General features: G+C 37.4%; 1 protein-coding gene and 1 long non-coding RNA gene across 2 annotated transcripts; both read left to right on the top strand.

Annotated features, from left to right (window-relative positions):
• Positions 1 to 43,388: 43,388 nt before the first annotated feature.
• Positions 43,389 to 47,374, top strand: LOC105144497 (phospholipase A1). Its single transcript, XM_011053428.2, has 4 exons — positions 43,389 to 43,570; positions 43,778 to 44,128; positions 44,326 to 44,568; positions 45,094 to 47,374. The coding sequence occupies exons 1-4, from the start codon at positions 43,489 to 43,491 to the stop codon at positions 45,510 to 45,512; spliced, it is 1,095 nt and encodes a 364-aa protein (XP_011051730.2). The 5' UTR covers positions 43,389 to 43,488; the 3' UTR covers positions 45,513 to 47,374.
• A 13,700-nt stretch (positions 47,375 to 61,074) lies between these two features.
• LOC105144496 (uncharacterized) lies at positions 61,075 to 66,956 on the top strand. The gene is made up of 5 exons (XR_845928.2): positions 61,075 to 61,274; positions 62,321 to 62,477; positions 64,157 to 65,686; positions 65,764 to 65,859; positions 66,419 to 66,956. It is a non-coding gene; the product is annotated as an uncharacterized LOC105144496 (long non-coding RNA).
• Positions 66,957 to 72,089: the final 5,133 nt, after the last annotated feature.

Here is a 72,089-nt window from a genome sequence, read left to right as displayed (position 1 = left end):
TAGTAATCATGAAAACCCTAAGTAAAAGGGTAAACCTATGTTTTATGAGGCGTTCCTTCGGGATAATCTCAAAGTCAGTCCTGATGCCTAACTCCGGACGAGCTATAGATGACCGCGCAAATAGGCTAAATACCCTCGCGTGTTTCAGCATCCACGAGGGTGTCGTGGGCACCGACCGTTGTTGAGTAGGCAAGGTAGGGTGAAGGGTGGGTCGACGTGCCGAGAAGCACCCAGGACTTTATTCCCAACAACGCAAAGCGGCGCAATTTCGTTTTCGGGGGAGGAAACGAAGGTACGCCGAGGGGTCGTGGCGGGAGGGAAAGAGGCGGCAATGGAGAAGGATCAGGAATCCGCGGAAAGGAGTGAGGGAGATAGGAGGCAATTTTTTAAAATTAAGGCTGTTAAACCTAATCTCCAGGTGTGCAGGCGCAAGCGCGTAGAAGTCGTAAAAATTCTCGTGTGCTGTATCTGCTGCAACCCTCTTCCGCCGTCTCTCCTCTCTTCTCTTCTCCTCTCTTTCATTCCTACTTTTCCACACACCCTTCCTGCGCCTTCGAAGCGACCGTCGTTCGCGTCGCGCCCCTGGCCTCCCTTGCTGGTGGTTAAATTGCCGCACGAAACGTTCTTAATGTCCAACCGCGACGACCTCCGTCTCTCTCCTTCTCTCGTTTCCCTTCCTCCACTCTCTCTTTGCCCCTACAACTATTTCTCTTTCTCGCAGTCCATCCGTCGGTCTTTCTCTCGTTTCGTACTTTTGCGGACCTTTCTCCTACCTTCCCCTTCTGTCCCGCCATCGGTCTGTTTTCCGAGGGTCGCTTTTCCCTCTTTTGTTTTTTCGCGGTACTCCCACCGCCCAACTCCGTCGCGGACGCGCGAACGACCGCGATGGTCGCCGCGACGCTCGCCATCGTACGCAAAAGAAGCGCCGAATGTCGGATTACAAGCGGCTGCAACGCGATAAACGCACGAATTATACTCAATATCGCATAGCTTATTCGATAGAAGAGCATCGATATTGTCTGAGAATATTCGTTAATCAAAAATGTATACGTAATATGAGCGATAGATTTAAAATTGTTTATGCTTACCGAAACAATTAACGACTGTTGAAACAGAGGAGACTCTAAAATTTCAATTATTTCTTCTGATCGTAGATAAATACAGAAAATATATCATGAATAATTCTTAAGGATCCTTTATATATATATAAAGGTATATTTAAACATATGCGAGAGCATTAATATTAATTTCCTTTTAAGTTACACAATAGCCGTGTAGAAAAAAATTTAATTAATAAAGAGTCAAGCAAACAAATTTACATATTAATATTATCTTACATGTTATTTATATATGTACATTTTAATTATCGTATCGTTCGCAATTAAACCAAGGCGTGACTAAGTCGTTTATATGAAAAAAAAAAAAAAAAAAATAGGAAAAAGGAAGGTACGTCATGCGTGTTGCTAGATTAATCCGGAACTGCGATGCATCGTAACTGCGAGCGCGCGTGCGCGCGCGCGCAAGCGAGGTATTCGACTCGGTAAACTCAATAAATTAGCGATATTACGATGCAGTATTGGAACGACCTTTGAAACAGCGCTGTCTGCAAATCGCGACGGCGTTTGCTTTCATCAAACGTCGCGGGAAGGCGTTATTGATTTCGAGCTGCGGCAATTATCGTTCGATTGCAAACATCGCGCGGATACCTGCGTCGCGATGCTCGCGGCTCTTTTCCCCGAGTCTTCACGCGTATTATATTTAGTTTTAGAGGGATGCTTATGATTTTCTTATTTTATATATTTATTTTGATAGATGGCAACTTTTCTCTCTCTCTCTGTCTCTCTCTCTCTCCCTCTCTCTAAAAAATGGAACGATAATTCTCTGTGCAATTACTAAGGTTCATTATCAAAGACTGACAAACGTCAGTTTGGCCAGATCGAATCGCGTCCGTTCGCGAATTCCCGAAAAGTTCGCTCTGTTTCCGCTCCGCGTGCCACGGTGATGCGGGTGGCGCATTTTTAAATCGGTGACCGCCCGAGAGAACTCGTGTGGGAATAAATATCGCGAAATCGGTGGCAAGCGCGTATCCGTTTGTTTACGTTTGCAGCGCAGAATTTTACTTTAACGATTTTATCTTGTCGAGACAAATAAATCCTCAATTCTAGAGGCACCTTAAGATTTAATGAGAGACAGATCGAAGACATATTTAATGGCATTTGTTATTAAATCCGGTAATATCGGTAAACGTTAAATATTGATCCGTTCGATCGCATACTGAATGTTTGTTCTGTAGTGTTTCCTTTTTCCAACTTATTTTTTCTCGACTTATTGACAGAGTTACAGTTCTATGTTATTATTTTTTCATATGTGGAATCTGCCTCAAACCATCGCGTATTCTTTCGGTTATGAATACTTTAAAACAAATTCGAATCTGATTTTTTTTCTGAAATCTCACGGCAAATCGCGATTATTACACAACTTTTCGATTTGAATAATATTGATTAAGTATTATGAATCCATTATTCAGAAAATTTTTATTTAAATCTTGGATAATCGGATAGGATGGGATTTGTCACGTATTTGCATTTTTGAAGTTTAAATTGTTAAATACTTTTAATGTTTGATATTAAATATTGGTTTCCTTGTATTAGAGTAACCGTCGTTTCTCATATGATTTACATATCAACATTTATAGCCAATAGTAATTACTCCTATAACAGCAATTCTTAAATATTCTGTAAATGGATTTTCTCATATTGCGCCATATTTTGGTGCTGACGAGCGGCGGTTTCGCGCGTTTCCACGTTATCCATCATTATAGCGAGCTTAATGGGCCGCGATCGTTACCATCGTAATTCGACGACTTTTGATCAATACTTCGCGTTACCGAGGTGATGATTTTTAAACTTCGATATGACCACCGTGCGCAACGAAGTACCGCCACGACTGTTTGACGTCGATCCGTCGGCGTCTCTCACTTTTTCTTTTTTTGAATCGTTATTCGCCGCATTCTGCATCTATCCCGTGAACGTCAGTGGCTCTCAATCGTCGTAATAAGATCGATCGCGGAATCCGATTTTGATTCTCAAATTGTTACGAGCAAATTATCAGCGAGCGTAATCGTACGAACATAACTATACACAGTAGAGCATGAGAACGGTTTTGGATAAACGATGATAAAATCACAAATCAACCTTGATCAAAATCATTTATACGTAATTTAGAAAATACCGAGGTCAATAAAATTCATTTGTTCTATTTTAATTACTCCGTTTACGTTTTCCATTGATCATTTATTTGTATTATTTAAAAACCGCGATGTTTATGTAACATGTAATATAAACGTTGTGATGAACATATGTGTTTTCCTACAATTAATAACGAAACATTTACAAATCAGAATTATTTCAACGCATTACTTGCGCGTACGATAGTCACTGTCGTCGATATTTACGATATTACTACTTACTGCCACCTATCTCCAACTGCTTATCCCTTTAATCTCGTCATAAATGCATTTCGCGTCGATCACCTGCTCATTAAATCTTGTGTTCACTTTTTCTACTTTTTAAAAATCGAAATTGTTCTCAGATTTTTTTGTGCATTAGCAAATTGCATCCTTGAGAACCTCTGATTGCGCGTGACTTAATGGGGGAGACTTCACCAGCATTTTATTGAGTTACTAAATTATAACGGAAACGTTGCAATTCGAATCTATCCTCGTCCGTTTTTAATGAGACGGCTTGATCGTATTTTGCCGAGGAATCGAGATAAATATTCGTCAAGATTGTAACGGCGCGGCGTCCGTCCCACTAAAAAAATAATAATATTTGCAGGATAAATAGAAGAAGGTGGATAATGAAGAAATAAATGAAACGTGACACTCGATCCACCACCGTGAATTTTTCAAAACCATTTAAAAGCATTTCGCTGCAAGTCGGAAGCAGCCGTGTGTGCATTTGCGCGTCGCGTCTTGGTATTGGCGAAAATTGAATAATACAATGAACAGTAACGACTACTGCAGAATACCGAAGAAATTTTTTTTCGCTGGATTATTAAAGAGATGTGACATCATTATGACATTTACGATGGAATATTAATTATTCATTTTATTAATCATCGACAGTCAATATCGAACTTTGTGAAATTAAATGGCTCTTAGAATATTTGATATATATAGAATTATTATAAAAAAATTTCATTTATATTTTGAAGAAAAAATATTTTAAATATTTATCGTAATTTGTTGTAAATTAAACTTAATTACGCATGTCATATTTATATTATTTAAAATATAAGAAAAATATTTTAAGAGATTCTTCGCAGTCCTTCCGGCAAAGGATCTCGCTGATCTCGCGCACCAGTATCGAAGTCTCCAAACAACCCTTTAGAGGAGAACGACTAACGCGCCACGTAGCGGAGGGTGCAGTCGTATTCCTTCCCCAATCGGCAAGGTAGGATGTCGTTGTCGGCCCTCTCGAGGGGCCCGGGTTACCGACGTTATGCATCGGCGGACGCGTGCGATGCGGCCATCTTGGAAAAACGAGCGGGCGACGCGGCGACGTACGAAAAACAAAATGAAAGCGCTTGCGCCGCCGCTCCGGTATTGAGCGAGGCCCCCGGCGCCTTTTTGCATTTTCATCCCTCGTCCCCGTTCTCCACCTCGTCGACTCACGCATACCCCCTTTGCCCTTCGGGCCCTCGGACCGCTACTACCCCTCGCTGCGCTCCCTCGACGTATATTCCCCCACGCCTAGCAGTCGCGCTCCTTCTCGCTCTCTTCCTCCACGTCCTCCACCAAGCGCGACTCCGGCGTTTCTGCCTCCTTCAACCCCTCTCGTCGGTCAGCGCCATAGCCGTTTGCTTTTTTGCGTTTTAACACGTTTTTAAACGAACGCAAAAATAAATACCGCATCTTGATTGGATCAAGGTCCCGCCGTTGATCGGCTCCGCCGATTTTACGCCGTAGACGCCCGACGACATCGATTAAACTTGTACTTTTTCCTCTGCGGCTTTTCTTTCCACGCTTCAGTAGCGCGGCTACTGTCGACTATTCGGATCGAATACCAGCGAACGAGACAGCTGTTTCATCGGGATCGATTGCTTCTCAGAGAACGACAGGTTTGCTCGTACAATACTCGAAGGGGACCATGCATGCGGATCGTATCCGCGCGCGGATAGTTGCGTGGCGCCCTCTTACCCGAGGAACACGTCTAACGAGTGGAGCGAACCGGCGAAATTGTTGTATCGATTTAACGGTACGACAAGCTTGTTGTACATTCTGTTTGCGCCATTGATGAATTTGTGCTGTAACTAAATTATAGCGCGTGTCTCCCCATACGTTAACGCGATGGGAAACGAATTGCCGTATATACTTATGAGCAAATTTACACGCCTACGTTTCGTCATGGCGGTTACACATAATGCCGGAAGTGCGCTTTCTACGATAATTTCGGCAATTGTACAGACGTATATATTAACGCTATGCATCAACACTCCTTAATCAACTGTATTTGTAGATAATAGGATATCTGACAACGCTTGAAGCGAGCATGTAATAGCGATATCCGCGATCCTCAATGTCAAATTGGAATACATTCAGATTTATGTTTTTATTTCGGTAACAAACTCTTAAAATTCATTTTCACCGATCGGTATCGCATTTGCTATCGTGAAACGCGTTGAAAAATATCCTTTATATACATATATATAAATACAATTCCAAACCGCACATAAAATGACAAAAAAAAACATGCGTTGATCAAATATCTTTTAGTCGCGGAGTAGATAAAATAGAATTACTATAATACATTCAGATTGAAAATACGATTAATCCACCATATGTGACATGTTTGTGTGTAAACGATTAGAAGAATGAAAACATATTTCTACAATGTAAGGAAGAAATTAAGCATTGAATAGGATGGATCGTGCGGAGTTTATTTTCGAGAAAGGTCGGAGACAGAAGAAAATGACCACGAACTCAATTCTCCAACTCTGATGGTCTTTTTTATTTCTTTTTTTTTTTTTAAGAGAGAGAGTCGCGTCCAAAGTCGTTTATTGCCTGCAGTCTCAAGTAGCCGACGTCCTGTCGTTTTCCCGGAGGGGCAGACGGAAGAATATGACGCGGAAGCAAGCCGCGGGAGTAATATGTGTTTTATAATGCACGGTGCGGGGGATGAGAAGGAGGAGGAAAAAAAGGAAGAAGATAGAACGAGGAAATGTTTTCGCGACCCGCGCGTAGTACCCGCGGGGGCGGCAAGTCGGTAGTCTCCCTTAATAATCTCACATTCTTAAGCACGTCGACTTAATTTGCATTTTAACCGCGCGGTTGAAAAAAAAGGAGTTTTCAGAGATGACGACGACGACGACAACGACAGTGACGTCGGTTTACCCGCTTGGATCGGCGAACCTACCGCACGTCGGGAGGGCATGAATTTTTATTCCTTGTGTCACCGGATAGCGTTTTGCTCCTTTCCTTCGTTCTCTAAAGTAGAAATGCGGATCTCCAGTGACCGGCGATCTCGGATTTGACCGGTTTTCTCGATGTCCGAAGTAATAAAAGGATTACTCGCTCTCGGCACGCTGAGTAAATACGCTAAACTTTCGACTGAAGAAGTCGATTGCGAATTTTTCTCGTCTTTTTACATGCAAATCTGATATGACACCGGAAGTGATAGTTAATCTTATCATTTCTTATCAATGTATCGCATCGATCGAGCATTAAGATTCTATTATCGATATTTAAAAAATGTTAAAAAGTTTTTTCGTTTATTTCTTTGATGTTAATTATAACAATAAATATAATTAAGATATATATTTTTCATGAAATAAATAGAAAAAGAAATAGGAACATCGAATGAATGAATTATTTATTTAGAACGGTTGTATCGATTGCTTAAAAAAACACTGTAAAACATTTTAAAATCAGAGAATTTTGATCGTAAAAATTGAGGGAGGAAATTATAAAGTAATTTCATAAGACATTTTCTGAGTAATCTTTCTTAATATTTTTTTACGAACCGCTGCTTTCCTTTCGAGACCTACGTTTTATTAAGGGTCGTTACCCCCCACTATATATCCATGTACATACACTTATCCCTTTGCAAATGCGTCAGTGTTGGATCCCCACCATACGACGAGCCCCACTCCGACTCCTTTCCTAGCCCTTTCGTAGGCTAGAGTGGTGGGGTGGCGCGATTAGACGCATAGGGGAGGTTAGATGAAAGTTTAGATGAAAATACAGATGAAAGTTTAGATCGCGTTCTACAAGGGTGCGTCAGCCCTATGGCGCGTAAGGGTTTGTCCGTGTTAGGGGCTCGTAACGTAGCTCAATTCAAGGGATACTCCTTACTTATATAACGACTATACATATAATGTATTTTACTGAATTTTAAGACGTGTATATTTACAAATAAAATACACAAGTGTTAAAATTGGGGAATTAATGTTTAAAAATGTTTTAAAATCTCTATTAAGATTTTTATAAGACTGACAGTTGTATTCATTTGTGACATTTAATATTAACATTTAAGTATTTCTTAAATATGAAAAAAGAAGTGTTATAAAATATTAAAAAAAAATAAAATATTTTTAAACGAAAAGATACGTTATATTCAGTGTTCAATTAGTCTTATTCGATCCTATTTGGTTTTTAGAAAAAAGAATAAAATAAATAGGAAATATCAATATGTTAGAATGAATTTTAAAGGAATAAGTGAAAACGTAAAATTATTGTTTAATAAAAATAATTATATCATTACTTTCTTGGTGCGCTATTACAAAAAGCTCTGAAGTTTCTCTACATGTACGTGTAATACCGTCATCAATTATCCTAATAACGCCATTTAATCACGAGCAATTACTTGGATATATGCATTTCGGCGTGCTTGCTGAGCACTGTCGCGCGACGCATTAGAAATCCTTAGAGCTTAAAAGGGCAACAATGCGGCGGAACATACAGAGCTACTGTTCCTCGGAGAAACCACTCAAAGGGTTTACAAAAGCATAACCAGCTAGCAAACCCGGCTACAGAGAGAACGCGAATAAATGCATCGTAGTAATTATCAGGGAACGGGACAAGTGAGTAACAACGCTGCGCGTAGTTCTAACAAACTTTCGCATTTAATTATATGTCCTGTCTCTTGCGATCGCGATAGCACTGTTCGCCGGGATAAATGGTCCGCGGCTGTGGAGCATTAAAAATGCCGAAGATTAAAAGCGGTATTAAATGCGACTGTCATACGCCGATCGCCACGCACGTGATTTCCGCGCTTTGGTACGCATCGATCGTTCAAACGATCGGAGCATTGTCTCCGGCAATTAATTCTTCGAGAGTTTTGCGTGCGCATTTTCCTCACAAGATATCGCTCCTGTCGTTCTTCGGATTACTCGGAGGGAAAGAAGGGTAAAAAAAAAAAAATTTGTGGCTACAAAGGAAGGGAGAGAGAGACTCGCGACACACGCGGCTCTCGAAATTTCGAAAAAAGTATCTCCCTTTTCCATGCATTTCGCGTCTCGCGACTGCGCCGACGTTGCATCGCGCATTATTTAATGGACGGTTTTTCGCTTTGTTCGGCCGACTCATTAACCGCGGGGCCTCCCGATTGTACTTTGCGCCCGTTCTCCGGCTGCACCGGAGAACCGTGGCTCGTTGTTCCGGAGGGTGGGACGCAGGAGAGAGAGGGGAGCGAAGGGGGGCGTCGCCGGGGGGATGAAGTGGAGTGGAAGAGAGTGGCGCGCGCGCGGGGGGACGTGCAGTCGCGTCGTTGCATAATGAACAGGACGCCGGCACCCCCAGGCCCCCGTTCTGCCTTCACCGAAACCCCCCTTGTCTCCCCGTAGGCGCCTCACTCGCGCGCCCTCATCCCCGTCCTCTTTCGTTCTCTCCCGCGCGGCCACCACCTCCCCCCAACTCCACCCCTCATCAACCTATTATTTCTCCGTATTACGTTACGTCGCGTTACGTTACGTGCCGCGTCGCTGTTCGAGACTCGGCGGAACGGCAAAAATGATGATACCTTCTCCTAGAAACAAGAGCGTGAGATCGCCACGGGGACGCCCTCGGCGCCCACATGTCGTTCATCCTTCAGTTTCTGGTTTCCGATCATATAGACGTACGGTTCATTCCATGTCTTACGACTTATTTAAGAAGCAATTAAATCAAACTTGTTAGCAATCAGGATTGCAAAGATAACGATGCGTAATGTAAAAGAAGACACTTTTATAGATAATTAAATCGTTGACTTTAGAGAGAAAAAGAAAAACCGAGATTATTATTTTCACTTTTGAAATTGAGGAATCTCTCTCTCTCTCTCTCTCTCTCTCTCTCTCTTTCTTTACGATGGAAAAGAGAGATGGTGTAGAAAACTCAAAGCTACTAATATTATACATCAGGCTCGTCGAAACCGTGTCTTCCGAATTTGTCTCTATTTTTATGTGTAACGCGCGCACAGAACTAATTAGCGGACGGCGTTGTACCGCCAGCCAACGATAGAAAGTTACCTGGAAAACTCGCTAAAGCGAATCTAGACGGTCTTTTTATAGCGGCTTCTCTCATTGCCTCACCCCCTCGCGCTTTACCCTTCCCCCCCCCCCCATCCGCACCCGTGTATCCCAATTTAGCGCTCCCTTTTCTTCGCTCTCATTGAAACGTTGGACAGACGTCCGTGGATTAATGCAACGTTTCGTGACGTCGACCAGCGCATAGCGGGTAATACGATAGTGAAATTTTAATACCGTGGCGCATTTTTTCCTCGGCTACGAACCTTCCTGCATGGTACGTATCATCCGCTTTTTCAAAAAATATTTTATGCGCGGCGCGGCTTCACCGTAATGCGGACGCGCGTAAAACAATTAAATCTCCAAGTTAAATAATCAAGGGACATCTTGAAACGAGAGCCGTTGAAATCGCCTTCGTCGATCTTCAATTAGATCTATGCACTTCGATCGTTATCGCATCCATGTATTCTGACAATTTGATATTTTCTTTTTGTTTCAGAAGGTGCAATATTTCCTCTAATAAAGCCTGATTTTCTTGATAACCACCTCACGTGGCGAATAGACGATCCCAACAGAGAACCGTCGTTTCGTTCGCGGCCGTGAAACATTTCCGGTTTTCGGGCGTTGTTCCGGTTGAATTTGGAAAGAGGACTGTACGATGGGGGATGGAACGCAACTTTACAACACGGACAGACACGTACAGGCATGACGGGGTGCTGCCCTCTGCAGGCTAAAATTAGAGGGTGCTGTCCGAAGTTCTCCGCTACACGTTTGCATTTCCTATGCACTATTTCCCACGTGTAGGTGTGTACAGTCCCGCGCGAAATTCGCCTCCGCCAGCCGATGCGCGTGTACAGAATTTATCAGCTTATCGTCGATTGATTTATTGCGCGCAAGGAAAGCAAAAAAATGCGCCGAACCCATGAATGAAACTGTTTTCGCTGGTTCCACCACGCACGTTTACGCGCGCGCACTCACGTAACTTTTTATTTGGCGATATTTTATGAAAGCGACTTGTTAACGTGTGCAATTCCCACTGAGTGTTTTCTCGACCGATCTGCGTTTTGTTATCATTTTGATGTAACTTTGCGATATACTGACTGCCGTTCGAAGATTTAAACGCTAGACGATATATGTCTGATATATTATAAGAGTTTTAATTAATTCGAATGCTAATTCTGTCGGATAATTACGTATGTCATCAATATTATATATACAATTTATTATATAAACAATTAAAATTAGTTGGAGATATTCGGGGAAAATTTACTTCATATTATAGACAAGTTCATGTTATGGATAAGTTTATTCTACTTGTTTTTTTCTACTTGTTATAGTATTACTATTATTAATTAAAATTAATTAAACATAAATTTATCGGAGCAATAATCGAGACATTTTTTCTTTAAAGGCTTTCGGTCTTCACAGATAAATTATTTCAAAGACAGCTTTGAAACGATTAATTATTTAAGGCATTTAATAATGTTAATGAAGATGTTACTTTTGAGATGATGACGAAACCAATCTCAGGGGTTGCATCTCATTATCAACTGCAATCATTAGCGAGAGGATTTTCGCGGAGGACTGTACGCGCGTATACCCTCTCCAGAGGCATTAGACGCAGTGTATCGGCGGCCGTGCTCGTGCGCGAGTATTAGACACCATGCCCGCAGCTCATTTGCCAACTCCGGCAAATTTACCAAATTTAAATGCAAAATCGGCCGGTGCTCCGCCGGTTCGATGGAGGCGCAAGCGAGATGGTGAACGAAACGACGCGTGGGCGAGACGAAGAACGGGAAAGGCGAACAGAGGATATGAGAGACAGAAAGATAGATATAGGAACGAGGAGCGCACGTACGAGCGAGCGAGAAAGGGGTGGTCGACGCGAGGGGGTGGCAGCAGCGGTACGGGGAGGAAGTGTGCGGAGGAGACGAAGAGGGAAGCGAAACGCTCGAGCGAGAACGGAATATATAGATAGATAGAGGCACGATAGTGGTGCCGGAGAGCGAGAGAGGGTGGACGGCAAGAGAGACGGAGACAGAGACCGTGGTAGGAAACTCAAATGGTCGCAATGGTGCGGTATAGTAGTCAGGCTGGTTGTCAGGCGCAGCATGCGATTGGTTCGCCGACCGTGTGTTACCTCTGTCTCTCTCTCTTTCTCTCTCCGCTTTACGTGTCTATTCTGCTATTCGTCCGTCTTTCTTTCACTGCATCGTACTCGCCGCTTCGACCTTCTCGTTTCCACCCGCGCACACCCTGCGTTTCGTTGCTATCGCATGAGGTTACCGTGCGATTCTCGAGACGGGAATCTGACGTCTTTGACTGTCAAGCGAAGAAAAGTTTCGCGACCAAAGAAGCAAAAGAAGAAGTCGAAAGATGGCGTTGTAAAAGAATCCGCTTCCTCTTTTTATTTAGAAAGTTTAAGTTGGAAAAACTAATGGGCTTTCTATAGTAAGATATTACCTAACTTTTAAATCGTAAGAAATTAGCTAATCACAGTCAAATGTAAGAAGAATAATCGTTTCATGATTGGCCAATTTCTTATACTTTAAGATTTCAAACTTAAATAATGATTTATTGTAGAAAGCCCATAAGATTTTTTGTCACGCCGGAACAATTTGCATTTATGTACACAATGCAGCGAAGTGGCTACAGAGGTGCATGTTTATTACATGTCCTCTTCATTGGGATATTAAATGAATGCGATAGATATTAATTCGATGACTGCGAAATCAATGAATACTTCTCGCCTTTTGAATCTTTCCACTCTAATAAATTAATTGGAGCTGTTTTGAGCGTGGAAGGGATAATGTGTGGCACCGCGATATTTTTCAATGATGATGAGATTAATAATTATCATTTCTCGATTATATTTAAAAACAGCTGTTAAATGAGTACCTTTATCTTTCTGGTGATCTCGTAATGAATATTAATTTTACGAATTAACGAAAAATATATCTGTACTACATTTATTCTACTGCGGGGCAATTACCTGGATTTATCCTGTACATTTCGGCCGAAGTATTTCTTTTTAATCGCTGTCGGAATAAAACTACAAAAAACTGGGTGTGTATGTGTGTGTGTGTGTATCTGACATACAGTTTCTGGCATATGTGTGTGTGTGTGTGTGTGTGTGTGTGTACATACATATACGTATACATATATATAAATGTGTGTGTATACATATATGTAAACAAGCATTGCTGGTCGGCATTCGATCGCGGATTGAGAGCGGCGCGGCATGCGGCATTAATTCCGAGGAGAAGAAGATACGTTACCGGACGCGTCCGATTTCGGACGGAATCTAAATCCCCGGTGGAGAAAACCGGCCTACACTAAAATCGTCAATCAATGTCTCGCTCTCTCCCGTCGCACCCCCTCCGCGTTCAACCCTTCGCGCCCGCCACCTCCTCTCCCTCCCCCTCGCTGGAGGTAGCTCGTTGATCGCTCGTCGTCGCTGGGGCACACACAGCCAAAGGGTTGCCAATTATTATTCGCGGTACACTTCGCACCGTTTTGTTGTTCATCGGCAACGCCGTTTATTATTCATCGTTCATCATATTGCGGTGCCCGTTACAACGCGCAGTTACAACACGACGACGGGCAGAATACGCCGGGCCGCGTTGTTTCGCATAGCGTTACACCGTTACGCCGACGTTACGAATGGCACAGAGGGCGAAAGCGCGTGCTCTCGTGCTTGCACGCTCGCCTGCTCGTTCACCGCGCTCCCGCGTGTGTACACGCGCGTGTGCGCGTGTCGGTACACCGCGTGTACGCTCGTCAAAATACAAAGTGAACACGAGTCCGCCATGGGGACGTTTATTGTGCACTCGTACGTTGTTTTATCGGCGTTACATTACGCGATAGTTTTCAGTACTCCTCCCCCTCCCGCGCTTCTTTTAATAATGCGCATTACGATAATATCCCTTTGTGATTCGAGCTAGGCGGGTGGGGGTGGCAAAAGCGAATATACCCCCACCGCGGTTTCGATATTTATTTATGTTCGATGTCGAACTACGTCGCGAGACGAGCGAGTGTAAAATTCGACAACCATGCTGGTTCTTACTCGGTGATAATCACTTTGTAATTAAGCTCGGCGTCCGATGGCTATCGAATGCCGGCTGATACAGAATGCAACTTAATCCGCGCCGGTACTGCCGAAGATATCTACGCGATATTGCATTTATTACATTCCGATTACGTGCGTCACTAAACAGAGAAGTTAATTATAAATCGGCAGATCGCGAACATTTACGCGCGTGTGAATTTTAATTAAAATGAAGAAGCGCAAATATTTGCGGAATCTACCCTTCTTTTTTTCGCGCACGCGAGACGTTTCCACATACTAATTTTAACAAGATTCAGAGTGTCGCACGAACAAATTTCAACAAATGTCAACGCTCGCATTGTTTGTTTTGAGCACAAAATATTTTTGATATGTTAATTCCGTTACTGTGCTGTGTAATGTCGAAGTGTACATCTGCAACACACACACACACACACACACACACATACACACACACACACACACATTCATATTCTGTGCACATTGCATGAGAAATGTATATGTAATCGATTCAAAGTGCTGACTAGTTTCGTATAGAAAATTAGCAATAAATCGCCGTCTACAGCTAGAGAATAAAGATATGATATTATGAAAAAATTTAACGGATATCTCTACAAGTAGATGTATATAACGAGATAAATAAATTATTAAAAATATTTCGCATTTCTCAAGTATCATCCATTACTCGAATACATTAATATACGTGCGGGCGTATATTTCAGAAATTTGACTATATATAACTATTTATAATAATGATAATTTTTTTTGTTCATTTTTGTTTTTCAATTAGAGAGTCCATACAACTGTTATGAAATTATTTTAATAATCATATCTATAAAATTTTGGAACCTGTAACAATTTTATGTTATAATTTCAAGGAATGTTACACTTACGACTAACATCGTATCCACGCATTACTTTAAGTTGTAATTATATGCGCTCGTAAATGCAAAGTGCGAGTGTTATAAGGACTCGTAATTCAAAGAATGCATGACGCTCAAATTTAGAGCCAGTCCCGCCCAGTAAATTTCGGAGCGCGCGGAATAATGAGGACGAATGTCGCCAGCATAACTGAAAAGAGAACAAAATCTTGGACGACCAAACTTTGGTATTAATAGAGGAAATCCGGAATGCGTCCGACACTGAGGATATATCTCCGTACCCCTCCTTGCTCTCTCGTTCCAGTGGTGTAATTTTAAATTGCCGCGAAATTTATGGAAACCCACTTCCACACGTTCCTCTCGCGTTCTCTCTTTCGCTCTGTGATTACTTTAAGTTCATAAAATAATAAGCAACGTAAAACTTTCGCTTTTCAGGATGTCATTCGCGAAGTGCACTATGTGAAAAACGCGTTTGAAAATTTCAGGTATTATGGAATACAACAGAATATGGAATACAACACGACATGGAATACTTTTATTCCAAAGCGTACTGCTAAAGAGTGGTTTTTGCAATTTTGTGTGTAAAATTTTTAAATGATATTGTTGAATATACTACGATATAATTTCAATTATTCCTTTTCTTGCTCCCTTTTTCCTCGTATATTATTAATTCTAACAATGATAGTTATAATTGTTCTCTTGCATAAATCGTAGAAAATTACATCTTGTTTACGTTAAATGTAAATTCGTCTTTACCCTTCCGATTTTTTACGCATCAGTGCAGGCGACTTTAAAAAATGTCTCGAGCCGTATTTGGCAAACAAAGTAATTTAACACGAATTAACATAAATCACTCAAGTTTCGTTCGTGGTTGTTCACTCGCTTGCGCGTTCGTCCGTTGACTCGACAGTTCGCCATCCCTCAACCAACCCCGACCGCCACACATCAGTGTTACCCTCATCCGATTCGAGGCAACGACCGATTACAACGTCCTGGCAGAAATTTTCAATTTTCGAACTTTCAGCCATGGGCTCTCGTACTTGTTCGAATAATTTCCAATCGACTGATTCCTTCCGCAATATCTTCGTCTTCCGTTTCGCGTCAACATTAACGAGTTTACACAATTTTTTGACGTGGGACTACGACACATTGTAAATGCTCGATCTGCCAACTGCCAATGAAGGAGATCAAGTGTAATAACGAGGTCGGGCATGTGGAAGGGAAATTTATATGCTTGAATTGTTCTCTGTATAATGTATATATTATATAATAATTTGTGAAATATTGTCTCTCTTCTGCAATTAATATTTTTATAATAAACCCTCAAATATTCGATTTTCTTAAAGATAAACATTTTTAACATTTTTTGAAAATTGAATGATGCCATTATATGTCATTATTCCTACTTTCAACTTTCTTTCTTTAAACTTTCGATTTTTTTAATTATTTTAATTTGTAAAGATATACATTTGCTTTCTCGCAGTAATACAAAGAATGTATGTGATAAATAATTATTAAAGATAAAGATTTTAATATAAAAAGGTTTGATGGAACTCATGGAAACATCAAGAAAGGATGAGAAAAATGAGAAAAGAGGTACTAAAGATTTGAGGTTGGCGAGGGTGCTTGCAATTTATTTTTCTACCCGCACTCACATCTCCGGGGAAGGCGACGGGCATGCGGGCGTCATTAACGCCAACCTTAACCGCTCTCCGCATGCGTCTCACGCTCTCTTCGAGCTTTATTAACCATTTGCGGCGAGCTGACCTCTCGCTGTCCAATAACTATGAGGCCAGCAAGTCATTCCTTTTTATTGTCTCGGATAAGACCAGGTACCACCTTCATTTGCAATGATGCGCGCGTACGCCGATTGGGTTTATGGCACCCAAGATGCACTTCGTTCGCGATCTCGATACCGCGGTAAATGTCACCTCACTACCGTTCGAAGAGCTTTATCCGCAATTTTCACGACGATATGGGAATATAACGTTAGTTTATTGAACAAGGGACCATTGTGACACTCGTTTCGTTTTTGCGCAGGTCGTTTTGTGCAGTAAAACGTAATAAAACTTGAACGATTATCTTCGTAACGGCTAGATTCTGTATTTCGAAGACGGTTGAAAGCTTTCGTAGATGATCTTGTTTCCAGGACCGGTTGGAAGAAAAGGCGATCGCGAAAAAAACGAAACAAGTTTTTCTTCCGTGGACCCCTATGTGAAATTCACGCGTATAGTCTGAGATGAATTATATATTCTTTCGTATGCAGATAATGCAGCATCATTCGAGTGATGTAGAAATGCGAGGTTGCTTACACGCAGGAAATGCAACTTAAATTCTTCCATAAAATTTTATCGAAAACCGTGAATGAATAAAGAATGTTGGAATGTGTATAATTGCAAACAACGATTTTGAAACAATATCTTTATAACATTCGTATTATTAAATATTTCATTCAGATTAAATTTAAGCATACTTGTTAACACGTATTTCTTTCGTAAACACGAATAAAGAATTTAACATACGTAATTCTATGAAATAAAATAGAGTCAAATTGATGTAACATTAATGTATCAGGCTTTTTTTTAGAGAGACATAACGTTACAATAATTTCAAGCTGGCGATCTTTAGAGGATTAGATTTTTCTGTCTAGTATAAACGAGCAACCGTCTATCGAGGAACGAGTTTTGAAATCGTGGACCACCGCGGACTCGTTTCTCTACAAAGAAATACAAGGGACATCGTATCTCGCTTAGGGAAAGAACTTGTTTTCTCGCGAGAACGCGGCGCTGGACCGCAAGGGATGCCACTTTTCGCGGGGATGCGTTATAATAGTAACTCAGCCAGCCCCCCAATGGACGAACAGATGATCTCGTTTTTTGGAAGGAACCAGATGAACCGGTGCGGACCCCACCTGGATCCGGAGGACCCCCAGCCGTTATTCAGGTTTTCACGTTTGTCCACGAAGTGCCTTTGATATTTAGATCCGACGGCGATTCACGCGATCGTAAGGATCGCGAATCACCTTTGGTGCTTTTGAGCTCTCAGTGTCGTCGTAGTCGCGCTGTCAAAGAGACGAAACGCGGAGAGAGTTTTGTTCGTTGAAAAAGACTCTATATTTACGGACATTCGACAGACAAAAAGTTCTTCTGATCAACTGATGATGAACAGGAGATAGACGCTACGTGTGTTGCAATCTTCCGTTCCAATTTTATGTTTCACGGGATGAGTGCAGACATCTGTGACGGAGAGTTACATTGAATAGTTTTATATTGGCGTAAGATTGGGTTTGTAGTAAAAGAATTTAGAATTATACAATTTTATTTGTTATGTAATAATTTTATTTAACTATTACCTTGTCTAATATAATTATTTTTTGTTGAAATATGAGATTATAATTGATCGTAAAAATGATCGATAAAAATAAAAACGAAATTTATCTAAATTATCTTTTTGATTAGAATTATTATATATTCTTTTTACGTTTATAATTAAATACAATATATATATTTGCATGGCAAATGTTTTTTTTAAGTTTGTATTTTTTAATTAGCTATATACCAATTTATTATACTCTAGATGCAAAGTTGAATATCTTATTCAATAGATGTATTATATTACTTTCAGTAAACATATTATTTATTTATTGCCTTTAGAATAACTTGAATTTTGCTCTTCTTTGATTTGATTTGATTCTGATATCTTCCAATTGACACATCCTAGCAGCAAAAAAGGTGGAAATAGCAATACATGAGTAAAGCGCTTAAAAAGAAAGGAAGATCGGCGTGCTAATAAATCGGTAAATCGCGAGTTAATTCCGTTACGTCGGGGTGATTCTGAGCGATTCGTTCGAATAAAAAAGGAGCAGGCTCGCGCGCGCAGGCCAGATGCAGGAAAAAGGAAGAAAAGTGGATGCTGCCGGGACGCTGGCGAGAGCGGCTTTAAAGTGATCTCGACGAGTGAGAAAAAAAGAACGCGTTGCGGGATGATGGAACGGTGAAATAAAAAGAGAAAAGATCGAAGAATTCGATAAACCTCGAAGCAGCCTAAAGAGCTTAAATTCGAATGTTGTGTCATATTATATTTCTTTTCTTTTTTTTTGCTATTTATTATTATATGCTCCGTATAGAAACTCCACCGTGCCAATGTTTACACTGCACCATGCGGACATTTTTAACATATCTAAAACGTCCAGATGGGAATGTCTCTGAAAAATCAAAGTTCTCTCTCTCTGACATACGTAAAAAGATAGTGTTCCGAGACTTAGTTTACAAATTATCTTATCTGTGATTATAAATATATAATCGGGAAAATAAATCTGCCCTTTTGTTCACTTTGTGAACGAATTGCGGTGGAACGATGTTTTTTTTTTTTTTAAAAGAGCGTTGCTAATCCCGAAACTGCTGATCTGACGATCAAACAGTATCGGTTGCCGATGCTCGCACGGCGCATTTTGAAAATGTAAAAGCAAACTCAAAAGCCGGTCAGCGCTATGGCGCGAATTGCAACTAAACTAAACCGCGTTTCGTCCACCTCTCCAATTCACCCCATACTCTTCGTTCCCGATTCTCTCTATTGAGCCTTCATTTCTTTCTCTCTCTCTCTCTCTCTCTTTCTCTCTCTCTCTCCCTCCTCTCCTGTTTCCGCAAATACCTACATATACTGTGCTCTCTCTCTCTCTCTCTCTCTCTCTCTCTCTTCACCCCCGACTTTCCCGCGGGAGAGCGGTTAAAACAAATGAGCGGGCAGTGCCGGCCTTAAATTAGCGCCGGCAGGGGTGGTTTTCACTTCTACCCTTAAATTAGGACTAAGCCTCGTGCCTCCAAGTTTCACGGTTTTGATCGGATGAGTTACCGCCGTTGAAAGTTACAGCGACGGGGATTAACGTCCGCCTTACTCGCGTTGAGAAATACCGAGCTGTTACACCGCGTCGGTGAACATTCGGAGAAAAAAAATGCGTATCTATTCTTGCGTGGTATGTTGAATATTGTTCCATGCACGGTATTGCAAAGTTTTTCGTAGACTGTGAGATAATGTGAATGTCTCGAGAAAAAGTGGAAACAACATCGAGCAAAAATGCAACCATCGATTTTTACGAATATCCAGGAGAAAAGCAGTATGAATAAGAAAAAAAAAACAGGAAAATAAAATGATAAGCTGTATAATAGAAAATGACAAGAAAAACTTAATTTCTTTTGGAGGATTCTTAAAAATCTATTTCTGTTCTCATAATACTCGCATTTTTGATCGCTTTAATAAATCGTAAATTTAATGCAAATAAAAACGCATAAAAATTCATTGTTACAAGCAAGGATATCTAGAACGAGAAAGATTCATTTCGTGAACGAACGAACGTGTCAATATCTCGAGAAATTCTGTCACGCTGCAATTCGCCGCTGTACGCCCGATTTCGCGCGGTCGCGGATCTAATTGGCTAACCTCCTCTTCCCTATTCCGTGTTGAAACGTGGCATGCCGTATCCGTAGAGGAAAAGTACCCCCTCTGACATCGAGACCAATCAACGGCGCAGTACGAACGAACGGAGACAGGAAGTCGGAAAAAGAGCGAGGGAAAGTTAGGCGAGTCAAGTGGGTGGTGGCGGCGGCGGGTGCTGAAATCAGTCGCAGAACCGCGCTTGGAATGGAATCGCGTTTAATCCAATAGCGGTCCTTAATAATCGAATAAAGCTAGGTCCGAGAAATCGCGTCTAAGCAGACTCCGGGATGGGTTACCCATCCCAGAAAAGAGGAGGTGGGTGGCTTGACGAAGGTGGGTGGTCGATGCGAGAGAAGGTGGCGGTGGCATAGGAAATTCAGCCACTCTCTCCCCCTTTTCCAGGAGCTCCCTTGGTGTACGTCGCGCGGCTCGGTCGCGGCCATGTTGCCAGAATTGCCACCACCTACCCCCTTTCTCCCTCTTAATATCCCACCGCCTAGTCATCTAGTCCTGCCGGGTCCGCTATGTAAATGTGAACCAACCCGACCCTCCCTCCTCGCCGACCCCCCATATACCTCGCCCCTCTTCTATCCCTTCGGCTCACCGGGCTCGCCGCCACCCCCCGCGAACTGCCTCCAACTAGCAGCCCCTAAATCTAAGTCCGTCGGAGCAGTACACTCTGAGTAGAAAACACTATGTTCAGTCTGTGGGTTCTTGATTGCAGACAAGAAGAGTGCTCCTTGAAGTTTATCTTTTTTATGGGAGAGAGCTTTAAAAAAGTAGAAAGTTATTTTATTTACATTTTATTTGTGTACAGGAAATTGTTCTAAATTAAACGTTTGAAAAATCTTAAACGTTTGTAAAATTAGTTAAAAAATGCTCTAATTTTTTTTTTAATCGTTGGGTATGTATTTCCTATATTTTTTTCAACTTTTGCTTCTTTTAACGAGATCGAAAGTGAAAGTGATACAAGAGATCTCATTTAAACATGCCGCGACAAATGCACCGGTTAACACTATTCTTACGGATTATTCGAACAATGTAAAAATTTCAAGTGATTCTATAAATCGCGGATAATTAGTATTAAATCGAGGATTATTTAAGCAAGGGAGCTTCGTACAGCGGAGTAATGAAAGCATTACGTAACTCTGGCTCCTCGTATTTGCCTTCAGGCGGTGTCCGCTGAAATTCATCGCGAGAAACGACCTCACGTGCTCTCGCCGGATAATAGAAGAACTCCTTCCGCCGCGGCCTTAATTAATTGCTTTAAAATATCCCGTTTGACTTTTCCCAAGACTCCGCCGTACTCGTACGGCGGTAGTACGGTACGGTACGGTATATACATTTCCGTACGTACGTGTACTCCTATCGTCACCATACGTAATCACCGTTCGTTTCTCATCCGGCGCTCTCTTGCCGTAATTTTGTCGGGAAGGGTTGAGTCATTACGCCCAAAGAACTAACAGGAATTCCCAGATTGCTGCGAGGTTGTGCTGCAATCCCCTAACCCTCCTCATCCTCTTTCCTCGTCCTCCTCCACCTTCTCTTATCCTCCCGGTTCTGGCTATCCTAACGGTATATACTACGGTCTACGGTGTACGGAAGGGCGCCATTACCCCACGGGCAGCAAGTTTCTAAGCGCGCTAAATAATGGCCGCTAGAAATTCAACGGGGGGTCGAAATGCCCGTATGGCGTTGCGAATACTATCACGGTTACCGTGGTCCTAAACATACGCGCGAGCTCGTGTATACGTGTGAATCCTCGCCGTTAGTGTCCACCCTCGACCTCGTCTACGTAGGAGTGAGTATTAATTTAGGCACGTAGTCCTTTCCCCGGCGAGCTAAGAAAAATGCCTGTACGTTGGGGAGCTGGCCCGTTAGAATTTAATCTCACGTCATAGGAGGGACGGCGGTGCTCATCGACGCGTGCGTGTAGACGCGGCCGAGCGTGTGGTGGTACGCGCGGTGATGATGGTCGACGAAGGTTGGAAGAGCCCGAGAATACATGACAGGAGGGAAAGGGGGACGTAAGAAAAATGCGCGGGGGAGTAGGAAAGACTGAGGAGATGGATGGGGAGAACTCTCACGGGGAGGGTAAAACATAGTAGAGGGGGAAACGTTTCAAAATCGCTTATATCCTGTTCACCGTAACATTCTCGAGTAAAGGCACATAGATATAAAGAGGGAGAGAGCGAAAGAGCGAGAGAGCGCGCGCGAGAGAGAGAGAGAGAGAGAGAGAGTGATAAATGAGCGTGAAGCAGAAGGGAATGAGGACGTTGGACCTGAATAATGATTATAAATATATATAAATTATATGTATATATATCACGAATGCAAAGTTGTAAAGTTAACGGTTGTCACGTATGCTCGTCGATTCTCTTCCGGTTTTTTGGACATTGCATCAGCAAGTAACTTTGCTGTCCGATACAAATATGCCAGCGGCAATAAAGCGCCAATACCGCTCGAACTGTTGTTAAAATGTCGCTACTTTTTTGTAATTATATAAAAATATAATATGCCGTTTTATTTATGTTGCAATCTGCTTTGAAATTTTATTGAATGCCAATGCTCGTGTGATTGGTAATATACTCCCCGCAGAAATATAATTAATCGTGTCAGCAATATTAATAGCACGGCAATAAGTGATTTAATGAAGACATTTAAGTATGCTTCAGTAATAATTTTGTAAAGTTAATCGAAATCTATATTGAATGTAATGAAGCTCGTTCGTTCAAATTTAATCGGTATTCATCAATGAAAGAAAAGCGGCGGATGTAACAAAACGTGCGGCAAAAAAGTCGCGCAGAAGAAAGGGTAAAAGAAAGTGCAAGGGGAGGAAATTCGTTGAGGTGAGCGCCGAGAAAGTTACGACGAACGCGCATTGTCCGTGCGGTCTTCGGGCGTTACACAAACACAATGAGACTAGGTTGAGCGTGGATTTAAGCGACTTGCGTGTTGGTTAGCTGGTTGTGAATCCGGGAGGACCGTCGGCGAGAAGAGAAAAGGGGGCAGGCAGTGGGGTGGCAGATGGGTAGGACGACGGGCGACCCGGGGGGTAGCGGCGGCGGTGGATGGCGGTGGCGATGGTCGGGGGTTGTCCCTTGCTAAGCCAGCGTTAAGGGTGGCTAGAGTAGGTACGTAGAGCTTACGGGACGTACCGCAGGGATGAGGAACGCAGGCAAGTGAGACGGAAGGGAATGGCGAGAGCGAGAGAGTGACAATGTGGATTGGTGTGCGTGTTTGCAAGGCCCGAGAAGCGCGCGTGAGGGAGGAAGATAGGTTGAGCCGAAATGAGTCGACAGAGAGAGAGAGAGCGAGAGAGAGAGAGAGAGAGAGAGAGAGAGACGGGCGTAAAAGCGAGAAAGAGCGAGTAGGTCCACCGTAGGAAGAGAAGGCGGTGGTGGAGAATGTAGAGAACGAAGAGGAGAGCGCGGGTAAGCATAGAGTCCGTAGGTTGGCAGTCTTACAGATCAATAAAGCTAACCACCCTCCCCCTCCCCCTTTTCCGAGGCCCACCCCCTTTCGAACCACCCACCTGACCACCTTCCGCCATCTCCTCGTTCGCCACCTCCACCTCCTTCTCTCTCGAGCTGCCTCAAGAACAAACCCCAATATGTCTGACAACAATGCCCACCCGATGGATTAGACGCTTCCGTTGGGTACATATATATATAAACGCATGCACGTGTACATACACGCAGAGATACGTGTACGTATGTACACGCGCGTGTACGTGTATGTACGGTTTACCTCCTCGTCGGTGTTTCGTTGTGATGGAGTCACTTACATGGACGATATCGTGGACACACGTACAAGCGAATTCTTTCTTGCCGCGATATTTTTTCTCTTTCTCACACCCCTTTCTTCGCAGTTCATCGACGGTGTCCGTGATCTATTAAATTGTCCGAACGGGATGAATATTCATACGCGATCACCAGTAACTTGGCAAGCCTTTGCTTTCATCATCGTTAATTGACACTGATTCCTTGACGTCCCTTATCGTGTACGATGCGCGCACGATGGTCGTTGGAAATTAGATTTAAAACGATCTGACCATAACGATGTTGCGGTCATCTTTTTTTTATCCGGGTGATTGCTAGTCGACGTACCCCTATATGATTATTCTCCGGAATCTCGATCACCAGATTCGATCCCAAGAGTGACCATAAAGCGCTCGTAAAGGATTTTATTCTGTAGTAAAGTACATCTAGAGACGCTGTTTATTGCGATAGTTCTCACATAATGATGTATCGTTCACGAGATTATTCATTAAAATAAAAAACGATAGATGTTGTCATAAAAATATAAAATTAGTATAATTTCATTTCTATGTATATTTTAAGAAATTGTTTTTAAGCAATCAATCGATAGAATGATTCGATCATAAGTTATATTATGAAATAGTAAAAGTTATAAAAATCTTGGTTTTGAATACTTCAACTGACCGCGTCTTTCAGTAGAAAAAGAACGCGCCGCGTGTCTACTGGAAGGTACATTCAAACAGGTGCACGACGCTCGACTTCCGACAAAAAAGCTCTCCACGAGCTTCCTGAGAAAACAAGCGAGTCGCGCGTAGGACGCGTGCTTCCGTAATACGTAAAACGTATTTGCATTCATTTCACGACTCTTTATTCGACGTTTCTTACACCAAGACAAGGCGTAACGTCAAGCAAGTTTTTTTTTAGCCGAAGGAAAGAGATTAGTTTGTTCCGCGTAAAGAACCCGCTGCTGAGAGAAAGAAAGGAGGTCTGGCTGGCCAAAGGAATCCCACTTTCCCACGTGTCGAGGGGATGGGTAATTGCACGTACAATTTTTTTTCCTCTGGCTTTCCTTCGTTCGGAATTTTTCTCGGTTTTCTCCCGACGCGCTTCGCATCTCTCGTAACTTGTACTATATGTATATACGCGGCCACCGTCATCTCAGAATACACGTGGAGACCGCCTGGACCGCGCGTATTCGTGCCGGTGGGACAATGTATACGTGAATAAACGTGTATATGTGATCCTCGTGATGGTGGGAGTCAAAGTTCACGGACTGAGATCACCAACATGTACGCATACGTACGCGACGGTCGACCCCTTTCAGAATATTTTCTCGGTTCTTTCTTGTGGACCCTCACCCTAAGCAGGACAACGTGGGGGGTAGCTTGAGGTCCTGGTAAGACCCCCCACCAGCGATGCTCCTTATTGATCGTCCTCCGACCCACCTCCCCAAGAGGAGCTACACACCATGCTTGTGTGTGCTTTCTCCTTCTCCTTTATCCTCGCTTAGGTCCACCCCCGCGGGTACCCTCCCGCCTTTGTAGAACCCACCTACCAAAAACCACCCTATCTCCTGTCTCTCTTCTAACCTCGACCGGCATCAGTCCGATCTCTCCCTTCCACCTTACCCGATAGTAACCCCCGGAACACAAAGAGCCAGCGTGATCCCCAGCGTCTGGGCACCACTACGGATAGTCCGGAAGCATAGTTGGACATCAGCTCCGACGACGCCAATTTACCGGCAATTTCGTTCCCGGGGAAAATTGATTGCGGTCTACAGAAATTCATAATTAGTTGGACGGGGCTGTCTGACATTCAAGCGCGGGAGCGTTCTCCAAACAGGAACTTAAGTATGATTAAACGTCGAGGTGGACGACATTTCTCCACATCCCTCCCATGTGGGAGAGAGCACAATTGCGGAAGGAACGTGACAAAACGTCGCCATGCAAAATCCTTCCTTTTAAACACAGCTTTTGTTAAATAAGAGTCATGATGATATAATCTTTGATGTACACAAGGCAATTAATAACATTATTCGGCTATAAGACAATGGCTTCTTATTTCTTGCATGCAAAAACCTTGTAGCATTAAAGTAAGAAACCGTAAAAAGCATGGAATGTTAACGAAACAATTTTCATATAACCAGAAATCGTATAGTAATGAAAAATTCGTGCCATTTTGCAATATATCTTTGTAAGTAATTCTTTTGTGGGACGATATTAAAACTCGAGGAGTTTCAGAGGAGGAAGAAATCTCAATGAAAGTATTATAGAAGGTGCATCGGGGAAGGCGGCAAAGTCGAACAGGTGCCGAGCACGTGGCCGATCGATGGCCAGGCAACGTGGTTTGCCTCCTTTTTTTCCAAGCGGGGCTTTTCCCGAAGAACCGCGCGGAGCCGTTTTTCATTCATATTTCCATGGTCGTGACCCGTTCATCGAAGGCTGCAACGCCGCGTTGCAGGAATCGATTTCGAATGGCGCATCACGCGCGGCCCTTCCTCCGCCTCTTTTCCCGCCATGGATGTTCCCCTAGGTCGGGGTTACATTTATGTACTGACGCGTCGTATATTTATGTACTTTTTTTCGCCGCCATGCTACATTTTATCAAAATGTTCCGCTACGTGATCAAAGCGCAACCAAGAAGAATGCATTTTATACTGACACGATTGGCGAGACTGTCGTACCTCCGTATTAATTATTCCTCCGCGCACAAAGTTTAATTAATAAGAGAAATTGCATCACTTAATTTTATTCAGAATGTTATTATTATTAGTGTTGTTATTATTATATGCAATAGCCAAGTTGTATCTAATTCAGTGTAGTAGTACACGAATTTCTTTACCCTCGAGAACACAGGCTCGGAGTAGATTCAGATATTCAATAGAAAAAGGTGATTTGTGATACTGGTGGTAAACGGAGCAGATAGTTTGAGTTTTGTAATTGGATATATTTTTATAGCGGAATGAGTTACTGGGCAAATTATTCCCTAAGCTGGACCGGCCGTAGGTCAGCGTTGCATTTACATCACGTTGTTTTCCTTCTTTTCTTCCAACATTTTACAGTCCGTCCACTCGAGGGACAATAAAAATTGCACAACTCGACGATATCACTCTGCACGATATAACGTAGGAATTTTGCCCAATGAAATTGTTCCGAACGAAAGAGGCATTAAACAATATGTATAATGAAAATGTTTTAGGCAAAGGGAGAGAGAGGAAGAGGAAGAGAGATAAAGCAGCTCTCTGATTATTGCGCGTCTGATTGTTGGCGTAACATTAACGAAAGGCAAATGTTAACGTTATATAACGTTTTTAAGCGAACCGCCAGGATAAATTGTTACAATCCCGATAACGATGTTGTCTATTATTTAAAAGCGCTCGATTTGTTATGGCACTGAGAACCGGATCCGAGAACGAAATAATCTATGGACGACCACATGTTGCACCGAGAATTTCTTTTCTCTGTAAACAATCCTTGCGATACTTCGAATAATAAAATTAACCAGTATAAATATACAAAAATGGATACCGCAATATTTAAAATATTTGAAGAAATAACTGTAACATTGGAAATATGGAACTCTGTTCAATTTGTGTTTTACTATTATATAAGAATTATCGAACAGCTAAAGATGAAATTTGAAGAGTTGATATTAAAGCAGCAAAGACGTGAAGAATAAATGTTAAGAAAAGAATTAATCAGAAGGTCTTTCAAGGGCAATATATCCACGTCGCCTCACTGTTCCCGATTGCCAAGTTGGACTCAATGATCTACGAGGAACAATTTGGGGATGACGGTGGTCGTTGTATAACCGTGGCAGCTCCAGTCTATCGGAGATATCCGATCAGCGCAACAGCTGATGGCTCGTGTATCTATCGACCCATCGGCTGCCATCGATATTGTAATAGTTTGCTAATAGTCCGACGATTGTTCGACCATTGACGCGACCTGTAAGCGGACCCTGAGCTCGTCTCCATCAGCGACGCGGTGTGAGCAAGGATGAGAGCGACGCGATGAGACAGAACGAGAGAGAGAGAGAGAGAGAGAGAGAGAGAGAGAGAGAGAGAGAGAGAGAGAGAGAGAGAGGAAGAGAGAGAAGGGGTGAGGAGGAGAGAGAGAGAGAGAGAGTGGAAGAACGATCGAATGCCCGCGGAAATTTTAACGCTCTATAACATGCGGTAAACTCGATTATCCGCGGCTACGAATTCCCACTTTTTGTTCTCCTTCCACGCCGGATACGTACGTTTTCCGTGTTGTACGCGCCCGTATACATGTGGCATAACGTGTGAACAGTGAATAATGCCTCTATTTGTCGAGTTCGACTTTGCTGCCGCGGCGCCGGAAGTGTCGTCCAATTTTGTTGTCAAACCGATTCCCTTTGGTTGCCAGTTTTCGCGCTAATTGCTCCATTACCACCGGCAATTTCGGCCAATATTTTCTTGACGAATTCGAATAAAATACCGTTACGATTAGCAAGCCACTCTATCAGCTCGTCACCTATGCAGGTTGCCCGACACCTTTCGTTATTTCGCGCGGTTTGGATTCACCTCCCGATACGGGACAGCGCGTTAAAGTCGCATCACGCTTAAATGCAAATAAGATACCTACGTTTCATAATATTAATACACGGTGGAGGCAAGAAGCACTAATTTCATACACATTAAATATGCATGCATTTAAATAATTTTTAAGCGGCACACTTAGTTTTTAATATTAAACGGTAGTTTTTCCAACAGGTATTTTATTTCCCGTTTTAAGTAGCGAGCGCATCTCTATATATAACAAAATACTTTTCATTAATATTAATAATCCGCCAATTTTTATGTATATCGAGTGAATTAAAGGAATTTAAGCTCGAACGCGTTCATCGACAGAATTGTAATTAAACCTACTTTTACATGACTTAACTTCAATTTTATCAGTGAGATTTTCTTTCCGCTTCATAAGGCATCGTGTCAAACTCCGATCTTGGGCGGGTCTCTGGTCTTTGTAAAGCGCGTGTAAACATTTTTTACCGACGCCATTAACGATGACCACTCGGTCATCGTAGACTCCGGAGGAAGGCGGATCGTGTGTCCTCAAACAGTTACCCTTTCTTCTTTATTTCTCCCCCCCCGATTGGCCCTAATTATGTTTGCACTTCTGAGTACAGACTCGCTTTTTTTCTTCTAATTAGTCACACGGTTAATCATCACTTGGAACACATGTCCGGTTTGACCTCGTTTATTAAGAAAAGGCAGCTGTTGATTTGATCAGTACAACTTATTCATATGACAAATTCATTGATTGTGCAATCGTGCAATGCGTTATCATTATCTATTCATTGCGTTATGAAAAAGACAATGTCAGTGCGTTCAACAGAAAGAGCAGCTTTGCACAACTATTGTAAGATTTTTTAATATTTTGATTGATTTATACATTTAGATTCAATGAGGAATTAAAAGCAAAATCAATTTTACAATTCTTGCAAAGTTACTTTTTCTGCTAAACAGCCAATTATTTTGAAATTTGGCTCGTGACTTATATAATTAATATCTTCTGTTTACTATTCGAAGCGCATAAAGAGTTCAAATTTCGTTTCATGTATACAAAATAAATTTCATTACCTTTGTGATTTTATTAATATATAACCGAATGATTGAAATTAAGTGAGTGAGAACGAACAAATTACTTTAATGAATACGAACAGCAACATCGTTCGAATATATTCGCGCTCTCTTGCTCCGAATTAGAATTTACGCGTAAAAAGCGAAAGCGTCGATTTCACTTTGGATCGGCAGCGCAAGTACGTTCCAGAAGAGAGGGATCTATGCTACCTCTATTTTCTATATACGCGTACGCGCAATTTGTAACGCGCGTGAACATCCATCGATGCATTCGCGTTATGGTTTTACGAGAGGCGCGGCTATTCCGCGCACGGAAAATACGACTCGCGCGGTCAGAAACGCGTGGAAGGTGATACAGTCGCGTTACAGGCGCGTTAGTGTGGAGTATGTGGATGGTGGTCGATGCACCGTAGGAGGTCGAAGCACTGAGTCCGCGATGTATGCGTGTGGCACGCGCAATGAAAAAGAGCGAATTCGAATTCGCGTTTGCGCCGCCGCAGCGGCGAGGCGACGCGCGACCGCGTCGACCAGCGGTGAAGTAACAGCTGTTTTCGTGTGTCGCGACGCGACGCAGAGGAGCGAAAAAAAAGAGGGTGGAAAGAGGGAAAGGGAACGGGATGAGGAGAGAGAAAAGCAACAATCGAAACCGTGTCGGGCAACGGCCGTGGCCCGCGTAGCAGTCCACAATAAAAATCGACGTTGTTTCAATGTCACGAATATTTCTCGCTGATCCTTTTTCATTTATTTTCGGTCACAATGTTGCGTCTTAATGGGCGAAAGCGGAACGAGGAATCATGAGAGTGAAAACATATCGTTCTACTGAAAGACGCTAATTAGAGAAAATTGTGACAATCAAGGTGTGTCGTGGAAATGAAAGCAGACCTTCTTGTCTTTATAATTAGTGAAACGTCTTGATGTCCTTAGTCGACTTTTTTTTTTACTTTCGTCTTGACTTTAACTTGCAAAAGTTACAGTATAATATTTTTACGAAATTATCGTGAGATAAACTTGGCTATTTGTCAGATGAAGAATTTGATTGATAATTCATTGATAAATGAATTTTTTTTCTTGACATTTTATAAATTGAAATATCACAATATTAATCTATAAAAAGATGCATATCTCTACCAATTCAAATATTTCACAGTGATTTGCGTTTGATTAGCTTATCGACTGTTTTATAATTATCTACAATAAAAAGAGAATTTTCTTTCAAATTAATAAACTTATATAATTAACATATTTTTTGTTAAAAAGAAATGGTAATTGTTTATTAACTTATTTCTAATATATTAAAAAATAATGTCATAATCTTTGTTTAAAAAATCAGTTTATTTCAAATGCTTTTTAATCAACCGTATTTAATTAATCTATGTTTTATTCTGCTTGATATATATTTATTTAATGAAACGATGATGACTCTATGAATTACAAGAAGAATTATAGAATAACTTTTTATGTTTTTTAAGATACAATTTGATAGAATATTTTCTTTAAATATTTGACAAATATTAAATAAATGTTATTATAGTTTATATGAATTATATACATGTATAATATATATATATATATATATATATATATATATATAGATTATTTTTAAAATTCTGTATGGAAGAGTTTAATAGAAATTTCGAACTATTGTATATACATTCGGTGATAGATTTTATCGCACGATTAATTTGTTACAATATGATAGATTTTTTTTCAACACATTCTGACCTAGTCACATTCACACTATCAATATTCTCGATCTCTCATCATATCGAGTTTTTTCTTTAAGTACACACTTGATATATGTTTCTGGCATTAATTAAAAAGGAAAAATATATACATTATACATTAATTTATTTTACAATTGGAAAGATATTGGTCAACTTGTTCTTCTATTTATACTTTTATACGAATACAATACTGATTGATAACAAATTGAAAAAGCATGCCCTTCTTTATTGGGGGTATATTTGTTCAATTCGATTCCGTTACAGAGTTGTTTAAAAAAAAAGAAACTGTGAAAGAATTAAGCGAAATGCGTTATCTCTGTACGGCATTCGCGCGGGAAGGGCTACAATTTCTTTTGCCATCAAACTGAGCATAAAGTTAATCTCGCGAATGCATGTGCGAAACTCCAGTAATAGTCGAAATATAGTGCGCGCTATCGTGACTACACACAAACAATGCAAACTCATCGGGTGGTATGGCGGGCACGTAAAAGTCGTGGAAAGTCGTTTCCCATATTTCACGCGCATTTTCCGAAAAGTACACTTTGCTGATCACGTAGACGCGATCGGGTAACTCTAGTTTCGCGCTCATGGTCGCCCTCGGGGGCTAGATCGGGCAGTAGTCGGTGGCAGGTCTCGCGGGGGTGGGTGAGAATAGGTAAGGGGAAAGGAAGGCGAGCACAAGGACCGCGGGCAAGCTGAAAGGGGACGAGGGAGAAGTAGGTAGTTGAGCGCGGTGAGGAGGGTTGGTAGTTCCTGGGGCAAGGAGGCGAGGGTCAGTGGGACGACAGGGGGTGCCGTTAAGCCACACCCGCAAAAACAGCCCCCTGCAGCTCCAGCAGCGACCGAGCGCATCGACCGACCAGTTTCCCCACCATCAGCACCGCACACAACGCAAGCGACAAGTTCGACTCGGTTTGCAAAAGCTTCTCGAGGATAGCAGCTAGTTCACCACGCGGCTACCCGTCGCTCGCTCTAGCTCGCCGATCCTCTTTCACGGCACTACGTGTGCTGTACATAGGTACTTCGTGATGCCGCCCTGTATGTCCCTATCACCTACCACGGTTTACCAATAGAACCCCCGTTTGCACCTGCACCCTATGTAAACGCGCGCGTCTACATAGGAAGGTGCGATTTCGTAGAGTTCACTCTAAATTCTCAGAACAGGTCGCATCGCAATTGAGATGCTCGATTTCGTCTAATGCCTCTTTTTTCAGGGTTGAATATTCCATTTAGAAAGTACGGCCTACCTTTTGCCTCGTACAAAATTCATTTTATGGAAGGGACGTATTTATTATCACTGGACATTTGAGAAAGCTCGATTGATATTTATTAGCGTAAAAAGATTATTATTAAAAGAACAATATAAAAGTAATTTTAGATAGCAATATATAAATTGTGTAAAATATTTCATTCAACTGATGTACATTTACAATAGCAATTGAAACGAATATATAAAGTTATAGCTGATTTTGTAAATATTTGTATATTATCTCATGATTACTCATCTCGATTGATAACTGTCGATGTTTACATATTATAAAATTATTAATAAAATGCGACTTTTCTCAACACGTATTTTTTTTATAAAGCCAACTATTGAAACTATTTCCTTTAAAATAAAATACAATTAAACGCAACTCATTATAAGTATGTCGAAATAAAAATATTTGCGATTCTTCTTTAAAAAAAGGCTGTTCTATATAAAAACTTTAAAATTAATTCTTTAAATATTCCACCACTTCGCCTAAGAATTTTAATATTTCGTTCTATTGTTGCGAAGGGTTGATATCCCCACTCCTTGCTATTTCGCTCCGTCTCTCTCGTTCTCATTTCCTCTTATCTGTCGATCTCCCCACTCTCGGAGCTCCTTCTTTGAACCCTCAGATGCCACCCCCAACATCGCCGTCGCCACTAACATCGCACGACCATCTCCACCTCCACCATTCTCTACGACTTCACCCTCCTTCGACAATACTGCGCGCATCCTTTCGCGCAGACGACGAAGAAAAGTGCGAAAAGCTCGGCTTTTTGCGCGCGAAAACTTTTCAAACTACTTCACAACCACCACCCACACCAGCGCACTCGTAGAAGGGATGAAAGTTTTTAAACTGGGGATGGGGACACGTATGCTTTCAGCTTAAGGAATTCCTTACGCCCTCGACTCGCAAAACTTTCCCGACTACGACGGAAAATGGCATTTTTGCTATGCGAGATGACTTTCTGCAAATAAATAACAAAGCCGAATGTCTACGAAATTATCGAGTAAATCTATCTAAAGTTTTTTTTAGATCTTTGAACGAATTTAATGATTTATTTGTAATAATGCACACATACTCGTATACGATACGATAGATAATTGGCTAAAGAAAGCATGTTTTAATTGCTTCTATTTTAACATTCAACAATTAATGAACTGAAAGAAATCCACGTTCTTTTTTGTTAAAGTCATAATTATATTAAACGTATATCCGATTTTCATTTACATGATTTTCATTTATATCCTATTTTTTGTTATATGAATGAAACGTTCTAAAGCATTTGATTATATTTCCTGTAAGTGACAGTATAAAACGCGATGCAAGTGTATTTCTGTGTAACATAATCGTTACGTAATTTTAAAAGGCTCAACATCCTTCGTACTCTCTAACATTTAGTCAGAGTCATGTACCTGTCCGGAGTGGAAATGTCATAGCTAGGGGTAAATGTGACGCGAAAGGGCGGATCCATAGGCGTAGTAATACGGCTAGCTAGGGAGCGCTTTAATTAAGGCAAGTAAAGGAAAGAAAAATCCTGAGGGAATTTATAGAGGTCGGCAGCCGCGTTGGGCGTTAAGGGACTGAAAGGAATGGAGAACCCCGGTTGAGACAGGGTCGGTTCTGAACTCGAAGGACCGGCCCTTGGTAATTTAGACCTTCGAAACGACTCTGTGGCCCATAAAGGGCTAAATACGAAACGGACTTTACTGCGTTAATTTCTTTACACAATTAAAAGGACGGTCTACCAGTTTTACTATTGTTAGGTTTTGGGATTCTTTCGGTGATATTAACGTAATAACGCATTAAACGTTTTTAAAGTATTTAAGGAAAAAAGGTATTGATGTAGAATTTCAGATTTTTGACATAAGTCATTCGTAATAAATTATGACAAATTCTTATGTTTCCAAAAACATGAATATCTAATAATTTTTTATCATATTTTTAATAATTTTGCAAAATCTTCAGGATATGGTTTGCATAATATTTGATACTGAATATCCGAATAAAATGAAACGTTTACATATACTTCGAGTTACTATTTTATTTCACAATTTACTGCAAATAGAGCTTCATAAAATATAACGTTCTTTCAATTCTCGGCGCGCCGGTTTGGACATGCAGCCTTTCAGCCTTCGATCGCTATTCAGCGCGGCTCGTTCACCTTTTTACGCGAGTCAGAATCCCGAGAGAATTTTCCTCGGTGCGGCTCTATTAGTGCGCCGAATAATGATGAGTTTAAACATGGCGTCGTCGTGCTAGGGCATACATAGAAGCGGCTGCAGCGGTAGGTAGCTCGCTCGGATTAACTTGGCCCGTTGATGAGGTGATTAAACGTTGATTAAATGCAGACTAAATTGCAGTCAAAAATATCGATCTACTGTCTCGAGGTGAACTCCCACCTTCGCCTTCGTCTCTCTTCAGTCCCTCTCGGACTACCTTTCAGACCCGCCGTAATCACGAATTATCTTACTCAGGTCCTAATGGAATTAGAACGACGCTTTGATACAGTCGCGTCTCCTGCTGAATAATTACAAGATTGCCGAATGTCCTTTCTCTCCATGCACAACAAAGGAAGAGAGATAACAGTGAGATAAGGTTAAATTAATTCTATGTGTGTGTGAGATGAACTGTTAATACGTATCTAGTCGTACGTGCTTTCAAGTCGGATTGGTCATGATTGAAATACTTCTCTCGATCACACGCTTTTCTTACGGAAACCGGTTCTCGCCAATTTTTACGTCGTATATCATGAAAGTACAATCTGACCGCGCGAAATTACAAGCTCATTAACGGCGAACGCGACGACGTGGCGCTTTTCATCGGGTGTGCCGGCGAACGCGATTTCACGTTTGTCATATACACAGTATGCCGTGAATATACGTATGCGAGACATATATAAAACGCATCTATAAATCGCTCGCATACTAGCGCCCGAGTACCATGCTCGCTTGCGATCCCGTGTTCGCGTACGAATACGGCGGTTTGTGTGGTGGTGAACGACGGCGACTTTTAATCAATCCGATTATTGTCAGGAGGATTGGACCTGGCATCGTTCCTTCACTCGTTCCTGTATACGCGTATTAACGTTTGACCCCGGAACTCCCCGTTGCGCCTTCCCTCTTGCCAGCTTCCGATCTCTCTTTCGCACTCGTTCAATTCACGCTCGGCGGATCCGCTCTCGCCAGCCGTTCAATAGATCCATCGTACACATATATATTTACATACATACATATATACATACACACACACACACATATATATATATATACATGTATTATATATATATTTATATGTGCGTACATGTGTGTGCGTGTGTGTGCGTGTGCGTGTGTGTGTGTGTGTGTGTGTGCGCGTGCGTGCGTGCGTGTGTGTGGACATTTATGTACGTGTATGCGCGATAGGCAGAGGACGATTCCTCGATCGACCTTAATTGACTCGTCGCACCGACTGCGTTTTCTTTTATTTTCGCCCTCTACCGCGCGCGCCGACTACGTTTCCCACCTTCCTTTTCAATATCATCGATGAAGCCGGAGTTCTACTTGCACCGCTTAACGGGTAATCCCATGGAAACACGCGACAACGAGCATCGCAGAGCTTCGAGTGAAAATAACTGATAAGACAGACGCGTTAATCGAGCAGATAAAGTTCTTGCCTCGGAAACCGATCGGTCTTTAAATGTTAATTAAGTCGATTGATACGAGATGTGTTTAAAATTACGAAAAATAAATTTTAGAAAGCAAGCTTTATTAACTTATCAGAAGATAAAATCCAAGAAAATAAAACATTTGATAAGACGAAATTTGATAACTGTTAGCGAGCAAAAAAACTTTGAGTTAACAAAACTGACACAGAAGATTGATTGTTCTTCGAATATTATTAATTAATAGATTTTATAATTGACACAATGAACGTTCTTTTAATACATTATGTATAATATACGTATTTATAATATGTTAAAAACTAAGTTTTAATAACATTATATGTATATACAAAAATCAAAATGTATGTATATATGTATTTTTAAATATAAAACCGTCTTATATATTTTATTTATGACTTCATCTTAAACACAATAAAATCTCATCAATAAAGATTTTCTTAATTAATTAAGAAACATTCTCTTACTCTTAAACACTGATATTAATCTAAAATAAATTGATTTTTTGTTATGTATAATAATCTTATAAATGTATAATTCAATAAGATTTCTGTCTTACGTTAAAGTATTCTAAATTATCTATACTTTCGTTTCGATTAATCTTTTCTCAGAATAATACAAGTCTTTTGCAGAAGAAATTTGAGTTTCAGTAATAATTTTATTTCCTGTAAGTCTCAATTATATAAGAATGGTATACAATTTCATATGTTTATAAGTTATAGATAATTATCTATTAAAGTAGACTTAATTTAAAATTAGAAAAAAAAATTCGAAAGATTTTATTCGTTTCAGTTTTTATAGCTTGCTTTAATTTTGCCAGTAACTTAAGAACTTTTAATGTCTTGTTGACAATATTTTCGTCACAAGTTTATTTTAAATCAGTTTAAGACTGCGTTATATGAAAGAAAGCATCCCGAGGGAACCACCCTGCATATGGTTCGTATCTAACTGTACTTAGAGAAACCGGCCAATGTGCAAATCGCCTGAACACGCGTACACGCACGCACACATATGCACGCAAAGAAGTGGACAGCCTGGCCCTGACACTCAGAAGCACCATCAGTTATATAGAGGCCGCCGACTGGACCGCCACCACTACCATCGCCGATATCACCATTACGAAGCGCCGCCACCCCCTCGTAACACATGGCGACGGCTATACCGCGGAGAACGGGATGCGGGACGTGGTGGCAAACGGGGACGGTTTTTTAAATCTAGCCATCAAGGATCCATCCTGGCCTGGCTGAATGCCCGCGCGCCACACATCGAAAGCGATCTAACGCGACCGCGCGTATTTGTCGGCCGCCCATTATCCTCCTCGAAATTCAATTACCGGTACGAGCGTGAAACCTATTTTTGCCCTGATCCAACACTTCTTCTTGCGTCTTACCACAGCCATATGAGTACGTTCTTCCTTCTATATTGGAGGAAGGAGAAGAGGGCAAATGGATATCTTAATTTAATCGTTAATTAATTCTTAATATATAGATCTTAATTTTTCTTCAATTCTTATATTAAACCTATGCTTATGTATCACTTTTTATTAAGCACATCAATAATAGAACAAGAATGTTATGAACAAGAGTCTTACTTACATTTTTGTCGTTTGAGATGCTATTCTTTTATTTTAACTTTCTTTCATTAAAAGCACTTTACTTTTTGCATGTAGGATTAATTTGGACTCCTGAATTGAATGTATATTATTAACTCTCGATATTTCGATGCCAACAATTAACGCAACGTTTCTCTTTCTGTCTCACTCGTGTACGTTATACGATTATAAAAATAATTATATCCCACTGTGTGGGTTCTTCTCAATCAAGTTCAAAGTGTCGCTAAAGCTTTTTTCTTTTATTTTTGCTGGACGTCGCATGCGAAAAAAAGGGCACGCGCCCCTTGTTATCGTGGCACGTAGCCATTCATTAATTAAATGTAAAGCATATGTAAAACGCACGATATAAAAATATAATTGCGCAACGAGGACGATGTACCGCTACTCTGTAAATTTGTCGATCGCCCATTATTCTCGAAATTCAATTGCGGATGCGTACATGAAGCCTGTTTTTGTGATAACCTGTGTACGAATCGATTTGTTTCCAGATGAAACTTATTTTACATTATTTATTTACGTTACCCTCTCTCTTTCTCTCTCTTCTTCTTTTATCTTCTTTACTCTTCGTCAATCGCATCAATTGCATCATGTTACTATTTTTATCATTTGCGAGCCATCACTGAAGTATTCTGTTTCTTTTTCTATCATCCTTATTCACTCTGGATTTATTCTTATCATTCTCATGTTGCATTTGTTCAAAAAAATATCGCGAGTTCTCTTTGACATACTTTCGTCGCAATGCAGATCGTACACTATCCGAGCGGAATATAAATGAGATGTTATTTAAAAATGTGCGTCAACTCTTATACATAATTTTTTTTATTAGATCACTGTTACGATAGCTTGGTGGTGTAAATAAACGTTGGATACGTACATCATTGAATACAAATATCATTGGATATATATATATATATATATAATATTACTTTTGCACATCAAAATTTATTCACTTATATATTTTACTACTACAGATATGGGTACGACTCTCAGGAGATTTCGGAGTCCCTTGTTTCTGCGCCATCGTCTAGAATGGTGATCTTTTTTCATGAAAACAAGAATTTTTTCTGATTAATCGAGAGCCGATCGACCGCACCGTACATTCTCGAAAGCCCCGTATTGTTTATCGCGCGATTGGTAGACACGATTGAAATCTTTCTCTCCTGTCGACCTTTGTTCTTCGTCTCTTTTGATCCGGAATGTCCAGCCACAGGCTGCAACCGTCCATTTTAAATATCACGTCCTTTCAGTAAATCGTTGGGATCTCCTTAAGTTCTCCGTAATTTCATCCAGACTAACTAACGTAACTCACTGGCAAGAAAAATAATAGAAAAAACTATTCTTTGGAAGATGTAATTTTAATCCAATATCGATGGTTATACATATATAAATGAACGCAAAATCTGAATCAACCTTATGAGCAGCTACAGTTACGGAAATTAATGTCCCTCGAAAATAAGTATTCTAAAAAGTCAACCATTTAATATTTGAACATAGATAGATCTCTACTCGTATACATAATTACAGATAGCTCGACGTAGCATTATACAGCGGCAATAAATTCTCGGAGCAACGACAATATCGCCCCTTAGAGATTAAAGTAACAGGACTTTTCTCTAACCGTCGATATTTCGACAAAAAGTCAAACGATAAAACTATTTTAATTATTTTTACTTTTTACGAATCATTATTACATTATGTGTTTTTACGTTAAGAAAATATTTCTGTCACGTCGATGAATTCTTAGAAATGAGATGTCAGATAAACGTAGCAAATGATTAATGTTGCTGTTTGTGAAAAAAGAACGATCGTTACGACTCGATGTGATGAAAAAGTTGGCGCGTTTTGTTATGGCTGGTGCTCGGCGTAGCGAAAATCTCATCACTTAGGGCTTAATAACCAGAACACGCAGACTCCGGCTACGCGCTCATTTATTTCCGCGTCTTTTGCCGCGATAGTTTTCCCTCTTTTTGTCGCGCGTCCGCTTTTTCTTCCCTTGCTCTTCGAATGCCAAGCGAAAGACCAAGCGCGAAAAAGAGAGGGATGTCGGGCAGACCGGGCGGCCGGGTCGAGCCCGCTAAAAAACGCCAGTGCGGGCCACGATGACTTTCGGAATCATTTTTCAAAATGTCTGCCTCTGCCTCGAGGGGGGTGACCCCGACGGGCGGCGGCGGAAGGGGGGTAAAGGGGTGGCAGAGGGGTGGTCAACCCCCGTGGCGTAGGGTGGCAAGATGGCGCCGCACGGTAAATCGATGGAGGCTAGTCACTGCAGGCGCCCTCGCTTTCACAGCTCCAACTCCCCGTTCCCCCGTCACCCCCAGACCACCACCCACTTTGCTTCTCCCCGTCGTCCCCCTCATTTTCGAGCTTCACGCAAGCGCCCGCACCGTGGACGTCGAGTCTTCGGTCATCTAAGCATAATTTTGCACGCTTCCAGCATAGTAACCTACGCCTTACTGAAAAATGTGTAAAAAATCTTTTTTATTCTTTTTCACGTAACGAAAAAAAAAAATCAATTTTCGAGAGAACTTCAAAATAAAAAAAAATGGCCAATCAATTTTTCCTTTTTATTGTTTTAATTTTTGAGAAAAATATCTATCCCAATATATAAATACACATCGAAGTATATAAAAATTGTAATGATATTTATTAATCGCTGATTTGCCGTTAATTATAGCAGTCTGTAAATAACGCAATAAGCGAAATTAAACGAGAAGTTTACGGGGAAAATGTAAGCCGATCGCGTCCCGATTTTTCCGATAAACCCATCTCATTTTAATATTCAACACCTGTAAACGCATCGGAACAAAGGCGATAGCCGCTACAGATCGGAAAGTATTTGTATCAAATGCATTCCGCTGAGCGCGCTCTGTGTACAATAAAAATTTCAAGCGGGTCGTTAAAACTGGTTTTTATCCCGCGCGCTGTGTACGAAGCGAACCTGTTTGATTCTGTCTGAGAAATGTAACCGCCGAGGGCGAGAACCCACCGCGGCTTTTAAAAAGAATACACGCCACAACAGGTTTCCGTCTCTTAATCCTTCCGCGCTCGCTTAACAGTCTCTCACGTCAATGTGCAAATGAAAATTTTCATAGACACGTTAACATCGTCTTTCCCCGCGTCCCGGCTAATGCCGCGAAATTTTCATAAGTGCACTAATTTCATTATACTAATTGGAATATTTTAAAATTTACGTAAACGCGACGGGGACCGCGCCGTAGGACTCAATTACGAATAAAAACCCGCGAGTACGGGGAAATTAAATGTCTCAGTGGGAAAACACGCACGTTTAGGAGGTCATATTTTCCTAGTCGTCCATGTAAGTCGTTTCTCGCACGTCGTACTTCCATCTTGCTAGTCGAGGTCTCACATAGAGCGAAATACCGATCAATCAGATCGTCCGATATTGTTCGTTATCACGAACTTCTCTGTGAAATGTTTGACATTGATACTTGTCAACAATGTCTATTTGAAATTTATGCACATTGCAAAATGTGTTCCAAAATGTCATAGATAAGCATCAATATAGCTGCACTACAAATTCGAACCGATTTGCTAACATTTTGATATAACAAATCAACATATATGAAGAAGAAACTATTATTATCTTTAATATCTCTTATTAAAGTGTCATGTCATTGTCAATTCACTGACGTTTTTAAAACAATCTAATATCCATTTCTAAGTATATTTCTCTTATTTTTCCTTTGTATGTATTAATGATCTTTGTTAACTAACGTTTATTAGATTAGATTGAGTGTATAAGAATAAGAGACATATTATATTTTTCTTACTTGCTTGAATCTTATCTCTGTTTCTTGTCGTACTTTAGTATTAAAATGCATTATTACTTTTTGATGTACATCTGTTCTTTTCAGTATCATATATTTATATTATCGCGTAAACATATGTTCAATTCATATCATATGAAATTTGAGGCACGATTTAAAAATCAAATACATGTGGATAATTAACTCTTATTGATGTTTTATAAGAATGATTGATAATGCGGATAACGCAATTGATATACAAATAATTGATTGTCCAAAATGAGGTTACAATCAAAACGTGAATTGCATAAAAACTCTATTTACTTGATAGCTTAATTATATCATTAACCCGATATTAACTCGATGTAATTAATATAATAATAGAGAATAATAATGTCCTTAAAATATTAAACTCTTTCAAGGGATATTGGAATGTGCGGAATACACGAACCGACCAATCGTTTTATATTTAAATTATATGATTTATCGAATTGTTACGCTGTATTAATTTGTATTTTCATATTTCTAGCGTTTTGTGTACAATTCTTCTGTGCGATAAAATATCCATTAATATCTCCGTTATACGTGGGATTCCCGTTAGGCTTTCATTCTTGATCTTAACAACAGTACTTGTCAAATCAATAACATCCGCTGATTAAATATATCAAATAATCTCAGTGAGGACACAGGAAATTGATTTATGGCACAAACTAGATACAAAAAAAAAATGGTAAATCTCAACATGGCAATAGAATTGGACGAAACGCGGATCAGATAATTAACGTTGAAAAAAATAAATGACATCTTATCAATATTATATCGGTCTTTCATTAAAGATTTGCCCCGACAGACATTGTCTTATTTTATAATATATTAGAAAAATAATAAGGCTCAATAAATCAAAATAAGTAAAGAGGAAAAAGGGCTACGAGCCTAAAACATAAAATTTTATTTATGTTTTAGGCTCGTAGCCCTTTTTCCTCTTTACTTATTTTTATAATATATTGTTTTTTTCTGCCAATTCGTTTATTGTGCTCTTTTTATTATTAGGATTCTTTGAAATTTATTGCGTTTGTAATCATCAATATGAGCTTGATCGCAATTTATTTCTATTTATTTTTAAAAATCATTAGTACACACAGAAAAAATATCATTCTACTGCTAAGAAAATGATTACTCAATTTAATTTTTTCTTTTAACGATTATATTTAACAAAGAATATTCTCTCTCTCTCTCTCTCTCTCTCTGTCTCTCTTTCTCCATAATAAAATTTTATATTTAATATACTAAAATAAAATATTGTATATTTATTAGAGAGAGATAGAGATAGAGATAGAGATAGAGATAGATAGATAGATAGATACAGAGAGAGAGAGAGAGAGAGAGAGAGAAACTCTCATTATATACTCAAAACAAGAATTTTTTATCTTTTGAAAAATATTACACAAAATGTTATCGAAAAAGTTATATAATAAGCAAAATGTTATCAAAGAAGTTACATTATATAATAAGCAAATCGTATTTGTTTTAATTTAATAATCTTGATCGAATTATAAACTTATTACGCGAATCAGGATATGTTTTAAATAAATTGGATGCTTGTAATAAACTTATGATAAATTTGCGGATTTATGAACTTTTAAAATACTTGAAACGAGTAAGTTATATATAGTATGTATTGTTCTGTGTGTATAAAGCTTTTAAAAGCTTGAGTAAAAGTCCTCTTCTTTTCAATCACAATAAAATTTAGAATTGCGTTATTTATATGATATAATTGCGTTTTATGTTTTGTTCTTATTATTTATCATTGATATATTGTATATGTTAAAATAATTCATTAAAAATGACTATGCATAAATAAAAAAAATATTAAATCATTCATTTATTTCTAAAGATTAAAAAATAAAAGATTAAAATTATCATACACTTTAACAAAATATAAAAAAAATTTAGATTTCAATAAATTTATGCAAAAATTTCGATACGCGCGCGCGCACACATACACACACATACACACACATACACACACATACACACACACACACACACACACATGTTGTGATTTGATATCTCAGATATTATCGAATAATCAATATTATAGTTGCGATACTGCAAAAGAAATTTATCTTATCGCTAAAATTATATAAATAAGTATATTGATACCTCAGGCATAAAATTGTATATAAATATATTGATAGAAGGCATTTTATAAGTCAGCGGCTGAATGTGCAGTATTAATAATAGAATAATGTTAAACATGGAGATGCATGTTCTAATTAGTGTCTTGTTTGCTTGCACTGTAACTGGTAAAAATATTTAAATGTTTTTCTGTAAAAAGACAAATTTATTGCAGTCTAAATTCGCACATTAACTTGTATAACTTTTTAAAATTTGAATAGAAAGATAATCGTTATATTGTAACAATATTTTCATTTGATATATTCCTCTTATATATTTCCTTTTCCATTTTGTATATTTATTATACGATGTATCTTGTATCTCTGATTGTGCAGGGCTTCCAGTGAAAGAAGAAGTGTTTCCTGACGATATTTTTACTTCATTGGATTATACATTATTTAAAAATGAAGTAGCGTATGTATACGATGACAACAAGAACCTGGTGAAGCTGACGTTGGAAGACGACCACGTTGAGCAGAATGCATATAAAAATGACAGCGATTTGTCAAAAAGTGTCCTCTTTTACCTGTACAAAAGAGACACTCTCATCAAATCGAAGCAGCTCTATGTTGACGACGAAGATGCTCTTAAGAACAGCAACTTCGATCCTACAAAACCAACGCGTATTATAACTCACGGATGGAAGAGTTCGGGCAACGGCGAATCGTGCATTTTAATTCGCAATGGTATTTGATTATTTGTCATTAATGTATAAATATTTATTAGTGTTTCGTAACTTAAGAGAATTATTATAGAAATTCAACATATAGAACGTTAATTTCTTTCTATACAGAAATTGATTAAGTCTCAAGGCAACGTTACCTTTTCCTTTTCGTTACTTTTCTTAGATTATTACTAATGTCTGTTACTTCTTATGTTATAGCTTATCTTCAGATCAGCGATTACAACGTTATTATCATCGACTGGAATGCAATAAGTAACTTGTCCTATATTTCGGCTAGCAGGAGTGTCCTAGTAGTTGGTCAATATGTCGCCACTATGATTGATTTTCTCGTAAAATATGGAATGAATTCGTGGGAAACCAAAGTGATCGGCCACTCTCTTGGTGCCCATGTAGTTGGAATCGCTGCTTACAACGCTAACAGCGATATCGGTTACGTCGTAGGTAAGTTCATGACATTTTATATTTAATAGCTTTCATATTCGACTAAGAACGATATTTGACGTTGCATAAAATATATTATATCTTTATATTTAATATTCTGATTAATGTTAAAAATTTGTGTATGCGACAAGAAGCCACCCTTTTTATCAAACGTCATTGAGTCTCATTAGGAATTATATAAATGATTAAAAGAATTTTATTTCTCCCTTCTTTTTATAGTAGAAAAATGTGATAGTATATTTTTAATATTAATGTATTATTACTTTTTACAGAAACATTTTGTGAGGTTTATCAAATTTTTGAGAAACATGCGTTTATTTTTCATGTTTGATACGCATTAAGCATCCAATATGCATGCGTTATTTCATAGAAAGTTTTACGTTTTTATAGAAAAAAAACTTTTTTTCAGTGTTAATCGAACATTGTCATTTCTCGTTTCATTAAATATAAAAGTTAATTATGTTGATCTCAATCGATCAATTAATTATAATTATTCATTGTCATGGCATGAATTTATCGTTCCAGGACTAGATCCAGCTTGGCCCGGCTTTTGGTCATCAGGTTCAGGATCCAGAATATCGAAAGACGATGCGAGTTACGTGGAGATCATTCATACTAACGGTGGTCTGCTTGGCTACCTAACAGCCATCGGAGATATTGACTTCTATCCTAACGGCGGTCAAAAGCAAGTTGGCTGTGGAGTAGATCTTGGCGGCTCATGTTCTCACAGTCGCTCGTATCAGTACTTCGCCGAGTCTATCACTAGTCACGTAGGATTCCTCGGGAGAAGCTGCGACAGCTTCTCTAAATTTAAGTCGGGTTTATGTAACAATACGCACGCATCTATCATGGGTGGTCACAAGTCGCTCTTCAGACCAAGCGGTACCTACTACCTCAGAACTAATCCGTCGTCTCCGTTCGCGATCGAACCGCTCGCGATGTGACGCTGATGATCATCGCTCTATCTAGAAGGATCGGCCAGATTGACGATCAGCCGTCAGTGAGGATTCTGGATTTGGAAATTCATTGCGAAACAGGAAGGAGAAATCCGCCGGGCTAAACTCGTTTTTCCCGGCAATCGATCGGACGCGTTCACGGTGCGTAATTTCGTTTCCGCCCGCAGCGGCTGTTTCGAACGCGAGTATTGTAGCTCTCGTACCAGGGCATTTTTATATCGTCTAAGCTGGGGCTACAAATCGTTGAACTATCGAGAATTGTAGATGCTACTTATTGAAAGAACAGACTGAAGTATTGTCGACATCGCGCGACGTTTCGCTTTACCGTCGACCCAATTACTGGGATAACACAACCACCATGTATTTTGCGAAATATGTCCTGTGTGATGTAAAACGCATCATAACTTTTCATTGGAAATGCAAAATATCGGGAGGATACGTCCGGTGTTCTAAATGCGAGCCAAGTCGCATTACACACACGTATCAATTTCTCTGCCGTTGTCCATTTTTTTTTCTCGCAGCGACTCGCAACGCTTCGATGCGTATACGCGTGCAAACATCCACCGAGACGCATGGCCTCTTGAAATGCGAATTGCTCGGACTAGCCGCGGCCTTAGTCGCGGTACATTAAATTTTATCGTAATATATCTCGCATATATCGTGCATAGCAACAAAGATAATAAGGCGATGTGGAAAACAGTTGGATTAAATCGCGCGCTGAATTTTAGGCTCCGGGCTGTTTCGTGTAAACAGACGCAGATATTTATCATTTTGACATAATGCACGAGATGAAGTTTTGAAAAAGAAGATAAACGTGATTTCGCAAAATAAGAGAGACCGTCGCGCTCGAAATAAGAGTTACCTTCGTCCATTTTAACGTAAATGCGCGAACGATGTTGATTTTTAGAAACGGCTGATCTTCAGAACATAGCTATTATTATGTAAAGTGTGTTAATTCCGCATTCCAGATCTATAATGCTTGACTGAAAAATGTACAATCATCTTCGTGATATTAGAAATGTAATGACATTTGTTACAATTTATACTTATTTACAACAGAGTACTGATATACAAATATCATTATATTTTTGCAAAATAAAAAAATATATAACTTTTTAATTTCTTTTATTAATCTGAATTCAAACCTATGTGGCTAGATTAGATAATAGATTAGATAATAGATCTTCAGTATGATAATTATGACGCTATCATCTAAAAATATTTTAATAATATTTCAATCAAACATCTTTCTTCAAATTGACGAAAAATGATCTGAAGTGAATAGATTGTTTTGTAAGTTTTGAAAAACGTACGTTGAAATAGTTTATGCAAAAGCAGAAAAAATAGTGGATCCAAAAAGTATTAATAAATTTTTAAAATGTTACGCGACTTTTGCAATTGGTATGAAATATTCTGGTCTGAAGCGCAATTGATTCTTGGTGCTAAATCGCGATATCTACAAGTTCGATAAGGTGCCGAATATTTCCATTGCGGATATACGCCGGGAGTATCAATTGTTCGCACTCGCAATTGAAATATCTACGATAAAAGTTGCAAAGCCGGGCTGTGTTTCATTAACGCGTGAACAATAGGTTCGCTAGATGCAAGCTGGCCACCTGAGTATGAATACCGCCTGACATGAATAAGAGTCCCGAATAGGTAGACCGAAAAAATCCTGATACAGGACGTCCCAAACAGGAATACATCTTTCTTGACCAGAAAGGCATTCCTTTGGGTCGTGTTAATCTATTAAGATTAACATGGAGCACATTTATCAACCATATCATTAGTGCCACAGGACGATATAATAATGTATCATCTTTTAATAAAAACTACAATTTTATCTCACATATTACAATGATCTTATTAATGCAATTTTTCATGAGCTGATATTTCTGCCTGATAAGATTAAATAATTAATATCAGACTTATTGGTGGACTAATATTCGTTATCGATTCGAGAATATTAAAAAATCGGGAGAAATATTATATAATAATGCATGCCATTGTTATCTGATGCGTTTAAGCAATTCATCGTCATATTAAACATTATTTTATTTTTCATGATTCTCATTCTGCTTTACGCGGAACTTGTATTACATGTATCTGAAGATTCTTCTATTTTTCGTAATGACGAAAATTTGTGAAATTACCTATCTACTTATTGTTTTGAAAAAAACTTGTTTTAGTACTGAAAAATATAAACCCTTTTCAGATGAAATATTCAAAGTCCCGAAATTCAAATACAATTCACGTGGAGAAGGACGTTATTTAATTCTAACGGTAATAATTCTTTTCTTGTCTGACGCGCCCTGTCCGAGGTGTAGGTCAAGATTAAAACCCAAAATTGACGTCGAGGGAAAAATTAAAGTTGTAAAGTTTCTGGTATCTATCAACGCGAGACGGGTCCATATATCAGCATACGTAGTGTTCGCTGCCTATGTCTCTGTCGGGAAAGTATTGTCCTTTCGATCGTATTCAAGCCGCAAGTTTGTCGGAGACTACTTTTTTCCCGGCGTAAAACAATCCCCTTGCCGTTCATTTTTCTGAAAGTATCGACACCGGACGAGAATTTATTTGCTCCTTTTAAAGTTGATGTTATCCAAGAAAACCATCACGCGCGTATATATACATACATTCGAATCTGAGATACTTCGATAAAAGTATTTAAAAACAAATGGATAATGTATTTCTATTTTTCTCCCGTTAAAAGTAGAAATAGAGAAAAGAATAATGCATAAAATTTTCATAAAATGATTAAACAACAACTATATGAAAAGAGAAATATGCATGTTTTATCCACAGCGCAAAATGTTCTATTATGATGTTTATCGACCAAGTACGTTATCGGTATATTGAGAACATCAAGAAATTATGTATAAAATAATTAATTATCGCATTATAAATTATCACAAAATCGATATGAAAATCAAGATAATCATAAAATCTCGCGAATGTATGAGCACAAAGTATACAATAACGTGATCGTATAATATTATATAACATTATCTTCACAGCTGGAAGCGACTTTCTTATATATCGAAAAATCTTTAATTAAGGACAAATAACATAGCGAGTGTGTGAAAAACGAACCAGGTTCCAATGATCATCCTTCGAAGACGGTATATTTGATAAACGCCGCACTCCATTTTTTGTCCTTGTGGCGACTCGTTTGGTATAACCAGTTATGAAAATGAGAAACCGGGACAAAGGGTTTCAGAAAAAAGGACCACTCTTTAAGACGCATGTATGTGTCCACACGCGAGATTTTTTGTTCGTGTAATCTTAAGGGGATTAGGGGCTGTTTTACCGATCAAATGCGACTTACACACGTTACAATACAAACATATAATTTATAAGACATCGACGTATCATTGTATACCATTACATCAATATCGCACACATAAATACATACAAAAAAAAATTCGTAGAATACCAAAATATCTTTGTTTAGGTTTCTAAACTTGTTCTAATAATTTACATATTTATTTCTTTATTTTACATCTGACTCTGCTTTATTTCGAGCATATAATCTACATAACTTTTTTATGAAGTAAATATTTTGATAAATTGACAGCATTGATCGTCATATTAAGGTAAATATGGATATAGAAATCTGTAATTTTTTAATTTTTTTCTGTTTTTTGAACACAAAATATACAGAGCCGAAGATATTAATAGGACGTGTATATTATCATGGAAAAGGAATTTTAATTCTATGAAATTAATACGAAGTAGAGATGATATTTTTGTCAGTAAAAAGACGACTTCAGCCATCATCTTAAAAAAAAAAAGAGAGATGTCACTGTTGAATGTCTTAAAAGCGTATCGTGCATGATGTCCCATCGGAGAGATTAATCTACCCGAAATCATTATTGTCGCGGTGTAATTTTGGAATCTACTGCATTATCGTACGCGCGGGTGTGCATCGTGCGAAGTACTTTACTCGCGGTGTGTATGTGCGTATAAACTACATAAAATAATTGCTAAATGAATCGCCGCGCTGTTTTTCCCGCCGTTTAAGCGAACTTATTAAGCGAACATTTTAATTAACGCGGCGATTAATCACGTAGATCACACATCCGGTCGTCACGTTTATACGCAAATATATTATTTACGCATTTCCAAAGAGTATCGCTTCAGTCTATCGTATAGCTGTATACCGAGGAAATGAACTGATAATTGCATTATACACATAATTGCGCCAATTATGGCCGACTTTTGACGACGAATTATACGAAGCTTTGGAAACGTTTTCCCTGACGAAGCGTCGGGAATATAGTAGATATGCGTAGCATAAAATCAGGTGCGCATACAGACACAGATGAAATTTCATAATCGTAAGAGGCGAGGGTGGAGGGGGCCACTTGAGAAAGAAATCGTAGGGCAAAGTAATGGGAGAGCGCGAGCGACGAAAACGCATAATTTTAGATCGTAAATACGTAACCCGAGCCAGGATGGTCACGCACTTATGTTTAATTGGTTCTTATGACGGTCATCTTAATTGACCGTGCGACTATTATCGGATAGGATTACTATGTATTTATACGGTACCTTATGGTCCTTTCGCTATGTGACTCAACGTCGACTGTAGGACAAAAGGACCGTTCTCGGAAGAACCATGCGCGTTCGCAGAATCGATTGAATCGAATAATAATTAATTAACACGTGCACACGCAACGTATGAATTGAATAATCGAGAAAAAAATAATGTGTATTACGAGCAAACAATCCATCCCATAAATCAAATAATTAATTCTATAAATTTTTAACGGCAACCTTGAATTTCGAAAGATCAAAATGCCCACACGACAAGAGCTCGCGAGAGTTCGAGCAAGCCTTTCTCCTCCCTGTATTTTCAGGAAGCGTCTGAATAAAATCGTATCATGACGCGAACTTGCCGGCTACACGAGGTTTTCCAAAAGTGGTCAAGGTGGGGTTGGGTGGACAGGTCGTTAATAAAGCTTGAAGAAGGGCCATTAATCACGGGCTATCTCGGAGTCGAGCTCGCTCGTGTAAATACCCGCGGAGATATTTACCCAAACGCGCGTAAGTTGTGCGTATGCTCGTCGTCATCCATCCCCTTTCAACCTCTCGTGCACCATCACGCGTCTTCTATGATGATCAATGTAAAGAACTCGGCGATAAAAAGCGAGAAAAAAGGCGCAGTTGGCGAGGGAAAGGGAGAAGACACCCCTTAGTCCAAATATTGGCTGTCCATTTATCAAGCACCATAGGTTTCGATCGGCATTAATTAGCTTTCCTCCTGGGCCTTCTTCGCCGATTCCGTTTCTGTATCATCCGACGACTCATGCACAACACTTCTTTATTTATTGCTCTTTTGATCTTGGCTCGAACGCGTTGATAAACGACCAGTTCATATCGCGAATACGATTCATTGACGACTACTAAATCACACGTTGACCAATGGCGAGCATATTGGCCCATTGACTCACGTTTTATTACGTAAGAGTCAGAGAAATAAGACATCTCAGAAAAAACCATATTGAATTTCTCAATGAAATTTTTTATTTACTTGCTAGTTATATATCGCTGTTCTTCTCCTTCGAGAAAAATTATTAAAAGATCACTTTTATTTGTTAAATACAATTTTGACGCAATAATTGATTGTAGAGGAAAATGAGTATATTCTTTTTAAATATATACTTCCTTTTTTCTTTATTTATGTTTTCTTTCTTTTCTTGCGGGCAATTCAAAAATGGTAATTTTTTATTTAAATAAAAATAGCTTCTTGGCTCCAAGAATAAATCAAATATAATTAAATTACTTATATAAGAATTTACTTATATTTAATAATTTTTTATATCGTTGTTGAGTAAATGAGTGATATATATTTGCGTTGCAGAAAATAAATGCTAGAAGTAATGTTAAATATGTATTGAGAAGGCCATAAATCTTCCATAGAAGGATCCTCCCATTTCAGGTAAAAATAAACAAACTGTATTGAATATTGTTAATTGTGTAGTACAATTATAAAATTTTTTCTAAATTCAACTGTCACTTAATATCAGTAATGTTCAAAAGTATCAAAATGTTCAAAATTCAAATGTGACAAGTTAAATTCTATAATTAGTTACATTACGCACACTTTTGACATATGGCCTCTTCAAGATAAGACAAATCTTCCCGTCAACAGGATAATTTTTCGATGAGATTCGAAAAAATGATACTCATCACCTATCGATCCAATTACGATTATCTTTTATACGAAATTCGCCGGAAGTCTCCAAGTGAACGTAAATCCCTTTATCTATTATCCGCGATGAACACCCGCGGTTAACAAAGATGGCTGACTACAAACGCACAGCCAACTTGTCTACGAACATGTGTGTGTATTCATTTGCGCGCACACGTACACACATTCACGCACACATATATAGGCGTCTACATAGAAATACATACGTGGATACGGAGTCATCGGGACGCAAGTATTCGTAGAAGATGAAATCGCTGTCACGAAAAAACCGCATCGGAACGCGAGCAAAACGCGATCGCGGGCTGTTTCGGATTGATGCACGTACGACTGGCTGGTGATGCAACATAAATTAAACTGCATAGGTCGTCTGCACACCCCAATCAGCTCGGTGTCCCATGGTCATCGTGCAGCATTATCGGGCGCACGTAGCGCTGTCTGGATGCGTGTATGCGTGCGTGCCTGCGTGGGCGGGAAGCGCCGCGTACGGCACGCGTAGCGTGTATACACTCGCGCTTTTGTATGCGGCAAAAATTGGCATTGGACGCGGGAGGGTTACCGTTACCCTTCGTTCGCATCGACACATCGACGGGGATGACCGCCAAAAATACCACCCCCTATATCCATTCCGATCATTCGCGCTCGCTTCCTGCTTTTTTCCGCGTTCCCCTTCCTCTTCCGGATGTGTGATTATCGCGAGTGATGTGCCTCTCCGTAAGAAATCTCGCGCTTTTTACATGCTGCGGAGAAATTCTAATCAAACGCGTTTACATGTGTTAGATTTCTCTGGGTTATTACTTTAATTTCATTAAGTCAGAAGTAGCGCTTTAGAATTAAAAATAGAAACACATCTCATTCCGATATTCAAAAATTTAGAAACAGTATGAAGTGGTTACTTGAATATTTTAATGCTCATGAGCGGAGCAGTCGATATAAAAAATCCTCGGAGCGCCGTTATACTAGAATATTGCACGCGATCTCGAGCATCGAGGTAACGAGGCAACAAATATTTTTCGATATCGTCCGACAAAGAATCGGAAACGTTGTCGGAAACAAAAATGACACGACCGCGTGCACGCGCACTCCACAAAAGTGGCCAAAACGCAAAAAGTGGATCGGGAGACACCATCGGGATCCGAGTACCCTCGGAGGATGCGTTGTGCAAAATTGCATTTAATGTTGCCAGCGCATCAGGCGGGCGTAGCAAAAAGAACGCGCAAGCGAGGAAAATACGAGGGGGGAGGGGAGGAGAGGGGAGGGGGAGGAGGGGTGAACGAAAGAGACAGAAAGAGACGAAAATATGAAATGAGAGTGCGGACAACGGAGACGAGGAATTAGCAAAAAGAGAACGGCAATGAGAAACAGAGACAACAAGAGAGGTAACGTCGCTACTCTTTTAATTGAAAACTCGAGTGCCCTCGCGATCTTAATTAAGAGTCGAAAATCTTTAGCCCGATCGATTGGACAAACGGGGAAGGACCGATCGGTCGGTTCACCCTTTGGCAGTGGTCATTCGCAGTGCGCACACTTTACGTTATTTCCGCCTCTCGTTCTGGCTCTCTTTCTATTATTTGAAATATTTCAATCGATCATTGCAGAAGAGATACAAATCAATCACACATTGTATGAATGGGTTAGGAATACTTTTTTTTTCTAATCAAATTTAAAACAATGTATTAAAGACATTCAAATCTTATTTTATTAATTATAATTTTTGCAATAGCTGCAAGTATTTTTTTTCCAATAAAATTTTCTTTCTGCAAAATATCATTTTTTGAAGTATTCGATTCATTTCTTTCTCTCTCTCTCTCTCTCTCTCTCTCTCTCTCTCTATTTCTCTTTATCTCGAGACTCTTCATTTTTATCGCTTCGCGGGGAAAGATGAGTCTCTCGCGAATCAGCGTAGAGTCGCGAGTTTTATGAGTCGGTGATAGCAAACGTAGCCACTTTGCGAATCTTGACGAAGATATTAAACGAATAGAATGCAACGGAGGAGACGCCGTATCGTTTGGCGATGCTCGAGCTGCTTTCGAGCGGCTGGATGATCGATACTCGATAGTGCATCGGCTTCGCTTCTCGTTTGTATCCGCGACAACGTTATGCAGCGGCTTCCTCCGTTCGGCTAATTTCAACGTAAAGCGAGACGACCGCCGGGAATATCAATAACGTTCGCGGCAAAACCCCACCGTGCCGCGCCGCGATTCCGTTGCTGGGCTTCTCGTTGTTTAGATAATAGACTGCGCCATTATATCGTTTCGTAATGGACCTACGTGCGTTTTCGAACGTAAGCGCGACTGTAGCAACGGTGGCTTGTTCGTCGATGCTTTTGCGGAGCGATACGCTATCCCGAAATTACTGCTCTTCTCTGATATTCAACCGATACTCATTATTGTTTGAATTACGAAGATTTCGATTTCGTCATATTAATTTGTTAGGTGAACCCTATCATTTCTGCAGGGCACTCTACAATGAATCGTGGATTATACAAATGAAAATTTTATCATCTTTGTTGTGTCATAAAAATAAAAAATAAAAATAAAAACTTAATAAGGGAATTATTCAATAATACCTTCTTTTATTAAAACATGACAATATCTCTTTCTCCTATTTTTTAATATATTTTTTAATTAAAATAATATTTAATTTAAAGAAATGTAATTTTATGCAGTAGATATGAAATATCTCTGTTCATATTTTTGTTATTGTAGTTATATATTATTATTAAATCAAGTGATTTGAAAGATTATTGAAATATAAGGCTTATTACTCAATAGCTTAAAAAAACAAAGAGGATGAAAAAGCGCCTAGAAAATGCAACCTGCGGTACAAAGCAGCGCCAAAAAAAGATCGTTCCTTGGATGCTCCCATCATATTTAAAAAATTTTTTTTGTTTTCGATGAGTCATTAATTTATATTTTTGCGGTTTTTTAAATTTTATTTTTTTATATTTTTCTACATTTTTTGCAATTATTTTTACGTATTTTTGCTTTGCGCAAAATGAGTTTCAGGGCACATTCACCCTTTCATCATCGATCCGATTAGGAACCCTCATTGCCGACTTTTCCTTTTAGAGATTACTTGGAAGCACATAATGCACATGCGTGAACATTGATTAGTTGATGCATTTACTAACAGATGGCACCATCGACCTGCTTAAAAAGGGGTCAAACTATTGTCCACGAAATCGTGCAGGAGTGACGTTGCTGGAAATCTATTGACTAACCCCGAGATTTCGTAAAAGCGATTTCATAAAAATGTAAAATTGTTTTTATGAGATAATGCCACAACATTAATACACTATTTTTTTTTATTTTAAGTAATATTAATAAATTTTTGATAAAATACAAAAATTATATTATTTACACTATAATATTGTTTAGCATTGTTAATTAATCTAATTTAATCTAATTTATACAATATATAAAGTAAAGAAAAGAAATGCTTTTACGGGAAAGAGATGTAGAATTCTGTAATACATCTTAAAAATATTTCAACTTAAAATACGTATTAGTAATGAGCGTAAAAATATGAGTAATAACATGAAAAATATATTATTTCTCCGGCTTATTCTAAATGTAAGCACGTTTATAAAGGATGTCAATAATAACATGTATGAAAGTAAGTTGCTTAATGCCTTGAAATAAAATCGCACATTCGATCGAGTTCTTGGGAAGGTCGTAACGTTTTTCCTGACAGCGCGGGACGAATACAAGGGATGCAAGTTCGAAGTTTCGCAACCCTTCGGCAAGGGTGCATTGATGTGAATAGTCTACCCCTGTCCTTCGGGGGCCAATGAATTCCGCGCACTGATAATCACGCGTGTCAGTATGCGTGAACCTACTTTGTATGGTCAAGACTAACTTGGTCTCGTGCTATCGGAAACCATTTCTGAGCCTTTCGACAACGTCATCTCACGTACATCATTTCTAATAAATCGTTTTCGGACGAAGCCAACTTTTAGGAGTGCGTACTTCTCTTGATATTTTCGAATCCAGTGGATTATTCGTGGTTTCAATCGTGTGTGAATAATGAAGCGTTCTAGTATCTATCGTATACGAATCGCTTTTGAATTCTACCAAAATGGATATCCGGCTTCCAATCTCTCATGATATCAGACTGATATTAACATGCGCAAGGTATCGATCCCTTTCATTTTGGTCCATTAAGAAAGGATTCGAACGTGACCCGCCCGAATCGGTTTACTTATATCACGAAATTAAATTGTTAACAACAGCAAATCTCCCTCTTTCTAGTCGAAATAAACAACGAAGAAAGAAAAGTTAATAATATATTAATACTAAGTACACGTATGCTAAAAGGAATTACTAAGTTAGAAATGAAACGACATTTTTATTTACATCGCATATTTTGTAAGCGTCTAAAAATATTTCTTTATTACATTCGTAAGATTACTGACAATGTTTTTTTGGTATTATTACAACCTATTTTGATTAATCAAATCATTATTTGAAATTTTTTTCTTAACTTTTATCGATATAGATGTTTTATTGGAAACGATCTATTTATAATGCGATATTTACGCTCAAAATGCAGAATTGCAGAAGGGAGGTTGAACCATCGTGTAAACGGTAACACATAGAATCATGCGCACAGAGTTATATGTCTGCAGAGACGACAAATAATCATTATTTGCACGTCAACTGTATAACGCGAATTTATTGAGAAATTAAATTTAAATTATTTATTATTTATTTATCATCCGAGCCAGTTAAATTGTAATTATGTGGTAATTGAATCAATCAGTTACCATTAACTTCTATTTTATAATAAAATATGTTATTAACTAATAATTATTACCGCATCACAAATAAAGTATATAAATTTATCTCCAAACAGAATTTATCCTCGAAGGCCAATCGCGCTGTACTACAGTTAACATTGAAATACATCTAAGACTTTTAGTATTCTTAAAATTCAAAATCCTAAAATTTATATTTCCTTTAAAATGCGTATTGTTTAAATATTACACTCTTATATCCTTTAATATCATTGAATCATTTAAAATAAAATATTAAATATCTTGCTATTAAATAATCCAAAAAAAAAAATGATAGTTTTAGTAAACGATCTGTTATTTTACAATATTTCAGATACATGTATCTCTACTATGCGTATACGCGTACTGTTTTCAGTCACGCGCAATATCATTGATCGCTATTATAAGCGACAAACGCGCAAGTCTTGCAGATTTATTTAAACATATGTCCACGTTAATTTGTAACATCCAGTAAAATCGAAATTATCTATGAAAGCAACTATAGTATTTTTTTATATTAGTACAACGTACATGACATCACATAGCAGATAAATACAGGAAGGAAATCCAGAATCCACTCTCCCTCAATTTTTGGCCGTCGATAGGCCATCGCGACAGGCCATTAATTCTGCAAAGAACATTTTCGTCGTGCAGTCATCGACGATGACCGACGTCCAAGGGACATTAAATATACTGGACACATCTGGACACAAAACCTGCGATATTTGCACGTGGCCATTTATAACCGACTAGTCCTGCCGCGGCTACTTAGCAGATATTTTACAGTGAAAAGGTACCCTGCGGGGGAACGAGTTCAAAAGTTCACGTGAAAAACAGCGTCAGGAAATTGCTAGGAAATGGCCGGGAGCGGATGGTCACCCTTTCGACGGTGGATCGTCCCTGTGCCTTCGGTCCTTATAATAACCTAAACAGCTGGAAGAAAGACCTTTAAAAGGCCAGCATGCGTCAGACTTAAAAAACGGTCGACGCGGTCTCCGCCGACGAGGTGGAGGGTGGCGTTGCAGAGGAAATTAAGACTTTTCCCCGTGCACACTCTTCCGCTTTCGAACGCTTCTGTTATCGCTTATTACTCGAATCTTTGTACGCATTTTCATGTGCAATCCCGTGAATACTTGCGATTATTTGCACAGCTGAAAATAATAGAGACATCAAGTAAACGACGAAGATGTCATATTTATTCTCAAATAATATAGAGTAGTCTTTCCTCTCTTCCCTCTCTCTCTCTCTCTCTCTCTCTCTCTCTCTCTCTCTCTCTCTCTCTCTATTATGTGTTACTGATATTAACGTATACGCAACGAAATATAACAAAATATGATTATTTATGAAAGAGCTTTGTTAAATACTGCGTTTGACTAAATACAACCGGGAGCGGCAACCAGCCTTTTCCTCCTCTCCGAGCGTTGATTATCGTATGAATAAATTATTAGCGTAATACAATAGAGGATATAATTTATCTCAATGATAGTTCGACCGCATAAAACTACCATTACTGTTTTAACGTTACATTAATACGTTATGTAACATTGAAAGATTTCAAACATATCGGAATTTTATTTCGGTGTAAAACTATTTTTTTTTTAATTTTAAGCTTTTAAAAAATTTTTTCGTTAATTTTATTCGATTTTAATCGTATCAATAAGAAAAGCAAACGATCGATTTGCGTTATCTGATTTTATCGTGTAAACCTCGAAAGGCCGAAATCATCAGTGAGGGTTTCCGCTGCTCTGTTATGTTGCACAGGGAATTCGGGAATACAATTCACCTAAGACAGTAAAGCCGAGATTACGCGAGGCGAGATATAGTTCGACCGCAAGTTTATTTTGCCGGTTCTACCGGCGGCTTTACCGTAAGATCAATTTCTTTTATCGCAAATAAAGATTATTACCGCCCGACTTATAATGTCACCTTCGAGCATTCGTCGTTCTTTATTTTCGCGTCCCGTTATGACATGAATAAATTTTCAAAGTTGTATGTATTCAAAGTTGAATCACGTTCGCTCGCATTACTGAGCAATATCAGCAATCGCATAGTCAAAGTAAAAAAAAAAAAAATATTTCTTGCGCGGAAATAAAAATGAATCATACGCAATGCAAAGTTTGGTAAAATAAATATTTATCTTGAGATAAATGTGAAGAGGAAAATGTCTTATTCTTCCTTTTCTCGACGTTTTCATTTCGTAAGAGAGATTGAAAGGCGTCAAGGGAGAAATAAAACCACGTTGGATTTTCCCGATTGCTATTTTGTCCATTTTTTTAATCCTCCGCTTTACTTCGGTAGAAAACGACGAGAAATCAATTTACAGTAAAACAAACGTCAGCATTGTCGCCGCCTTCGTGGCGCGGAAAGGCAAGGATAACGCGCGGAAACGCGCGCGGTTGGCGGAAATAATACGAGTGTCAGGAAAAAGACTTCGTTGCTTCTCTCATCCACTCTTTTTCACTCCTGCGAACTTTCCGGCGTTCCTTCTCCGGGTGGCGGACCAGCGCATACTTTCTCTACTCCAACTTTTCGCGCCCTCGGACTCGAGAGAACGGCATCCGGCTCCTCTGCTTCTCGCAGTGTCAACCCCTCCTCGCTGCGGAAAGATTCATACGTCGTGGACGTCGTTGCGACAGACCGTGAGAATAAAAAGCGATGTCGTGTCCTCGATTTCACCTTTTTACAGCCGAGAAATCCTCTTACATGGAGGGATAAAGAGTCGCGTAAACCGGGGCGTTCTTCCGTAGAGATTTGTTACGGCCGTGCTCGTCGCTTCGATAATATCGCTTTACGAATTTCCGACTTTAAATGACTTACGTCAACGTGAGCATACTTCACGATAAAAACGATTCAATCCTAGAATTTCTAGTAGTGGGTAAAACATTGCCTACATTCCTTATTTTACGTGAATGAATCTTGAAAGTATTTCGCAGATTTTTTTATCTGTATTGTGTTAAGGTTTTAGAAAAAAAACCGTGTGCTAACTAAAAAATAACATATGTCAATTTACAATTTAAGTGCGACGCACGAGCATCGCTGTTGTATTGTTTGTTGTATAGATACACACGCGTGACGATAAATAAATAGCAAGCGCGAGTGTCTTTATCAGAGACTCAAAAATTGATTAGGTGAAATCTAATTAAATGTTTCCCCTCGTTACAAATTATGACTGATGAAATCTGATTTCTCTATAAGCGTTTGTAAACGCGTATGTATTTTTCGTGACAGGTCACGCAACAACCATAGGAGAAAACGTTCGTGAAAAAATAAAGTGTTCAATAAAAATAACGTGAAGCGATTCGTACTTACGTTTTTATTTAACACTTCATTTGTTATAAAATCTGACCGCGGTCGATTCTTGAAATTTATTACTATTCCATTGTGAAATCGCACAATGCAATGCAACTTCAATGAGAAACACGCAATTGTAATTAGCTCTGAAAATGAAGATAATACTGGTTCGTCTCTACATTCCGTTTTCCTTACGATTTTTTTAACGACAAAGAAGTTTTTTTCTACGCTTACATATAATATATCTTTCCCGATATAAAGGAGCTACCGCTCGGAGTTTATTTCATGGCAATCTCTTGCGTGTTTTACGGCTAACACGTCACGACGTGCGTGGCGAAGCTGAAAAACCAAGCTGTGGGGCAGCAGAGAGCGGACGAAGCATCTCGCAAACGAAGGGAGACTTTATGATACTCTTCTCAACGCCTTCTCTCTGTTTTGTTTTACAGGTCATCGCTTTCTTTATCGTTTGCAGATTTGATTCGTAGAATCCGGAGACACATCGTTCAGATTACAGGCAAATTGTCGTGATTGCGATTTCTTTGACTTAATCTTCGAGAGCATAACTAGAAATGCTTTAAAACTTACTGAATATCGTCGAGAGATTTATTACCACCGCAAACTATTGAATTATAAAATGTTCTAATTAAAGAAGTTGATGTAAGATAAAATAGAATATTTTAACATAATTTTTTTTAAACGTAAGACAATATTGCGACATGGTCATGTTGCATGTCGGAAAGATGTTTTAATTATTTCTTTATTGCAAACGCAATTTACGTAGCAAAGAAATAACTATAAAATATAGGTATAATTAGAAATTACATGATTCGTATGATAATAGATACTTCATCAATCAATAATTGCATATTTCAAGCGATCTATGTAAGATATGCAATTGATTGATATAGTACTGTAGTGTACTATATACTGATTGCACAAGATAACGTTCGCATCGTAATGAGAATTGGGGAATGTCGTAAAACAGCGTCTAGCCATAGTAGAGACGTAGTTTTAGCTAATTCGCGAGAAGACGCGTCTCTCTCTCTCTCTCTCTCTCTCTCTCTCTCTATCTTTATCTATCTATCTATCTATCTATCTCTCTTTGCCTTTGTCTCTATCTATCTGTCGAAATCGCCTCCACTTTGCTTCCGGAGCGGTTCCGCGTAGCAGCGGCCACCCGGACGGTCATCGTGGACCCCACTGCGCGTAAATCACGGCACTGCCGCAGATCCAATTATCAAATTGTCCGGCACTTCAGCCTAGAGAGACTTCGCTCCGTTTCGACTATGGTAGTAGAAGCTATGCCGAACGACGTTTACGCCGAAGAACGCGAGTGAGACTACTGGAAGGCCGAGTCCGCTAACTAAGGGAGCGATAGATCCTACAGGGCAAAACCACGAAAGACGGGACGACGACGTTAGCGGCGAAGATTTATCGCTTAAGTGACTCTATCGAAGTGAAACCTCGTGTACGTCGAGAGAGAGAGAGAGAGAGAGAGAGAGAGAGGGGGGGGAGGGGAGAAAATATTTCATTCGTTGTATAGATCAGTTATTTGATAAACAGATGAGAGTTTTTTAGTCAGGTCAACATTCATGTATTTCATTGTATATACTAGATGATAACAAATTAATCGATAGTTTTTAACAAAAAAATGTATTACTTTCTATTTCGATATTACTTCAGAATGATCAAACAAAAGAGCTAACAAAAATTTTGATAGCTTAACTAATTATTTCTGAAGCGTGCGAGACAAATAATAGACAAATTGCTTATTGAGCGTCTTTTATTAAAATTAACTTTTCGCGATTAAATGTCTCCTAACCGTTTTTTACTTACAATTTTATCAAATAATAATTCGTTGTCGCATATAAAAATACACAAAATCAAATAAATATTTATCAAGTAATGTTTATAAATATTTTGTTTTTTGTTGGAAGTTTTAATTTGACAGCTTTAGATTAATAAAAATATTGTCTAGGTTGTATTCGAATTGATGAATTGATGTAATCGCGTAACAATTGCATTGCGTTCAATAAACTCTGTTACATCTTGCAATATGCAACTCTGATAAATTATCAATTTAATGAAAATTCGAGAATAATCCATTGTGTAAGGCTTTTGAAATAATATATTAAAATTATAACTTTTATATCTTTTTACGGGTTGCGGAGAGTTTATTATTAGATTTAATAACTAAAACTCTGATTAATGATTAATGAGCAATTAACAATCAATTCAAGAGAAAATCTATTGCCGTATCGACAAAAAATCCACATTATATTAAGTATAATTCACTTTCATATACTCTATTTTCCTTATATTTTTCTAATATAATATTATTCATCAGAATATATAAATCTTTTTCTGTAATTAATAAAACAGTATTTAAATAATACGCTTTTCTTATTGAAATGAATAATTAATATTGTATTTTCGGCTATTAAACATAGTTGGCATGTTGTTTTTATCTGGGACATTTACGGTAATTTCATAACAAGCTTAATGGTTTCTTAGGGGTTGAACCGTCGCGTGTAACGGAAAGGAGTGGTTAGCTCGGAAGTGTAAGTCGGAAGTGCGTGTAGATGTTGCACTGTGTTAAGGAAAGGGATACAAATGTACATACTCTCTGCACGCAAGACTAATTCAGACATCAGCCTGAAGAGAAACGAAGGTAATTCATTCACTAAGTCTGAAACACGATAATTCTATTATGATCGTTCTATTATAGGAATTGATATAGAAATCATAATGGAAATATGCTGATCTAATAGCATGTATTTCTCGATTCTTGAGAGAGAAATTAAGATGATTTTCAATTAGATAAAAATTAGATAATATCTGATATATTCTTTCATATATATAGTTGAAAAAGGACTGTTCCTAATATATCTCATAATAGCAATTTATCGGTAATACAAGTGGTCAATTTTACAAAGCAGAACTTGTTGAAAAATACTGGGAAAAGATAACGCTGTTATCGTTTCTTTGAAACAGCTTCTGATTCTTGAGTGTGATTCACGTCACTTTAACGACCGCGTGACACATGCGGTTACGCTGCGACAATATACATCGATAATTGCAACTGCTTGAATCTCATCCCGCGATAACCCAGCATTTCCAGCAATTTCGTCGCGAGATGCAGACACTGTCGAATGCATTTCACATGGAAAAATGTAATTTTTGCCGTTCTTACTCTAGGATTTTCCATTTTATCGAATTTCCGTTTAACGTTTCGTCTTCATAACATGAGTTGGAATCTTTTTCCCGATTTTTATTATCTTTGGCTAACTATACATATCTGGCTCTGTAATTGCACAATTATCGTCATAATGAAATGATTCACCACTCATCAGTTAGTCCAGAATCAAGACCGAATTTGATAAACGTTTTAATCGTTTACATTGCATTAAATTACAGATAATGGCGCACTCAATTAAGCGAACTTTGCGCATAGAGAGAAAATATTATATATGATAGCTACGGGGGGTTTGGTTGGAGATTGAGTGACAGTGGGAATTAGGCGTTTACATATTTTTGGCTGTATGCTGCATCGGTTGTTTGTTATTAATGCATGTAATTAATACTATATGTACAAATTATACAAATTACATAATTCATTATAATATCCATGTACTATTGATATCGTTAATTTAGCTAGATGAAAATACTTGAAATTTATGAGGATTCACACGGAAAAGTTAAAATCGCATCTCTCGTAGACAAAATAAAAAAAAATTACTTAATATTATTTTATGTTGCTTAAAAATACTGCAGAAATTACAGTATTAATATACAGATTATTTATTTTTCAGATTTTATTTTAACTTTCTATAGTATTTTGATAGACTGTTGCAAGTATTCGAAAGCTAATAATTATTGGCTTTAAAAATGCGATCTATCTCTAGTTCTGTTTCTCTAAAAAATAATTATATTATAGTTATTAGAATAAATGGATGTGTGAGATAAAATAATAATTATAATGTTTGAACATAGATAGTAGAATTTTGACTCGAATTCTGCACTTGAGTTGAATGCTTATAATTTCTATTAATCCTTTTGTTAATGTATGGATACTCATATAGGATGTTAAATAATACAAATTTTTATATTTTTGTGTGAATTTTATGATGCCTCAAAAGCTCCATCTTTCGAACAACAAAAACCAGTTTTGTACAAACTTTATTTCGTTTTTATTTTTACATTTTTTTTTTTGCGGGAACATGACGGTGAAAAGGTGAAAATTATGCATTGACAGAAGGATTAATACTTAATAACGGCATCTTTTGGGAAAAAAAACGTGATGACTATTATGATGGACAATTTTCTAAAAATAAGGGTTTTCTTTTATAGGGAGGAAGGACAACTGAATCAATTTGGAGAACGGTTTTGATAGGCCGAATGACACGTGAATGCGTTATACGGCGGGGTGTTCTGAAATATTACACTGGTGCCGCCAATTATCGCCGACAGCGAGCGAAAAACGTAATGGACGATTACAACTAACATCAAATCGTGACACTTTCGGACAATAAAAAGTCGGGAATGTGCAAACTGTGCGCGCCGTGACGGCCGCGGCACGACGACACTGTTGACAAAACGTGATTATATTTTGCTACATCATACGCGAAATCGGGGCCAAATGTCGAAATAATAACTTTGTGCAGATACATTATAGTGAGGAATGCGAAAACGAAATAATGTTATCAAGGGCTGCAAACCGTATTATTAATGCTAGATCAATTTTGAATTTGACAGGCGCGTTAAATGATAATTCTCGCTAGCTATCTCACTGTAAGGATCTTTGAATAATTTGCAATTAGTAACATTACTAACACTGTATCATTATATGATTATAATATAATTAAAAATGTCTAATACAAATTGTACGAGTGTATATATTTATGTATTCTAAATAATTACATTTCATTTTAAACATTTCAAATGACAATTTTGCTAGAGAAAGAATTCGATAATATTTTTTTGAGTTTGATATGTTACTATAAATTTTGAACGAATAAGGGTAGTTATTCATGACATTGCAATTGTTCAACTATGTGTCAACATTTTCGATTTACTTTTGTTATCTTTGCATGTTAAATCTTGATTAATTTGTAATTTACGATGATTTGTTCATGCTTTGCATAGAGATAAATAAGAATATATCTTCCTGTTTTGATGATGAAGCCAGAAATGACTTCGGAGAAATTTTACGCGTGCAAAGGAGGAAGAAAAATTGGTGTCTTACCGAGAAGGGTGATTCATGTTTTGTAGCGCGATTTATTATTAATTCTAGAATTTTAATTAAAATTATAAGGATCGTTATTAGCAAAAGCATTCTAAAAAGAATATTTGTTAACTATGCATAAAACGTATTTCAATGTTATGATTATCAAATTAATAGAATTCAATCTTATATATTTCACAAATGCTGAAATCCATCTCTCGCGGTGATATTTTCATTGCAGTGAATATGTTGTGGCTGGTTGCGATATCGAATAAACGAATAAATAAAGAAGTGATGCGATTGCACCGCGATACTATCGTGGGCCACGAAGAAGAGCTTTTATTATCGTGATATTGTTTTGCGGGGAGTTTATAATTTTTTCAAGTTAAGATTATTCATGAGCACATAAACTTTTACGTAATGTGTTTATGTACCCTTATAATTCTTGCGATATTTGTGCAATATTTGATGAAGCCTGATAAATGATAATAATATCAGTGAACGTAAAGAACATAGACTCGTAAAAATTCTTGATGCATTGCACCATGTATTTAAAGAGATTATTGTTCTAAATATATTTCTATTTGCGCATACTGATTCTGTATATAAGCTGAGTGACTGCCGAAACGATTCACTTTGAATTGAGCTGACTAAAGGTGAGAATACAAAAATTTCTTTTTAAGTTCAAAATTCAATATTTTCTCTCTCAATATTTCTATATATTATAAAATAGGAATCTTTCAAGCAATCAGAATGATTATAGTTTGGTTTGCAATCCTCTCAATGATTTTAATCTATAAAAGATGGAGTATATATAGAGTGAATATTGGTAAGTACTGTTGTATGAATCTTATGTTTAAAACTATAATATGTGCATACTTAAATCTTTCATTAATTTATATATTTATTTCGTTAAAATTATTAAATTAATTAATACTACTTAATAACATTTACTTAATAACATTTTTTTAATAATAAATTTTCTCTGTAATTTATACAAATGATACAAAGTTGATAAGTTCCAGAAGTAATAATTTCTAGAAGTATGTATATAATTAATGTAAGAAATGCAAATGCACTGATATTTAATTTACTTAATTGTTATGTATATTTTATATATTTCCATAGTATATTATGTTATTTTTTTTAATATATTAGATTAATTAAATATATTCTTTATACTTTACGCTTCTTTATTCCGAGTTATTCACAATTAAAAAGAATAAAAAAAGAGTGACAAATATTTTTTTTATATAAAAAATCCTGTTTAGAATATATAAATAATATAGATTGAACTAAAAGTGAGCAAGTGCATTAAGTTAAATAAAAATAATTAAGTTATATAAAAAACATCGTGCAAAATCATAATTTTACGTAATTTTTTTCAGTGCACAAGTAATGATGACTGTTGTGGAGCATTTATATGCAATGCAAGGTCTAGTCGTTGCGCTGGAGGACCGAGAATAAGGGGATCAAGACAACCAGGGGGGCCATGGGGATTCAGAGGTCCAGGAGGCTCGGAAGTAGAATGGCAATGAACTATTATTTATGTTCCATAATCATAAATAATAGTTCGACCTGGACTAGTATAGAACTACAATTTAATTAATTTAAAAATATGCGAGAATTCATACAATAATTGGAAATATATACTTCTTAGTCATTACACAGTAAAATGTTATTTGTGTCTCTATGACTATAAGAATCTTTTTTTATTATTCAATCAAATTGAATTCAATTGAACTATATATAATAATAAAAATAATTTATTTTATAGTAATAATATTATTTCATAAAAATATGATTGTATTCGAATTCTCATGTTAGAAACGAGTATATACTCAGACGTAAATTATAAAATAAATTGCTGTGATTGTTAATCAAAATTAATAAATAAAAAAGTATATAATATTATCAAATTCAAAACGATGTCTTTAATTACTTAAAATTTAGTGTATGATATATATAATCACTATAAATTGCTGCAAGACAAATTTTCTTTTCAGTTTTCGATTTAGTATTATATATGTTACAACTGAATACATGAGTTTGCTTAAATATTTTGCAATAATTCATCTTATTTCAAATAGTTAGCGATATTCCGTTAGAATAAAAAGTATTAAAAAACGATATTATTGGAAATTTATTATTAAAAATTATTATACCTTAGAAATAATATAATAACATTAATTTTTAACAATTTTTTAAAAATTGTATAATAATAGTCAATCATCTTTATATTCTGATTGTTCTACTAAGTAAATGGAAAAGGTTTATTTAGAAATTTTTTTTAGAGAAAGAGAGAGAGAGAGAGAGAGAGAGAGAGAGAGAGAGAGAGAGAGAGAGAGTATTTTAGTTGATGTATTCTTCTCAATGCATTTGTTTAATAATAAAGTAAAATTATAAATAACGTGACAAAACAATTATTAAATTATTAAATTTATACATTTTTGTTTTATAATTTAATTATTACATTATGTAATATAATCCTATAGAATATATTAAATATCATATAAAAAGATTTTAACGTCAATAAAATTCTCCGATTTGCAAAGTACGAAACTATTGAACTTCTTACAGTTTTAATTCAAATTGTAAAAAAGACAAGAATATAGCATCGTAACAATCTTTCAATATTCAGTTAATAAATATTTCCTTAATTAATAAATATTTTCTACAGCAGATGATAAAAGCAGTACATTTCCGATTTATGCAAGTGTAATATGTAAAGTATAAATATTGTTCGCGAAAAGACACATACATTGCATACCATATGTATAATCAATTACTCTAAAAAAAAAACGGTAAATTCTAACATTATGTAATTTTTTAAAATAAAGGCTGAGAATTCAAATAGAGATACATAGAAACAAATTATACTCAATTTGAAACGATTATATTCTATTCAATATAATCATTGTTTCCTACATAAGTAACAATATAAAATTTTTTTTTAAAGAAAATTTGATAATCTCAAATTTCAATAATATTATATTTTTATACTAAATCATATATTCTTATTAACAATATTATAATCTACTTCTTGATTCGAAAATAGTGTAATTTTCTATCCGATATTATTTCCTTTCAAATAAAGAATTATTATTATTCATTATTATTAAATAATAAAAACATATTTTTCTTGATATAATTAGATTAAATTTCTTCATGTAAGCAAATTATTTCGATTTAGCGTTAAATAATCTTATTTCAAGTCTTGTATGTCAAAAATAACGATATTTTCAAAATAAAAATAGTCTCTTTTAATCAAATTGAAATCCACTTGTAAAACAAAAATAATTTATTTTATATTAATAATATTTATTTTATAAATAAAAATATATTCGGATTCTTTTATGTTAAAAATAAATATATATATTTAATTATAAATTATAAAATAAATAGCGGTTAATAATTAATTGATGTAAATAAAAAATTATAAAATAATATCGATATCTTTTTTTAATTCTTTTTACTTATAATTTAGCGCATAATATGGTCACTGTAATTTGCTGTGATATAAATTTTCTTTTTAGTTTTTTCTAAAGTATGTTGTAACTGAATACATGATGTGTGTTTATAAAATCTTCAGTAATAATCCATTTTATCTCAAATAATGGTAATATTTAGGTAGAATCGAAAGGCGGTATTATTAGAAATTTATTATTAAAAATTATTGTACTTTAAAAATAACTTTTTTTTAATAAGAAATATGTCAAGATACAATAGTTAACATATATTTTGATAGCCTCATATATTCAGAGAAGATATGTTAAATAATTATTTTTAATATAAATATTTTTAATATAATTTATAAATAAAGTAATTATTTAATAACAAAATAAAATAATAATAATCTTATTTTACAAAACAGTTTATCATGACAATCGTATTTTACAATTTTATTATTATATTATGTAATTTAATTGTACATAAGATATCGAACATTATAAAACATTCTAATGTCGTCAACAAAATACTACGATCAGCAAAATATGGAACTGTAATTACACAATATGAACCTTTTATGATTATAACTAATAATTCAAATTAAAAAGATAAGAATATAACTTTGTAATAGTTTGTCCAAACAAATGTTCGTTTTATATACACAGTAAAAAGAACATAACTTTATAATAGTCTGCGAAACAGATGTTTCTACAGCAAGTAAGCAGCATATAGATACATTTCGATATTTTTCCGATATTTTTATTTTTTATTTTGTTGTGCTAAGAGCGGACACAACAGATTCGCGTTCCGTAGGAGACGTCAAAATTGAGTTACACGTTTTTTTAAGAAATATTAGAGCAGTTTATTAATAATAAAATGTCTTTCACTTCACTTTAGTCTTTTGTTATTTAAATATTCCCGACGTGTTACACAGACTTTTGACGGACGGACTGATTTTGGACACTACTGACGTAGTGTCTTTTTGTGAATCCAAACTATGAGCGAACTTTGAATCAGTGTTCCAGTCCGGTTATATTCTGCTCTTTTTTTTATGTGTCCTTACTGGTGAGGCACCTCCCATCAACTTTCTCGGTATTCATCCGAGGTCGCGCGATAATAACACACGTCGATTGAACGTGGTGTTTAATTAAACTTTCGGTTTTATTTTATTATTATGTCATGCGAACACGGCATTCGTTTGACAATTTGTACAAGTGTAATAAAATGCGGCATAAATACTCTCCAAAAACCAAAGATCGAACAATTATTATTACATCGATCTGCAACCAATTTCATTTTCAAGAAAAAGTTCCTATATTTATCTAATTTTCCTATATTTATCTAATTTTTTGAAATAAAAGTTGAAAATCCAAATTTATATTAAGCTGTTTATATAAAATCACTTAAATTATATATAAAATAATTATATATAAAAAATATATCCACATGAAGTTATTGTGATAATTTCTATAGAAGTATCATTATTTATTAGGAAAGAGTTGCTAAATACGTATCACAGGCAATCGTCTAATACATCATCTCTCGTCAATATTTTATATTTTTATTTACATTTTTATTTTATATTTCTATTTATATAAGTAACATTTAATGATAAAAATAAACGAAAAATATGAAATAAATAAGAAATAAGTAGTATAAACAAAATTTTAATGTGAGCATGTATATGTGTGTGTGTGTGTGTGTTGTAAAAAGAATTTATAGTAAAATACTTCACATACATTGTATATACATATTTACAACTATTATAAAGAACCATAACAATAAAATCGATATTTTTCTAAAAATCTATTAAATTTCCTAAATGGTATCATTACAAAGTTTATAATAAATTATATTAATGTTAGACTAATAACTGATAGTAGAAAAACTAATAAATGATATATACAAATAAAAATATATCATTGTAAAAATTTAAGTCAATTTTATTTTTATTACGTTTATATATTTTCATTATTGTTATTTATTAGTTATTAAATATTTAATCCTTTTTTGAAATCTTTGTTTCAATTATTGATAAAATTAAGTATTAATAATTAATGATTCCGTCTATTAATTTTATTTGTTTTAATTATTTTAATTCATAAATTCAATACTCGCAAAATGATTTAGGAGATTTATATGTGTTTTAGAAAAATCGGTTATATTCAATTGCCTAAATAATTGTAACATTTTACGAAAATGTTTATAAAATTATAATATTAATTTGTTATTAATAAAAAGTTAAAAATGTAATAATAAGTACTTGAAATATCAAGCTACAATTTTTAACGTTTATTTGTGTAGAAATAGGGAATAATAGAGCTCTCTCTCTCTCTAAACGGGAAATACAATAAACAGTAGCTTAAGTAGTACACATTCGACAATAATCCTCTATTATTGTATCAGTATCAAATTAGTAGATTTAAAAAATAATAATTATGAAAAATATTGACAAGATAAAATACGTTGTTTTCATCATTTTCGTTCTAATTGCTATGGCAATGGTTGAAGAAAAAGTTGAATTATCATGTCTTGGTCTGTATGAGAAAGTAAGTATTTATATTTTAAGATGGAATAGAAGTCATTTTTCATATTGTACAGACAAACGAAAACAACGAAATTAAAATTCTGTGTATAATTCATATAAACTTTATTATATTAAGTTCATAGGAAAATCTTTTAAATCTGTATCATCTGCAATATTAATTAATATTAATTTTTAATGGGGAATATGTCTTTAAATATTACGTTTTAAATATTTTAGTGTTTAAACAGTCTTCAATAGTGTAAAGGTCTGACATGTTTGATGGTGTGCCGGATGATGATCCGCTTGGACTAGATAATAACAGACTTCATGGTCCTGTCCAAGAGGTTATTACTTTAATATTACTTTAATATTCATATTGTTCATTTCTTTATATTTGCACATAACGTTATTTTTTCTTTTATATATATATATCTTCTTTTGTGCATGTGTATATATGCACAAAAGAAGAAAATTATAACTAATTTTAAATAAAGATATTCAAGAGCAACATTTTTCGTTTTATTTATTAATAATTAATTAATTCATTATATGCATATAAATATATTTAGTACATTTATATATATAAAAATTTTTTAATATCAGTGTATTTAAATTTGCATTGTTATTGTATGTATAATCGATTATTTATTTATTTATTTATTTATTTATTTATTTATTAATGCGATTGTGACACAATGATTATTGAATTTTATCGTGATAGTAATAATGTATATAATACTCTCTTTTATGTTGACTGCATTTATTTATACATGTAAAATTTCATTAATAGGATAATAATTGACGAAGCATCTGATTTTCTTATTGACTAATTTAAGTGAGATGCATAATATTATTCTGAGATAATCAGACACATGTATTAAAAAAATTTAGTGTAATGTATATTCATAATTTTCATTATGAACTTTTTGTTAAAAAGTGTAAATGTGTATCCAAATACATATACAATAATATATAATTATTAACTTAAAGTTGCTTCAAGTCTATTTAAAAATAACTGCATATAATATCTCTTTAGAATTTATCGTCTTTAATAACTATTTTTGAAAGTATAATTGTACATT

This window comes from Acromyrmex echinatior, chromosome 8 (genome assembly GCF_024713525.1).
Source record: "Acromyrmex echinatior isolate Ae372 chromosome 8, ASM2471352v2, whole genome shotgun sequence".
Taxonomy (NCBI): domain Eukaryota; kingdom Metazoa; phylum Arthropoda; class Insecta; order Hymenoptera; family Formicidae; genus Acromyrmex; species Acromyrmex echinatior.
Note: the sequence above shows the minus strand (reverse complement) of the source record. Positions and strands in the feature narration are given on the sequence as shown.

Excerpts from the sequence above, each read along its gene's own strand:
- LOC105144497 (XM_011053428.2), top strand. The coding sequence starts at position 43,489 with ATGTGCAGTATTAATAATAGAATAATGTTAAACATGGAGATGCATGTT. Across the intron at positions 44,129-44,325 it reads GTGCATTTTAATTCGCAATG|CTTATCTTCAGATCAGCGAT; the intron begins GTATTTGATTAT and ends CTTATGTTATAG. Across the intron at positions 44,569-45,093 it reads CGATATCGGTTACGTCGTAG|GACTAGATCCAGCTTGGCCC; the intron begins GTAAGTTCATGA and ends TTATCGTTCCAG.